The 72,089-nt window shown below is 33.1% G+C and overlaps 2 long non-coding RNA genes and 1 pseudogene across 2 annotated transcripts in view; all 3 read left to right on the top strand.

Moving 5' to 3' along the window:
- LOC127801729 (uncharacterized) overlaps positions 1-11,880 on the top strand; it is a 71,398-nt gene extending 59,518 nt beyond the window's left edge. Inside the window, exon 3 of the long non-coding RNA XR_008023177.1 lies at positions 11,814-11,880. This is a non-coding gene — a long non-coding RNA (uncharacterized LOC127801729). The remainder of the gene's footprint in view (positions 1-11,813) is intronic.
- A 5,110-nt stretch (positions 11,881-16,990) lies between these two features.
- LOC127801336 (protein LAZY 1-like) lies at positions 16,991-19,659 on the top strand (annotated as a pseudogene).
- A 21,019-nt stretch (positions 19,660-40,678) lies between these two features.
- LOC127810520 (uncharacterized) lies at positions 40,679-49,086 on the top strand. The gene is made up of 3 exons (XR_008025467.1): positions 40,679-40,826; positions 44,336-44,392; positions 48,875-49,086. It is a non-coding gene; the product is annotated as an uncharacterized LOC127810520 (long non-coding RNA).
- Positions 49,087-72,089: the final 23,003 nt, after the last annotated feature.

Genomic DNA, 72,089 nt, shown 5'->3' with positions numbered 1-72,089 from the left:
CGTACATCCATAACTTGTAAATCAGGTCAATCTATGGGACATCCAACGCAGTATGGGCGGAATGATCAACAAAACAAAGTGCAAAAATTGGCGAAAACAATGTAAGATCAATTATGGAATTGAGATATTAAAATTAGGGTTCAAGAAATCTTCAAAGTTGAAATAGAATGAAACGGCTGCCTACAAAGTCTCTTAAAAGACTACTTATACTAGGTTACTAATCCTTGATCACAAGGAATCCATCTAATATAAGGAATCTATCTTTTTTTTAATAGTCAAATGTGCTAGTCACATGACTACTTATTAAAACTAATAAATAGAAAAGTATTAAAACCTAATAACTGAAATACTAACAATAATTAAACAAATAAAAATAAAATAAAAACACTAATAACTACAAAACTGCTCTTGCATCAATGTGGCAGCTCACAACCATGCTAATACATACTAAGGTAAGTTAATAAAATAGGTGTACCTCGTGACAGAGACAGCGCCAAGAGTGGTATGAGAGCAGATAATGTGCAGATATACCCCCGACTCATACCTGAGAAAGGCTCGGAATATACAGCAACGTCTGGCAACTTCATGCCATATTACACTGTTTTCTCAATAACAAGGGAAAAGGTGATCGCACAATACATATTCACACTAAAATGACATTTTGTGAGTGAAAATTGTAACACCCCTTACCTCAGTTTCAAGGCGAGGGGTGTTACACGTGATCAAGTTGGTTGGATGGGATTGTACTAACTTGGATTTGGATATAACCTATTACTGTAGTTCTGATTGATTTAGTTGACTGGGAGTTGATTTGGTCAACCGGAACAAAGCATCTTGTTGCCACCATCTTTTCCTTCTAGCTGCCATTGTCAGGCTTTCAGTGGCATCTTATTTGTGTGACACCTATTACCACGCTTCAGCACTTCTTAAAGACCATCTAACTGCCGCCTAGCAACTTTCTGCTTCAGAAAACTTAAGAGACAATATGGCTGCCACCTTGCATTAAATCCAACCCCTACCTATTTCCATCTGCTAAAAAGCTTTCATTTTCTACAAATAGTACACGTAGTTTGTTGTTTCATCTTCCACGAATCACAATATCCATTCATATATGGATGAGAAAGGGTCATGTTTCCATGTTGTATGGGTTAACTTCACAATATCAACTATGTGATGGAACACAACCATATCAATTATCTTCATTCACTATCATGTCATCAATTGACATTACGAACACCATGCAACAACCCTAACTTACTTAGGATAAGGTGTAGTTAATGATAATAATGAATTTTACTATTGACTACCTGAATTTGATCAGCACTAACTTTAGCTAATATTAATTTCAGAGAACCCATCTTTACATCAACCTAAAGAGTTGGTCACAGATACTCAATTAAACCATCAAATTCCTTAGATATTGACCTGATTCAAATTGAGACATATCAATGCTTCACGCTTTGAAGCCTTCGTAGTTTTTGCAACACCATAATGAAAGAAACCAATTACAAGATGGTATCTCTTATAAGAAGAAAATAAAACTAATTAACTTAATAAAAAAGATACATTAGACCACCAACAATAATACCCTATCAGAATATAGTCCAAGAAACAAATGTACAATGGAGTGCATGATATTAACTATCTAGTAACCTTTATTTTTTATAGTTTCCTTGGGTTCTCATAGCATAAGATGATTTAAAGTAATCAAAAAACTTCATAACCTCCAAGAATTAGTTTAATAATGAAATTATCCTCCCTCACGACAAGCTCTAGTAAATATGTCCCGACACATTGTAATAGAAATGTTAATCATGATGATACTAACAAAAATCCATCAATATTCAATAAAATAGAAAATTAGAAGTGGCCGCTGAGTTCAGCTACAAGTCCTAATGAACCTCACGTGGAAGCATGATTTACAATTGAATGTTCATGACATAGCTAATCATCACTAAGATGATTTAGAGTGTCAAAAAACCTTCATAACCTCCAAGCATCAGTAATCAATTCCTCTCACTAAGACCAGGATCTAGGACATATGTCTTTGAGGCATGCAATCCAAGTGTTAGTAATAATAGTAGTGATGATGGCGATAAAACACCTATGAACAAATTACATATTAGAAGTGACTGCCAAGTTCATATAGGTTCCCTAATGAACCACGTGTGGCAAGCATGATTAACTATTAAATGATCATGGTCTAGATAATAATCCAACACTACAAGAATTTTGACTTTTAGTGTGGCCAGGACCGTCACTATAAGCATAAAAACTCGTCACTAAAAGTTTTAGTGGCCACCGAATTGGTCGCCACAAGTTGTCACTAAAAAGTCTATCACAAATAGTATTAGTGACGATTATTGGCTAACCGTCACTAAAAATACCCTTTTCGTGGCCACCGAATGTGACGATCACAAAAAAAATTTTAGTGACAACCACAATCGTCCGCCACTAATGTCATTTTTTGTGACGGTCATGGCCGTCACAAGTAATGACTCTTTAGTGACGGCCACTGTTGTCACAAGTGATGAATTTTTTGTGACGGCTTTGCTGGTTGTCACAAATGATAAGATTTTAGCGATAGTTTAGGCCGCCACAAAATGAACGTTTTTTAGTGACCACATTATATTGGTTGCCACAAAAAGTGTTTGATAGATACTTTTAATGAGAGTCATGGCTGCCATAAAAGAAGACATTTTTAGTGACCACTTTTGTTGGCCGCCACAAAAAGTGATTTTTATAAAATTTTCTCACAACCCACTGCTTGTTTTTCTATATTTTAAACCCTATTAATTTAATATATTGAAACCAAAATAAACACCATTCTAATCATCAAAAACTTTAGAAAACAACTCCAGTCAATTAATAATTGACTAGCACTTTATATTTGCATTGTCATCAAAAAAAGACATCTAGCAATTTACATTCACATTGTCATAAAAAAAAGACATTTAGCACTTTACATCAAAAAAAGACATCAAACAATTAAGTCTAGTCAATTGTTATTTCTAATCCTTCTTGCCCTAACATCTTCCATAAAAGCTTCAAAAATTGATTGTCTTTCTTTGACTTGGTCCAATTCTGTCGACAACGCTTCATTTTTCTCTTTCAAAAGTTGCATTTCATTTTTCAAACTATTATTATGTTGTCGCATTTGTTCTAGTTCTGTAATGAGCTCATGACGAGATGGAATCTTTCCAAGGACAGAAGAAGAGTTGGTCTGAATCCATACCCAAGAACACGTCTATGTCTTTCTCTTCCCATTACTTCAGAGAAAATTTCATTTTCATTAATAGCTTAAGAAGGTTCTTCCTCAGCTCTTTGGGTTACTAAAGATTGAATTTTCTCTTGAAATTTGATAATAAATAAAACAGATATGTTGTAACATAATACTAAAATATATATCACAATAACAAAATAAACTGCTTAAAATAAAATTTACCACTTTTTCTTTTGACGTGGAATCAACCATTGACCCGTCTTTTTTCTTGTGTGTCACCTTGAACATTTCTCATGTAGACGGTTCGTGTCCTAATATTTCAGCTTGTATTAAATAGACAAGTTAATCAACAAAAAAAAAAAAAAATGTTAACGAGAAAGATGTATAAATGACTTAAATTATACCTGTCACAATGTCAATGTACACATATATATTCACTAATATTCCATACCTATAAATTAGGGTGATCTCCCACCACCCGGAGGGAGTGATAAAATTCCCATCACTCACGGGATATGTACATACACAATGTCAATGTACATATATATATATATATATTCACTAATATTTCATACCTATAAATTAGGGTGATCTCCCACCACCCGGAGGGAGTGATAAAATCCCCATCACTCACGGGGTATGTACATACACAATGTCAATGTACATATATATATATATATTCACTAATATTCCATATCTATAAATTAGGGTGATCTCCCACCACCCGGAGGGAGTGATAAAATCCCCATCACTCACAGGGTGTGTGTACATACACAATATCAATGTACATATATATATATATATTCACTAATATTCCATACCTATAAATTAGGGTGATCTCCCACCACCCGGAGGGAGTGATAAAATCCCCATCACTCACAGGGTGTGTGTACATACACAATATCAATGTACATATATATATATTCACTAATATTCCATACCTATAAATTAGGGTGATCTCCCACCACCCGGAGGGAGTGATAAAATCCCCATCACTCACGGGATACATACCTCTTACGATGCAAATACAATCCCAAATAACGCAACGATTTGAAAACAAACCAACACTGCAAGGGAAATGAGAAGGGTGACAATATTAGATTAACAAAGAAATTATTTCACATTACACATTACACCTCTATTTAAATTAACAGACATCAGTAATAAAGTCAAATCTAATTTCTTGTACTCATCCATAATAGCAAGACAATAAAGAAAATTTTGAGCTGGGAAAGCAAGAAACTAATGAAATGAATCAAAGACCAGAAATTTGAAAAAGGACCAACCTTCAATTCATTAATTAATTAAACCAATTACTAATGAAATGAATCAAAGACCTGAAATTTTGAGCTGGGAAAGCAAGAAACTAATGAAATGAATCAAAGACCTGAAATTTAAAAAAGGACCAACCTTTAGTTCATGAGTAACTTAACTACCAATAATTATTATAGGCCTATATAGTCAGTGAACAATTAAAGCACAAAAAAAAAAAATCCAATCACTCCAATTAATTAATGGTGTATGGATGAAAAAAGGTTTGCTTGTGGGAGTGTATAGAGGCAAGGGGGCAAGTATGTCCACCTAGTTGTTTTCAGACATGAAATTGGAACTACATTTATTAATAGGATTAGCAAACTCCCAAAAATTAACTGCTGGATCAATGCCTAATTAAGTTCGTAGATTAGAGAACGAGTGGTTTCTACTTTTCTAGTTAATTTTTTTAGGCAGTTGTATCTTTTCAAACACAGCAACATCTCCTTCACTGGGTTGCCCGGCATCCCTCATGTAATGATAATATATAACTAATGGATTATCATATGTTTATATACATATATATACTATTTATATATATATATGTATATAAACAGTATACATATATGTATATAAACAGTATACATACTTGGATGGCCTACTCCATTCAAGTATGCTGATGCTGTGACTAGAAAGGAAAGACTTCCTGTGGATTTGTAGTAAAAATTAGTAATGAGAACATAGCACAGACTTGTTGCTTCCTTTCGGCCATTTTATCACAGACTTGGGTAGACTTAAAGACTTTTATTAAATAATTATCGAGTTAAAATTCATGTCTCTTGTATCATTAAAGCTCGATATGTATTATTCATGAGCAATGAGGATTTAGATCGTTAGTTCCAAAACTTAATTTATGCATTGGTGGACAAATTTACAGTATATGAAATTTATGACTACCACTAATGGAGTTCTTTTTACTTAATATGATTTAGTTACATATATATATATATATATTATTTTTGCACAGAGTCTATTATTTTTTCCTTTTTACTTGTAAAGTGAGTTTATGCTACTCTTTAAGCATGGTCATTGTGCTCACTGATTCCTAACTCTTTTCCAACCACCCTAATCAGCCAACCTGTAAAGGTCAACCATAGGGTTAATGTATTGCAAGTATTAATCCTTTGTTAACTAGATTGTAAAGTTAGGGGACCTAACATGATGAGACAAAAGCTGAAGCAGACAGCTCTTCTTTTGCCCTTCATTTCCCTTAATATAATCCCCAAAAGGGTTGGTGGCTTGGCTTTGTCATCAAGGAATCCCTTCATTCATTGGGTTGTTGTCAATCATCACCTCTTGATGCTTATCCCTCCCTAAGAGCCTTGCTTAACAAACACATTATGATGCATAGGACGAGGCATTTAACAAATGATCTCTGGCTTTTTGGTTGAAGCATATTATCAATCCATTTTTGGTTTTGCTTGAATTGTTGTGGAGATGAAATCAGTGGGCCATCTCTTCTCCATAATTGCTCGAAGAATGTAATGGGAAATCTAATCCTAATCCCATTACATTCTGCTTTCAAAAACAGACCAAAGAAAGGTCATATTTATAAATAGTTGTCCCTTAGCTTCTTAAGATGTCTTAATAGAATGGAAGACAAACATAAGACATCAGCAGGAGCAGGCAGCATTATTGTACTAATTGTACAAACAAATGTTCCATTAGATGCCATGAAGCTTAATTGAAAAAGAAAGTGATTGAATATGGGAGCATGTGAGGGCAACAGTTTGAAGGAAAAAGACATGTTTCTTTACAGGAAATGCCATCCATGGTAATCACATGCACTTGTACCTTATAAAGAACAAATTCACTCAATATCATAGATTTTTTCTATAGAAAATACCATGAAATGCAAGTTCTAACCAAAGCTGGTAATTGTTGACATGCGTCAAATCCAAGAAAAAGATCTCTGTAACGAAACATTGGGCCTTGCACCAGAAAATTCCAATAATAAGATGACTGATAGCTTCAAACTCAAAAGAGAAAGCATTCATATTAAACATCATCTCTAACTTGAGCATTCAGAATCATGACAAAATTTATTTAGATCCCTTTACACATTAACTTTCACTTTTTGAACAAGATCTATAGAACATAGCCAAATTATACACAGGATCTTCCCTGTTCTCAGATGCTCCCTTAGATTTGCTCCGGGAAGATAGAAACCTGGAACCAACTAAAAGAGGCACAGGATTCATTCCAACACAGTGACACCACTTTCGAATGAATGATAAAGGTAGTCAGGCCAATTAGAAGAGACTTTTCAAATCTATGGTTATAAAAAGTATGAAAACTATGGCACCAAATTTTTACCAATCATGTCAACAAAATCGCTTCCCGTTGTTCAAATTAAACTAAATAAATTCTAATTCACAAATCATTTTCATATAACAATCTGATATCAATAATGTTAACAAATAACTATTAGGTAAAATAATGCTGGCAAATAAAAAGCAAAATCTGTTCAACTAACACACTGTAACAAATTACAAAATATGTTCTCTACTGTAACAAAATCAGAAATAGACCTACTGGAGCTGGAAGCCGCAATGGAGATGGAGATGACGACGGTGTTGGGCAGCGGATGCGACGGCAGCATTGAGATAGCAAATGCGGCGGCGGTGTTGAGGTAGCAGATGCAGCGACAGCGTTGAGGCAACAAGGAGGCTGCGACGGAGCCGAAGCTGGAGCCGGAGACGGAGAAGCAGATGGAGGCAAGATGTTGCGGCGAAGGAGACGGAGGCGATGGGGAATGAATGAGGTGGGAGAGGAGACAGAGAGGGAGATGGAGATGCAGGGAAATGGAGGCGGGAGAGATGAGGGTAATAAAAAAGATATTTTGTTTATTTTTAAAGTTTTATAATAATTTTAAAATTTAAAAGTTATTTTTTAAATTTTGTTTATATTTTGAAAGAAAAAAATAAAAAAAAAATATCTTTTTCTTTTTTTGTAAATTTTAGATATTTTTTAAACTTTTGTTTATATTTTAAAGGAAAAGAAAAATAAAAAATATATCTTTTTCTTTTTTTGTAAATTTTTTAGTAGTAAAAAATATACTTTTTAAGAATATTGAAAGAAGAATGAAATAAAAACATACTTTGTTTTTAATTATTAATTATACTTTATATTTTAAGAATATAAAAAAATACTTTTTCAGAATAAGTATATTATTAATAATTAATTATAAAAGTATATTAAAATAAAAATATACTTTTTAAGAATATCAAAAGAAGAATGTTATTAAAAAATAAAAACATAATAGAAGAATGTTATTAAAAATGAAAATATTTTTTTTATTAATTATTAATTATATTTTATATTATTGTACTTTTTTGTATTAATAATTCAGTTTTAATGACTGTCAAAGCTAGCCGTCACAAATAAGTATATTAAAGTTATGCCAAAAGCTTTTAATGGTTGCCATGTTCGGTTGTCATAAATAATCTACCTTTAGTGGCTACCACATTATACCGTCACAAATAGTCATCTTTTAGTGGCCACAAACCCCATCCCTCACAAATAAGCATAATGACTCAAACCCCTTTCCCAAGCTTTTAGTGGCGGCCACTTCTAGTCATCACAGATAATATACTTTTAGTGACCGCCAATTCTGGCCGTCACAAATAATGAACCTTTAGTGGCCGCCTTTGGCTACCGTCACAAATAAGCTAGTTAGAGCGAGTTCCACATCCCCAAGCTTTTAGTGGCCGCCATGTTTGACTATCACAAATACTCCACCTTTAGCGGCCGCCATCCGTGGCTATCACTAATAATGTACTTTTGGTGGCCGCCCATACCGACCCTCACAAATAAGCTTGTTTTTGTTAGAAATAATCCACTTTTAGTGGCCGCCAATGGCGGCCGTCACAAATAAGCTTGTTTGAGGATTTGTCACAAATACTCCACCTTTAGTTGGCCACCACACATGGCCGTCACAAATAATCCACTTTTAGTGGCCGCTATTGGCGGCCGTCACAAATAAGCTTGTTTGAGGGACTATCACACCTCCAAGCTTTCAGTGGCCACCATGTCCGACTGTCACAAATACTTCACCTTTAGTGGCCGCCACACATAGCCGTCACAAATAATCCACTTTTAATGGCCCCCATACATGGCCGTCACAAATAATCTTCTTTTAGTGACTGTTAATGCTGCCCCTCACAAAATAAACATGGTTGGTACCCACAACACCCAAAACTTTTAGTGGCGATCACGATCGGCTGTCACAATAGTGCACTAAGCAAGGATAATGAATTTCTTCTACTAACTCCATCACCCCGAAAAAGAATTTCTATTTGTACAGTAATGTCACAAAAGGGGGAGGTTTTCGCAGGTTTATATTGCTCAGATTTAACTAGAAAGAAGGGATTCAAACTGAGTTTCATTTATGAGAATACAAAGATCACATTAAAAATGATGGCATAATGCCCAGAATCAAGATTTAACTACAAACAGGTTATCCAAACTGACTTTGTTATAACATCCAAAAACAAAACAAAAACTTGGGAACAAAGGAGATTACATAATCAGTGCCATCCTCATGAAAATTGCCAAGACAGCAGCTCAAATGGTCAAAATTATCTCCTATCATAGAACTAAGCTGCCATCAATTATTATGAACCATTGCCATAGACGGATTATACTTGGTCAGATCTTGGTTTGTGAAGGCTAGCAATCAACTAAAACAAATATCAATATCGAGTTCTTCACCAATGTCTTATGCAACATGTGGAAACTGATATATGTGCCCCAATTTATTTTCAACGATAAGTATGTATAATTTACATGGAACCTAAGGCAATATTTAACTGTTATTTATCTCTCATTGCTTAATGTTATTTTGTCACCCCAACCTCATCAAATATATGCCAAACCAAAACACTAAGGAATGAGAAGAGAACAACATATCAAACCTCTATCCCACTGCAATAGGGTAAAGAAAAAGACAACATCTGTACAATTTCATTGAGCCACAAAATCACAATTTCCCGCTAACCAAAATGAAAAATTATGGAGCAACATGACTCGCAATTAAATAAATAAATGGAAAGCAAGAGAATAATAATTATGGGTGAATCTGAGTTCTTAAATAAAAGCACAGCATATTATAATTTCTGCAAGCTCAAAAAATTCGGCAGGATAAATTCTGTCAATGGCATTTAGAAAAACAAAATCCTATCTTTACTTCTTTGAAGCCTTCGTAATTTCAGAGAACTCATAGATCAATAACATATGTTGATGGTTGGCAAGTATTAATTTCAAAGAACCCATCTTTAATACAACCTAAAGAGTTGGTCACAAATACTCGATTAAACCATCAAATTCCTTAAAAGCTAACCTCTTTCCATTTGAGACATATCAATGCTTCTGCCACATGATGATTCAGAGCATTCTTTCAATTTCTTTTGTTTCAAGTCAGAGATTTCTGATTTCACGTGTCCTAAGTTGTTCAACAGTCATTCCTTGCTTTGCTCAAAATACTGTTGGCAAGGATTAAGTGCCTTTTTGGAATAACAATATCACATTAAACAAGAATTGATAGGTAGTACACTAAAGCTTAAGCATGGAAACCCCTATTCTAATCCTCAAGCAAAGTAGTGATACAAGTACATAGTGTAGCTATACAAAATAATTGCAATATGAAAAATTAGTGTTACTTCTAAAGTTTCATACTTTAAATAGCCGCAAATAAAAACAAAATTTAAGTAACCTTGAAGAAAAGAATCAAGAATCTACGAATTAAAATCAACTGACAAGAGCTAGCATGCCCAAGATCCATGTAAGTGTTGTAAAGCAAACGGAATAATGATTGACTTTTCACAAAAAGAATAATAAGGTCAAGCAATACAACAAATTAGACCAAATTTAATGATATTGAAATAAAGACAAGGCCACAAATCCCAGTGCATATTTTTCCTATCTTTCAATACTACTTTTTCTTCTTGTGTAGTTGTGGAGTTCGAAAAAAACTAAGGCAATTTCCAGCCCTCTAAGACAAAGAGGACATAAAGTGCACTTTTCTGCATTTACAAACTAAAATACGAATAAAACCTGCTAAAAAAAGATAACCCATTTTTTTTTAACATGCCACAACATTGGCATCTCCTCTCTTGATTAAGCATATTACAAATGAACGGGTGATACCCAAAAAATTTTAAATAATGATCTCAAGTTGACAAAGCACTCTGGGTAAAAAAAAAAAAAAGAAAGAAAGCTCAGCTTCATATTATTCAAGAAAGAGTACGCAAAAAACACACACACACACAAAACCATAGTCAAATAAAAGCACTAACACCATTATCAATTTTCTCAGCAGCTTTTGCACGATAATAATAAAGGTTAATTACCACAAAAAAAACCTGAACTATAACAGTTTTGTCAAAACTTTCTTGCTGTGCATCAATGTGAGGCCTTCCACCTGATCTTTGATGTAAAAATCTGAAATTAAATGTAGAAAAATTATATTTCTAAACAAATGACAAAACTACTAAAATTACCAGGCATTAACAAGTGAAATATACGAGTTCTCATAGGGAAAGAATACTGCGACTGCATGGCAGGATGGTCATTGGCAGCAAGAGGGACCTTAGAAAAAAAATATTGCAGTCACTGCATGAATCTCCCTTAGGAGGGGCATTCAGGGGTCCAAAACACTTATTTAAGAGTGAAACAACTATTTCATTGGCCAAGATTGAAGACTGATGTGAAGGAATTCTTCTTATCTTGCGATACTTGCAAGAGGTACAAGTATGAGAAGGTTGCTTACCCCTGATTGCTCCAGCCCCTACCAGTACCGGACCAAGCGTGGACTAGTGTTTCCATGGATTTCATTGAGGGGTTGCCTAAGTCCGAAAGGAAGGATAGTGTGCTAGTTGTGGTGGATAGGTTCACTAAATTTGCACACTTTATAAGCTTGGCTCATCCCTATACAGCCCAAGAGGTGGCCAGAGCTTTCATGGACAGAATAGTGACTTTGTACGGGGTGCCGAGGGTTATTATATCGGACAGGGACAGGATATTCACCAACACCTTTAGGCAAGAATTGATGAGGTCTATTTGGACATAACACTCAATGAGCAAGTTTGTTTAAGACACTAGAATATAATTTAGCATGTATTTTCACAGGTACAGACATACCTCAATTAACACCATAAGGTCATATCCAAAACAATTCATACTGATGAGCAAAAGATGATTTCATCTTCAAGGCTTTAATAATAAGCAAACATAAATAATCAATATTTAATCGCATACGTAATCAAGACAAACAGTCAAGGTTGAAAACCATTTCAACAAAGACATTTAAATTTAAAGAGATATGAGATTAGAATATATTACCTGGGGAGATACATCATTTTCTCCCAAGCTGAATTGTTTTAACTCCCATGGACTGCATATAAAACCTATCCAAGATAAAGTAGCCAATCATTTGAGTCCTTGAATTTTCTAACCTATTTTTCTACCAAAGACTTATTTTTAACTACCCAAATCATTTTTGGAGCTGCCTTGAGCTCATCCTTGGGAACCCATACCTTCTTTATTCTAAATATTCATCTTCTTTAGACAAAATAATTCTATATGACCATGGCACTTACAAAATTTACATTTAGAATCAAATTTTAGTTTGGATTTAGGTTTTGATAGTTTTCCAAAATTTTTATGGTCTTTCTCAACATAGCTCAAACGAGTTCCATCATAGTATCTCCTTCTTGAAATTCTAAGATATTATCTAGTATTTTGCTACCTGCAAATAAAAATTTGATAAATCTAACTTAGAATCTTTTAACTCATTTCCAAGCAATTTGTTTCGATTAGTAAGGGTTGAATTTTGAGATTGAAAATTTTCATTTTGTTAAATAAGAGCTGCATTTTCATATTCTAGATTTTTTGTTTGATCCTTAAGAGAAGATTTTTTCTTTTTTAACATTCTGATTTTCTTTGCAACTCTTTCTACATCAACTATACGTTTTTCACAAATATTTGAAAGATTAATCCTATCATCATCATCGCTATCATTTGAATTTGAATTAAAACTAGATGAGGAAGTCACTTACCTCAGAAATATGCCATCCAGTTTATGCAGCTGATGTGCCACGGCCAAGCAAGTGATTAGTAGATATGCCATCACGATGTACCCACCCACCTCCCCCCACACACTTGCCTAACCTGGAAAAAGACCAAAAGAAAAATATAATCTTTACCTTGAAATAATTTTCTACAAAATTGGGGTCGTGTAGAGTTGAACGATGCCAATCAGAAGGCTCAACAACTGTTGGACATGTTGATCTTTTAGTTATATAGCTCCTAACTGAGACAGAAGGTTGAGAGGGGCTAACTTGATCATGAATTTCGCCTGTGTTCCCACAAATTGTACAAACATCACTTCATCAATTTATAGTTGTTCAACCATTGCATAAATAATTAAAATTGATTATCAGTCAAATAAATTAAATAGGATTGATTTAAGTAAATTTAAAATACCCCAATGATAAATTAATCTTGGTTTTTTTTGTTATTCTCTGATCTGTTGAAATTAGATTAATTAGTTCTATTTTATTTAGGTTTAGTTTGATCATAACTTTTCTAAATAGTTTAAATAATAATAGGGTTAATCAATTTTAGTAATCAGTATATAATCTTCGTGGGAATGATATTTGATTTATTTGTTTATCACTTTAGTGATTTCGTATACTTGCGAATTTGTCCATCAAGTTTTTGGCGCCGTTACTGGGGATTGGCATTATTAATATTCATGCCAATTAACTCAATTGTTAATTTAAACCTGTTTTTTTCTTTTTCTATTTCATTTCTGGTTATTAGTCACTCCTTCATCAATTTAATTGCATTTATGATGTGGACAGTCAGTTTCTCCCCAGCAACAAGAAAACAAGAATCTGATCCTCTTTAGAAGAAACAAAAGTAATGCAAAGGTATTCTTCATATTCATAGTGGACCATCCTGAACGCACAAACTTGAAAACTAACTTAGACCACAAACCAACAACTTCCATAACTTAGCTAGAAGAGGTCAGAAATCTTACAATCTTAGCAATAACAACGTCAGCATCATTTTGAAATGAAGCAGCAACTTCATCCAAGATTGGAGCCAGCTTTTTGCAATGACCACACCAGGGTGCATAAAATTCCAACATAACTGTGTCAAAAAACACAAACCTGACATCAGTATGAATAAATGCTAGGCATTCTAAATTCTCAACCATGGACTTGCCTTTGCAAATGGAATTATAGCTAAAATTATCTCAACTCCAAAAATCACCTGGTTCCAAGATTATTAGAATTGATGATGTTTAGAGGCTTGGATTGCAACATTTTGTTTGATTGATTAAATTGAAGATGACAACTCAGATTTTAGATTGATTTTGTTAAATAAGATAAATAAGGGGTATTAATATAATTAATTTAAAATACTTGTATACATATATTCTCTTATATTATACATTTTTGGTAGAATACACACATTATTTTATTCACACATTTATAAAGAGTTTTTTTTTTTTTTTTTTCCTGTTAGGTGATTTGTAAAGAGTTTCACAATTTTAATTTTGCTTGTTCTACTTCTAATTTATTGAACTTACCATAAGAAAAAAAGAAACTCTATTTGTTTTCACACAAATCATGCACAATGTTTATAATCATCAAAGAAGTGTTTATGGCTCAGTTGTGATTGCCCTAACTTTTTCCTATTGTTTATGGTTGTCAATCAGAATACCAGTGCTCATTTGCATGATCACTCGGACATCAAAGTTAGTTTAGTATGTCAGGCAATAGCTACATTGTAGTGCTAATAAGTTTTGCATGCCAGTCAATATGAGTTCTAACAAGTAAAAGCTAGCTTATTGGTTCTAGGTGTGCTGCTTCCACTATTTGTTAATAGTTGGCTTTTTCACTAAACAATAATTCTACTATTTAATCCTTTGAATTTGATTGGGGCAACAAAGAGGCCTTTGATTGAGCTCAGTGTTGAGTACTTATTTTCTCTACATGAGTTTCAGGAAAATCTTTTTTTGCTCCAAATCTGCTAATAACTCTATGCACATTAGCTCATAAAACCTGTCTTAAGCAAGATCACATGAAATTCAGACAAAACAAGGATTTTTCTATTGGTATTTATTTTGGTGCGGCCAAAAATTGAGAAACTTAAATGACTTAAAAAAGGAACTACAAATTGGTATATATACTATTTTGATTAATTGTGTCAATTTTAGATTGTAATTTCCTTTCCCTTCTGCATTGATGTAGTGTAACCACCCTTGGAAGGGTGATCCTGCTTTGAGAAGAGCCACAAGAAAAAGGAGCTTTTGTATGGCCATCTATCCATCTAGTTGTTGTAGGCTAATCAATCATTTTCTTTTTTATTATTCTTATTCTTTTTGAAAGCGTTAAATGTCACACCCTAGGCAACCACTTTTAAAAGGTTGATGCCAACCTTAGAGTAATATACCCAAGATCTCCCCCCTGGTGGACCGATGTGGGATTCGACACGCTATAGTAACACACGCCCCATGTTTAATATTTTGCTGAAATTTGAAATCGTAGTTGAAATTTGAAATTTTTGGAATTTTACTTAGTCAATTCTTTCTTGTGTTGTTGGTTGCACTTCTTATGTTTAATATTATGGTTCTTGCCTATGCTATATCCAGTTCAGATCGTTTATTCCTTCCATCTACGAAATTTGTTCTTGAATACCCTCTTTTTTGGATAAATAGGTTGTATTTCCTTTGTTTTTGCTAAATCTTGTGGTATTATTTGGAAACTAGGTTGCAGAGTGAACTATACTCTCTCTGCATTTGGTTCACAGCTCTCAAAATAGAGTTCAGCTTTATGATAACAAAACAGCGATAACAACCGTCTATAAACCCATCGTATAATTAAAAGGTATTGCTTCAAAATACATTCGAGTAATAATTTATCGATGCAACACAATACTATCATTATCATACTGCACCTTATCCTAAGGTTCTTTTTTTTTTTTTTTCCTGTAAATGAGAGACACCTTATCCTAAGTTAAGGTTGTCGTAACATGGCATTCATTTTGTCAAATGACCTTATCTAATCACATTGGCAGTACAAATCTATCCAAAAGAACAATGTGGCAAAATTTGACGCCAGATGCCCTTCCTGATGCAACCCTCTAGGTTTTAGTGAGAGAATAATGTGATAAAGTTTCAACACCATCTTCAATGCAGCAGAATACTTGACAAAAAAACGTGACTTTTTCAGCCAAGGATGAGGGATTCCAATAGAAGAACTAGAAGCATAATTTGAGTAATAATGCATCAATGCAGCACAATACTAAAAATGGTAATAAAAAACATGAAAATCATTCAATCAAGGATAATGACTTTCAATATAAGAACTAGAAGCTAGCATACCTACCTGCAAGTATTGGAAAATTTTAAGTGCCAGAAAAATGAAAGCCAAATGTTGAAACTACAAAATCTTTAAGCTGGTTCCTAACACTAATTACATGCAGTTACAACAATTTTACATTCATTAATCGGAAATGATATTTCTGACAAATTTTACACAAAATATTTTAGTAGTAAACATTTTTGCAATGGGTCTTTCATTTCTTATACTCTTTTTAAAATATATATAGATATATAATGCTTGTGCACCATCAGCTATAGCATTCAAAAGCATTCCTGGTGAAGTATTAGCATTCTCGAGGAAAGTCTCACCCTAAATTTTGACCTACCAAAACCTTTGAAGACACATATCAGTCCCCTTAGGTGACCCCCCATTGATTAAAATATCTGTAGACTTTTAATCATCTTTGCAATCAACACATCTATCTAATATATTTTTTATAGCCCTACACTTAATGGTGGGCTTCTTCTCACTACTACCTCATAGAATAATTCAAGATAGATTACATGCTCAACATGTTTGCATGCAGAAAAAAAAAAAAAAAAGGGGGGGGGTCCAGATGGATCTGGTGAAACTCTTATCTGCTCTCTCATCATCTCTGTATCCTTCAGCAGTTGAATACTCTATTGCACCTGATGCATGCAAACTCATCATATTGTACACTTGTTTTTTCACTTGCCTTGACAAATGGCCAACTGCACAAACAAAAATGTATTATGCAACCAAACTCCAAGTATACACAACCACTAAGGCAGATGGTTGCCAACGTGTGGGTCTCAAACCCACTCAATTTGCCTACACAATTCGATCGTGACAAAAATGGCAATCGAGATCTTGTATCTTTCTTTATGTATTTCTCTGATCACCTCTATCTGAGAACATTCAAGCAATCACTAGATTCCTATTCAATAACCATTATGATGAAAGCAACCTCCATGGTTCCCTCTTACACCATTTCCAAGTCTTCTCCCTTTTAAAACTCCTCTCCCTAGCCTATCTCTATCCGTGTCTCCTTCAACAAAGAAAGCAATCTATTGTCAAGCCCTCAATAAGAAAGTTGGAGATGAAGGTGAGTCCAAAATTCTTCTAAATTTAGAATCAACGTCATCAGTAACTCTTTTAGTTTATTTTTAATTTGACAATCTTGCTGATACTGAGCTGGGTGCACCCTAAACTAAGGCAAAATAGCATCGAACCATTCAAAGAATTCCCAAATGGTACTTTGACTGTCCTTATCCACTCTAATTCCCACTAAAACAAATCCTTAATCTTCTTATTCACTCTAATTCCTACTAAGATTGAGTTTCTTAAGAAAGAAACTACAACATTCCATGTCTGCAGAAATGGTCCTAAAAGATGGCGTCAACCTTTGCTACGGTCGCTTTATGATAACATTATATTAGGTCATTCCAGTTCTATCTCCCTCACAAAAAAAGTCCATGTGTAATGGAGGATTGCAGCAACTTCATTGGTTCCCATTCCCATTTACTGCAAAGAGACACCATAGTAAAAAACCAGCCATAAGTACTGTTCAAAACTGCTTTTGCTGTCTGGTTCCAGGGAATTCATGTGCACACTTCTCAGCTCAGTCTTCCGCTTATGAACAACAAATACTATCCAAAGCCAACCTTCAGCTATGCAAACTCAAGGCAAGTCCAAGGGGGATGTAAAAAAATTTCCAGTAAAGAGCTCAATAACAAGAAAGTGGAGGTTCATGAAGAAGAGAAATATTTTATCATAAATACACCTTTTGATGGCTTTCTCACGATTGGAACCCTTGGATCAGAACCGATCGGCACAGAGCCTTCAACACCAACATTTCCCATGCCTTTTGAGAAAATGACTTAAGGAACAAACATACGTAACTGAGAATGGTTTGAAGCTTATCAGTGATGAGCTGGAGAAGTTCCTTCAAGCTGAAGCTAAAGAGGTGGGTGATGGATCACCAGAGAGAAGCAGTCATGTTAGCATCATTTCTATATGTGAAAAGCAAACTGAAGGTGTTGCGGAAGAACACTTACCAAAACAGACGGTTAGAACAAAATATAAGCAAAACCAAAGGAATATCGAAACAACCAAGAACACAAGAGTAAAAAAAATAGCACTCCCTGTAAAAGGCTTTTCAAGGCTCAGATCTGGATCTGTCCAAGTTATACCACCCAGGTAACTCCAAGGAATAGGGACACCAAGCCACACGGAAGCACACAAGAACCAAGCCACGAAAACCCCCAAATCGGACCCCAAAGCCTCTCGGCCAGAAAGCAAAATCTCTTACCCAAACCACACAGGTTACGCTCACAGCAAGATCCACCAAGGAACAAGAGCAATCACTAAGATATGGGACAAAGAGCAGTGACCGAAAGCTTACCTCTAAGGGATCTGCCAAACCGAATAAATAAGGACTACTCACTGATCGACCAAGGGCTTCCAAAGGAAAGGAAGACCACTGCCATGGAAAGGGAGATCTGGCTGAAAGAGGAAGAACCGACTCACGAAGATCAGCCATCAAAGGAAACTATCGGGAGAGCAAAGAGAGAAAGAGAGAGAGAGTCGGCCGCCAATAAAGGGCAACAAGAAACAGCAAGGGGCCTCTTATATGACGATGCTAAGGCAAGGCAGAGGGCTAAGTGGGCTTGGCTTGGGCTTCCTTAAGCCTTGAGCAAATGGGCTCAGCCCATTTCTCCTCCAAAGACTTAATAAAGGGCTTATGGCCCGACTTCTTTAATGGGCTGCCAATGGGTGGTACGAACTATGGACGGTACTTCAATCCCGGGCCAAAGCCTATGAAGATAAACCCGAAAAATTCATCATAGCCTTGGGCCTCATTGGGAAACAAAAAACAACAGAAGGCATGGACACCAAAGAGTGTGGAGATTCTGCAGTGTGTCCACTGCAGGGATATCTTTTTAACTCAGCAATTGAACTGCCTGAAACAAGCACACAGGTAAAGAAAGAAAGGACATAACTGGAGCAGCTGTTTAAGAGGAATAACATAGCACCTAAACATTTCAAAAGTAAATGTGAGAGAGTGGAGAACCACACCAAGGGAATATATGCTAAACGTCTAGTCAGAAAGATGCTAAAAACACTCCATTGCTCTTAAAAAAGCAGCGCGCCTCCAGCTGCTGATCCTGTTCCTCCCAAGAGGAAACTCCCCAAGGTAACCTCGTTGTTACTACACATTCTGAGAGCCCATCAAACAATAGGTTTCACTAGTGTGGTCATTATATATGAGATAAACATAACATGTCATTCAAGACCTGTCTTTTTGTTAAATTGAAATGTTAAAACGTAGTGCTACTGAATGAAGCTCAGGGACATGCAGCTGCCAAAACCATTTTAACTGAATCAGATGGTACAAACTGCTTAATCCATTGCTTCTTTACTAGAAAAAAACTCCATATTGGAGAGTTTTTTCATTAGTATTTCCCTACTGGTGTCACATCAGAATGGTCCTATCAAAGCCAATTATAATTGGCATGCTATGGGGAATGAGAGGCTCCTGGGCAATAGCGATGTATACCACCATACATGGAAGTGGAAACACCTACAATTCAGTAGAAAAACATTGCCTTTTTTTTATAATTTTTTCCTAACCAGTAGGAAAACATTGTTACTGCCTTTTTTTACATCTTATGTGTGAACCTGTGTCATGCAGGTTTTAAGAATGTTCCACAAATCCTGAAAGATCAACAGCAGAAGAGTTCACAAAATCACATAATTGTGAGATAGAGAAATGTTCCATTAATGGTGGCTGTAATAAGGGAAATCTGACCCTGCAGGGCCAACACAACACTCGGACCTAATTTTTTGGCATCAAACTCGTAGTTAAGCATTCATACTCTGATATATCTAAAGTAAAAGCTTTGTTTCTAATAAAATGTATTGAAATGCCTCTACTTCCGTATCGGATGCGAATTCGACCCCACGATCGAATCGCCAAACCCTAGTTCTTATAGCTCGAAGCTCGACGTTGCAATCAAAGTACAGAGAGAGAGGGAGAGAGAGAGGACCTGCCAAAATCGGCGAGAATCGGAACCCCAATGCAATGCCTAGGGTCTTCTTCTTCTTCTTCTTGCCGCTACTTGAAGATAGCTGGCAGAGTCAATTTGAACAAATTGGGATCGAGAGGAGACGAGATCCTCTGAGGATTTTGAAGCGTTAGAGAGAGGAATGAAGCGGCAACTGGTGGGATCGAGAGGAGAGGAGATCCCCTGAGGATTTTGAAGCGTTAGAGAGAGGAATGAAGCGGCAACTGGGCGGAGGTCTATATACTCTGTCTCATTTGGGACGGCAGCCATATCTCCCATGTTATTGTTTTTTAAATTAATATAAGATAAAATATTGTTATATATATATATATATTACTCTTTATATTATGAAATTTTGGATCATTTTCAGTTTTTATAAATATGACGACACAATTATAATTTATTAGATTAGGGATTCAACAATTTTATATTAATTACTTAACTCTAATACATCAATTTTTTATTTTTATAATTATATGCTTTGAGTGATGATAATTATATTTCTTTTTATTTTAATAATTTATATTTTTTATCTTCAATCCTCCTGGTCAAACCTAATCAAGTAGTAAAATCAATTCAATAACTCATAAAAAGTATTATTGTCGTTGACTTTTAAGCCACCTTGTGATTCCAATGATTAGAACCGGTCATTGAATTCTCCCAATCGTGGTGGTTCATATATTGAAAAATAACTTTGATCTATTAATTGATTTTTTGAAATTTTAAAATTATTTTTTTATTATCAAAACTTACTTTTTTGAAAAAAAACGTAGTATGATGATTAATTTATTTGATTAAGGATTCATCTATTTTATATTAATTACTTGGCTCTAATACATCAATTGATAATATCAATAATTATATGCTTTGAGTGAGTTTAAGGTAAGGTAATTATAATTTTTTTTCCTATTTTACATAATCATAATATTTATTCTACTAATTTTAACATATATAACTACTATTGTACCTCTTGATTTGGAGTAATTCTCCCAAACAAATGTAGTATCTTCAGGAGAAGCAATTCTTTTGGGACAGTCTTTCCAAAAGGATTTCACAACTTCTTTTTTGAGACTACCTTTTTAAAATCATATTTCGGTAATATAGTCCCGTGGCTAGAAAATCCATGTTAAGACTCTCGATTCTTGCAAGTTCCAGATTTGAGTCGCATACGGAGCACTATTTTTTTCATTGATTTATATATGAAAATTAATTATATATTTTTAATACATAAAAATTAATTTTATTTATTATTACATGTCTATAATATTTTTTTTGAATTGATTTAAAGGTCTTTTAATTATTTAATCATCTTAAGTCTTAGATTGATTTAATTTTTAATTTAATTATTTTTTAATTATACTGTAAAATATTAAATTTCAAATAAATAATATTATTTAAATTTATTAATAAATTATAAAAATAAGCACTAAAAAAAACTCCTTTAACTCCACACCCTTTCCTACCCTATTAATTTTTTATTCTCCCATTTACATCCTCAAAAACTTCCTCTCTTATTAAAAGTTAATATTTTACTACATAACTATTAAATCTTGGCAATTTAAATAAACTAAATTGTTTACCACCAAATATAATTTTCAACTATAAATTTTTTATCTATGATTTTAAATTGCATAGCAAAAAAAAAAAGATTTTGCTATAAAATTATTAAATTGTAGTTAAAAGGTAAGTTTAATTTTTTTTCAAATTTGAAATAATGAAAATTAAAAAATATAAAATACAAAAAATATAAAAAAATAGCGGCAATCATTCCCCCTAAAATATACATTTTAAAAACCCAAATTAAATAAATATTAGCAGGTAAATTTTTGCACTGGTTATTAAACCTCCCAATAAAAAAATTTTGCTACGGCCATGCCCCGCTGTACGCTGCTCGATCTCGACCATACCCGGCCAATCTTCGACCCATGACCTATCCAATCAACTCCTCCCATGACATGGGGCCCATGCTCGTGCCCTCAGATGGCCATAACGATGCCGGTTAGAGCTTGGCCAGTAATGGCAGTGGTGGCCGACGGCCATGGCTACCTCACCTTCCTCAATTTCTTTTTCTTTTTTTTTTTTTGCACTTTAGCCCCTTTGATTTTATAAATCTCTTTTAGGCCTTTCCATGAAGCTCGTTGAGTCCTTGAAAATTCCATAACGACCCTTATAACTTCCTCTATCACATTAGGCTTTCCAAGTTTTGTTTTCTTGCCACTTTCGGCCAAAATTCAAATACTTACATATTTTTGTTTAATGGATAGATACATTGAAAATACTTACATATTTTTGTTTTATTACATATAATAGATTTAATTGCTATGGCACTTGGTAAAAAAAAAGTTGCTTCAAAATCAAAGTCCACCATTTCGTATTACACATGTGCAATCCAAGTCCAATACTTTACCATCAAAGGTTTATAGTACACAAATGCAATCCAATACGTTGCCACCTAATTCCAAGAAGAGCGTCACTTTTGCTATTTTTTTCTGTACTCTCAAAACTATTTTTTTTCCTGAGTTTTGTTTTATATTATTGGTTTTTCCTTTCAATCGATATGTTGCTTCTGTATTTCGAATTCCCCCGTCTCAATGGCTGGTTTTGTTTCGCATCTCAAGTTTTTTTTGCGTTGGTAAATGCTTGTTGCTGCTACTTCACAAGTCTGTATAAAAGTACAAATAGTATACACAACAACTGCCATTAATCCTATCCAAGAAAATTTATCTTAAGTTTTCTTTCAAATTCTTGGGCTCTAATAATGGGATATTCAAAGATTTTGGTTGATTGAAATAGTAATACTTACATGCATCACATTTCATGACAGTTCCATGAAATAATTTGATGGTTTATAATACATGTAAACACATGCAAAGTTACACACGCCACCTTGTAATGTTTTGCTATACCCATCTTAATATAACAAATTATATTATGAACTTCAATTAACAACAAAATTAAAATCGTATGCATATGCCATGATGTCATGTTTTTCCATGTACAAATTATACTCAAATAGCAAATTATGTTATGCAATTAAATAATTAACAACATAGTTATACATTTTCAGTGCATGTTATGTTGTTATTGTTAGTTGTAACTTAAATTTCAAACTTGCAACGGATTGTTGGCAATGGTATATATATTGATATAAACTTCAAGTTTCTGTTATTTGGGTCAGACAGACACATATAAAAACTATATGATTGCCGACTAAATAAATTACCTGAATTAAAGATTTCCAATATAGAGTAGTATTAACTCAAATATTTAACTGAAGCCTATGATAGAGATACAAATAGTTGCAGGAGTTAAGGGATCTATCCTATCAGGCTTCAACATTCATTCACTCCATGCTAGCTAGCATCTGACGGATAACTCCCCAGTACTCACCATCTCCCGCCACAAGAAAGAACGAATATTCCTAATATCATATCTACAGCTTATGTTTCTAAATTGAAGAAACAACTTCTCTTACTACAACAAATTTTGGTTTTCTCTACGAAATTTTTCGTAGTTAAAAATTCAATTATCGTAGCCAAAACCAACCAACTACGAAATTTTATTCGTAGCATGAATCGTAGCCAAAGGCTCGTAGCTAATAGTATTTAGCTACGATTTAAGGTTTCATAGAGAATAATACATTTTTCGCTACGATCAAAGAAACGTAGAGAAGACATTAGTTTTCTACTACGACATATATTGTAGCTGATTATGCTAATTTTCGTAGATGATGATGCTGATTCTCGTAGTTAAGATGCCAATTTTCGTAGCAAATAACACAATTTTTACTACGAATGTCAAATTGTAGAGAAAACACTTATTTTTAACTACATCAAATCGTAGCTAATCATACCAATTTTCGTAGCAAATTGATTCACATACCAATTTTTGTAGTAAATTTTCGTAGTAAATTGATTTTCAAAAAGTAATTTTTGTAGTAAATTAATTTTCTCTACCAATATATTTGTAATAAAAAGTTAAAATTTCATACTTAATTCTATATGCAACTAATAAACTATTACGATATCACTAAATTTAATTTCGTAATAATTTTATTTTTTTTTAAATTAATATTTTTCTCTAAACCTACACAACTCTGATAATTTGTATGAAATTTAAAACATAATATATGAATTCAAAAAATTTCAATTAATCGTATAAATAAAACTAATGTCAGCCACAATCTCCAACTGTTTTGAATGTGACTAGTACATAATACCAATATATGTAATAATAGCAACATTAAATCCTAAAATAAAAATAGTTAAAAATTAACACAATATAAAAATTTATCCTCGAGCTTCTTTCTTCCTTTGCTACTCATGCATGCCAAGAACAGAAAACAAAAGTAAAAGAAAGATCAGATAAATTAGTATAATTTGTTTGAATGTGAAAGATTTATAATAATTTAAATAAAGAGAACTAACCATACTTGTAGTTTAAAAATAGCTATACTTTTTGGATGTTCTGTATGAAATGGAATTTAAGAAACTAGGCTACATCCTGTATTCAACCAATTAAAGATCCTCTATTACTGTTTAAATTGGGCATGAAAACAAGTTAAGACATATCTTGAGTTTTACTTTTGGTTGAAACATGGGGGAAGACTAATAGATGCTGCTTGTCTTAGGTGCAGCTCACTGGCAAGCCAAAAGGGAAGCTCTACCTTTGAACCTTGTTCTAGCTGAAATAATAAAACACACCCATCAAGCTTAGGGCTAGCAACGCGTTCCTTGGCCTTCAACAATCCCACCTTAGAACTTCCATTACTTATTTCATAAATAGAACTCACCTTATTCATTTCATCACTAGAATCGAAGAGCCCAACTACATTAGCTACCACTTGAAACACAGCAGGAACAAGCTTTGAGCAAAAGCAAAGACCTTGGCATATTAGAAGCATAATTCCAAAGAAATTTTGTGAGACATTCAAGGGAGAAGTGTAACATACCTTATCTTCTGCTATAATATCATCAATGTCATAATACTGTGGCATTTCTATAAGAAGAAACTTGTATTCCTTCTATATTCTTCCTTGCCTTGTCCAACACAATCTGCTTAGTGGATTAATGTCATTTGAACATTATACATCAGCTCTTAAGCTTTCAACATCCTGTACATCAATAGAAAAAAACAGAAGCGAGTATTATCAAATTTAGACACTAATTTACAAACAAGCCATATATACAAATTGCCATCATAGAACTAGGAATCAGTACCCAACAAAAACAATTATAACATTAACCTATTTCAAAAATTAGCAAAGCTCTAAAAAGAGTGCAGAATCTTGCAACCAAATTGGATTATTGATCATAGAACACCTCGCATGTGAATTAAATGCTAAATTCTACATGAATGTAAAATCACAGTTGTTAAAACCAACAATTAACATGGTAACCATAAAATTGGCAATGAAAACATTAGTCCAGAAAAACATGAGATACAAGCTTTTGAAATTAAGGTTTCTTATTGCCAAATTTCATCTGTCCGCAAATTTAAAATAATGAACTAATATCTACTGTGATGCAGAAATTGAAACAAAAACACAAGAGTAAACCTGTCTACTCAAATCAATATCATTAATCAATGTCAATTATCAAAGCTAACTTCAATTACAGTCTAAAAGAACTATTTATAGACATTTAATAGATAAAATCTACTCTAACAAGGATTCCTTGATGCAATCTAATTAGCATTCTACTAACTAAAGGAAAGAAAAAGATACTAAAAGCAATTAGGAAAATTAACCTCTGTTCTCTCTTTCTGAAAAAGATACTAACAAGGATTCCTTGATGCAATCTAATTAGCATTGTACTTGTCTTCCATATCATAGCCTATTTGACACTTGTCTTGCAGCCATATTGGATATGCAGGTCACAAGATGATTACAAGAGTGATCAGATCACTGTTATCAAATAGATCCAATACACACTTAAAACCAAGTAATCCCTATATCTTGGAACATAATCTAACTGCCTAAATTAAGGATGAGAATTATAACATGATTAATGGAACTATACTTGAGGACAATTATAAGAATTCCACAAAATGGTTAGAGTAACGAGGAAACACAATGTGCCAATCATTTCTAAATAGTCCAAACATACGTCACGCAAACAGTAATAATTAAAGTAAACAGAAATAGTTTAAGAATTTCCACTTGCAAATGAAGTTATGCCACACATCAGATAGGAGGAAAAAACAAATGCCTAAAAGAGGACAATGTTGGTAAATATAAATTTATTTATTTTGGTGGATATTGGTAATTTATTTTTGGTTGCAAAGAATAACAAGCAAGGTAAAAGACCTTACAGTGAATATAACTTGTGTCCCAATTCATAGAAGTATTGACATCGACTCCTTAAATCCACGTGTGCAACATCAGCTGTAATTTCCTCTCTTGTCATATTTTTTCATGGCTCTCTCAGGACACAAAGGAATTCAGAGCCATGTTTTTCAATCTCACCAAATTTTAGATAAAATTTGCAAACGGAGAGTTGCTTCACCTTAGGAGATTGCAACTGGTCAGTTGGGCAAATTCATGGGGGAAGACTAATAGATGCTGCCAAAAGGGATGCCCTGCCTTATTCACTTTCAGACAACTATGTGCTTGTATTTCCCTATAAACTTTGGTGATTCATGTATGGAAATGCAGAAAGGGTGAAGTCTGTTGCCTGCATAATTCATTGGCATGGACCTATCTAAACCTAAATCACATATAACATCAGTAGAATCCATGAATATCCCAAGAAACTAGTGTCAAAAGAACACTATCCCACAAAGTCCAAACCTAGAAATTTTGGTGAAGTTAACATGCATTAGTCAATTCAAGAAAAGAACATAGCTAGGCCCAGAATTCTTCACAAGCTAAATATAGCGAACACAATTTATTCATTCTGAAAATGAAATTAAATTTACCAAAAGAAAACTGGAAACATATTATCACATTCCTATTATGTGCTTCAATCCCCAAAATGGAAGAACAGAACAACAAGATAAACCAAAAAACAGAAGGGGGGAAAATGTTGCACACAACTAGCCCAGCCTGATCCCACAATGAAACATCTATCCTTGTTGTTCTGTACATAATCAAACCCTCTAGAAGGTTGGGTTTCACATTATGGATAATTCAACTGGTTTGTAATGGCAAGCAAGCTCTGATTCTAAAACATTTTGAAACAGCAATAGTTAATTATAAACTCAATAAACCTGATGCAAACGAGGTTGTAACTAGACGGATGCAACTAGTCGGTTACGGCTAAAATGCAGTATTTATAATAATCAAACACCAAGTCGGCCTATGCGCATGAATTGGTTTGAGGAAAAAAATCAAACAGAGGTGAAACATAGGCATTTTATCAAACATATGGTGTACAACTAAAACAAAAGCAAAAACAATGAATCCAAGCAATAAGAGCAAACCCGATTTAGGGAAAAAATAAAACAAAAACAATGAATCCAAGCAATAAGGGCAAACCCAATTTAGGGGGAAAAAAAAAAAAACAATGAATCCAAGCAATAAGGGCAAACCCGATTTAGGAAAATAATCAATTATGGGCACAGATTATTACAAGGAGGTGTTCGAACGACAACTTTTGCGTGTTGAGGAAGCCGTCGGAGTCGAATCTGGAGATTATGGAGATGAGGCCGGAGGAGTCTTTGAGCGGGTCACAACAAAGCGGAGGGTTTATACAGAATCACTGATGGGTTTGAAAATAGTCGGAAGAAATGAATTTGTATATCACTACTGGGAGCGGTTTGCACACAATCAGCGATTTGCACAGAATCGCGGCGTGGGTTTGCCTTGGGGAGAAATAGATTCCGTGCTGGGGAGGCTGATTTGGATTTGGCGGGGATGAAGCAATTGAAGGTTTTGATGGGTTCTTCGTTGAGATCGATGAAGCAATTGAAGGGGGGTTTGCACGAGATGCAAAAATTTGGGAGCTTGGAGGTTAATTTTCAAGTTTTATTTGAGTTTTTTTAATTTTGGTTTTAATTTTTAAGTTTATTTAGGTTCTCCCGCTTTATTTTTTTTATATTTTTTAATTTTTATTATTTTTTATTTAAAAATAATTAAACTTATCTTTTAACTACAACTTAATGATTTTGCAGTAAATTTTATTTTCCTTGCTACGCAATAAAGAATTATAGATAAATTTTCATATTGAAAAATTATATTTGGTGGCAAAATATTTGACTAATTTAAATTACCTATGATTTAATAATTACGTAACCAAATATTAACTTTTGACTACGAAATTTATAGCGTAGATAAAATTTTCGTAGCTAAAACTATATTTGATAGGAAAAATTTTGACTTCTTTAAATTGTCTATAATTTAATAGTTTTTGTAGCAAAATGTTAATATTTTGCTACGAAAATTGCTATGTAGAAAAACAATCGTAGCAAAAAAAGTTATTTTGTTGTCCCATCATTTGATGACGTATGTGACACTTTCTTACTTAGTTTATCATTGAACACAGAAGTCACAAAGAGGTCAAATACTATATTGATATCTACAAAGAACACAACTTTTGCTATGAAAGTTAAATTGTAAAAAAAAAAAAAAAACACATATTTTTAACTATATCAAATCGTAGCTAATCATATCAATTTTCGTAACAAGTTGATTCACATACGAATTTTCGTAGCAAATTAATTTTCTCTATCAATATTTTTGTAATCAAAAGTTACATTTTCATAATTAATTCTATATACAATTAATAAATCACTACGATATCACTAAATTCAATTTCGTAGTAAAAAAAATTCCATTTTTTTGGGAATAGCATTTTATACTAAACCTACACCAACCCTTACAATTTAAATGAAATTTAAAACACAACACATAACTTTAAAAACTTTTAATTAATCACATCAAATAAAATTAATGTCAGTCACAATCTCCAACTCATTTGAATGTGACAAGCATATAATACCAATACATGGAATGCAATTAAATCCTAAAATAAAAATAGTTAAAAATTAACACAACATGAATATTTATATCTCTAAGCATCTTTCGTCATCTCTTCCTCTGCTACTTATGCATGCCAAGAACCTAAAAAATAAAAGTAAACGAAAGATCAGATAAATTAGTATAATTTGTTTCAATATGACCTAAAAGTGAGTTCATAGGAAAATAGATTCCTCATATCTAGAAGAAAACCAAGCAGTGAGAAATCAGTATAAAGTAATTAAATCCCTCCTATATTATTGCCATCAGTATCTTCCGTGACGTCAAGCAATGAGAAATCAATATACAAAATTATATCATATCATTGGAGAGCATGGTAGTCAAAACTAGAAAAAGGAAGCTGCAAAAGAAAATTATAACACGTGCAACTCCTTTGAATTTATACTGGATTTACAAGAAATTATTTTCTTTAATTACAACGTAATAAGAACGGAAAAATTTAAAAAGGGGTATCTACAATGCAAAGGTGTGAACCTAGTTTGATTTTGATGTAACATAACTAAGCATATTTTGAATATTAAAAATTGATCCAACTGAAAAGATCAACAACCTGGAAAAACGCAAGGCATATGTGAACTTATACCCAACAAGAATTTTTCTTAAATTATGTGAACAACAACAAATCACAACAAAAATCATGAACACAACAATCCTAAACAGCAATCGAATTGAGCACAGCAATGCTACGCAATTTAGGATTGTAGATAAAAAAATTTAATTGAAAAATTATATTCGGTGGCAAAAAATTGACACATTTAAATTGCCTCCGATTTAAAAATATGTAGCAAAATATTAATTTTTAACTACAAAATTTATAACGTAGACAAATCTTCGTAGTTAAAAACTATATTTTGTGGGAAAATTTTTAGCCCCTTTGAATTGTTTACAATTTAATAGTTTTGTAGCAAAATGATGTCAACATTTTGCTACGAAATTTACTACGCAGAAAAAAAATCGTAGCAAAAAGGTAAATTTGTTATAATAACAACCATCATCTCTCAAAATATTTAAAAATAAAGATAAAGAATGAGATTTGTATGTATGTATATATATATATACACCTATAACAGAATTTTTCAAAACATAATTTTCTATATGCATTTATTTTGAAATGGTTTGCTCCTCATCACGTAACTACAACAAATTTTGGTTTTCTCTATGAAATTTTTTGTAGTTAAAAATTTAATTTTCGTAGCGAAAACCAATCAACTACGAAATTTTATTCGTAACGTGAATCATAGCCAAAGCCTCGTAGCTAATAGTATTTAGCCATGATTTAAGATTTCGTAGAGAATAACACACTTTTCGCTACAATCAGATAAACATAGAGAAAACATTGGTTTTCTATTACAACATATATCATAGCTAATTATTTTCGTAGGTGATGATGCTGATTTTCGTAGTTGATGATGTTAATTTTCATAGCAAATAACATAGCTTTACTACGAATATCAAATCGTAGAGAAAACACCTAATTTTAACTACAACAAATTGTAGCTAATTGTACCAATTTTTGTAGTAAATTGATTTTCATATACCAATTTTCATAATAAAATTTCGTAGCAAATTAATTTCCATATACCTTTTTTGTAGCCAATTGATATTCACATACAAATTTTCGTAGCAAATTAAATTTCTCTACCAATATTTTTGTAATCAAAAGTTAAATTTTCATAGTTAATTCTATATGCAATTAATAACCTACTACAATATCACTAAATTCAATTTTGTAACTAAAAAAAATAAAATCTCTTTTTTTGGGAGTAATATTTTTCTCTAAACCTACACCAATCCTTACAATTTAGATGAAATTTAAAATACAATACATAACTTCAAAATCTTTCAGTTAATCATATAAAATAAAATGAATGTCAACCACAATCTCCAACTGTTTTGAATGTGGCTAGTACATAAAACCAATACATGTAATATTGATAGCAACATTAAATCTTAAAATTAAAATTGTTAAAAATTTGACGCCATGAAAATTTATCTCCAAGCATATTTCTTTCTTGCTTTCTTCCTTTGCTGCTTACATTTTCTTCATCTACTACTTATGCATGGCAAGAACCTAGAAAACAAAAGTCAACACAAATCAAATGAAGAAATAAATAAAATGCTTTTTGAACTCAACTCTTTGATGGAAAAAGAAATGGCGTGCATACGCACTGAGAGGATTACTCTAGTAATTCTAATAGAATTAAGATCCCAGAGCAAGAAATTTCGGCAGAGTCTCCCCTATAAATTGGACTTAGCCAACCTGTAGAGGGACACCGCATCCACAACACAACTAAAGACACCTAATCACACTCACCCAACACCTCAACTACCACCAAATAATTCAAGTTTCAATCCCCAACTCCACAATAATAGAAATATTAACCAACTAAGTAAATAACTCAATCCAAATGGAAGATTTGGGTCCAACCAAATCCCCAACCAAACCAAAACTAATTTATTCAAAATTTTAGGATTAAACAGTTAAAAGAAAGGATAAATAAATGAATAATAAATAAGCGTCTCAAAACTACTAGTTCAAAACTAAAATCCTATGCCATGGGTTACTAGGTGAGTTTGCCTCCAAGTGACCTCCTCAATTCCTCTAGCTCTCATCACCTGAAACGTGGGAAAAATAAATGGGTGAGCTAAAGTTTAGCAAGTAAACTCCATGCACATGACGCATGCTTATGACATGTAAAGTTTGGATAAATTTCAAAACACTTGCATCTTTTGTGCTCCTGCTATTTTACATTAAAGCTTACCAAGTAGTTGATGCAAAAAAATTAAGTCAAATCTCATTTCTTTTTCTTTGTTGTACGTAGTGGCTCCATAAAAGCCTGCCTACTTACAATTACAAATCAATGATTAACTCAATGCAAATTTCAAGCAACAAATTGGGGTTAATTTCTAACTTACACCTTCGTACCTACAAAATAAAGACATTATTTTAGTTTACAACCCCCACCCACATCCATTACCATGGGAACATGTAAAATTGCAAAAAGCTTCTCAAATCACTAGTAAGTTCTTACAGTATTAATGCATTAAACCCTACCCGTCCCAAAGAATTTGCATTCTCTGGCTGGACACACACACACACATATATATATATATATATCAAGTTATAATATGAGGATGGATTGTGCATCAATGCACATGTATGTATCCTTATGATTGAAAGAAACATTTTCGGAGAAACTCCTCCCCAATTGAAAAGTCAGCTGCAAATTTTGTCACTCTATACCGCACAGAGGTTGGTTTCCTGAAGGAAACTTGACGCAGCTCTACTGTATAGCCAATTATCAAGATTTGAGATCATTGTACGTGTGGCCCATCAACATATTTCTTCAACAAACACAATGTCAAATATGAACTGGACTGCACACACCACACAAGAAGGAAAATAAAATGTTAAAAAAAAAAGTAAGGGAAAATAAGGCATAACAAAATCAACAATCAAATATGAAGATTATCTTGAATTAGCACAAAAAAGATAAAGGGTTGGATGATGCTTAAGTATAGAGCATTCAATGACAAGATAACATGTCTCAGTATCACAAAATATCATAATAATAATAAATTATTGTAGGAGGAACAGTTACAACGTGCTAAGTGGTAAAAACATTGTTGCAGGAACTAGCTGTTTTAGGGTTCGTGAATCAAGAACCATAGGCCTAAAACACTACATAGGAATTGGCAACTACAATTGCATCAAGTTTCTGAAACGATTGTGTCATCCAAAATAAATTTTAGAAATAGTTAAATGCTAATCAATTGAAATAAAACCTCTCACTATATTGTTTACTTTTACAATATGCAATAACAACGAGAATATCCATCGTTGATATTATATTTAATGATCGGTAAATATTGCAATAACAACGAAAATATCCATTGTTAATATTATTTTAAATGATCATACATATTGTTATAGCTATAATACCCGAGAACGTTGAGTAATTAAGAAATCGTATTTTATTAGAAAAATCAAATTTTGAGGAAAATAGGTATCAGAATAACCCAATAAATTGACTGAATCGATTGCCGGGAGTACCCTGGAACCGAGATGCCTAAAGAAAATGATATGACAGTGTCGAGTAATTTGAGATATGATTTATGGCATTGAAAGAATTTGGGTCGGGAATAGTTTTTAGTATAGCTAAAAATACAATTTTGGGATAGGCTGTAAAACCGAATTATTGTAGGAGGCCTCTGGAAAGACAACGGAACCCCGAGGGTATTCATATTTGATGTGTAGAACAACCCTTCAATGGTTTCAGGAAGAAACTAATGGATTTGGGGCTAAAACAGAGATTTAGGCCAAAATGTAATTTCTTAAAATTTACCGAATTGGTCGGAGGGAGGTCGAGATGGCGAGTTTTTGGAATCTTCCAAGAAGGAATGAAAGTTTTTATGACTCGAGAGACTTAACGGCAATATTAGAAAGTTCATGGGCTTTGTGAAATTGGGCCAAGGCATAAGAGACAAAATTAGATGGGTAAAAATGCAAATTTTCAAAATAGAAGGAGAAAGGAAGCTGGCATGGCCGAGAGACCAAATCTGGAAGGAGGAAGGAAGCTAAAATTTAATAGTTTTGTAGCAAATTTAAAATATTAACATTTTCCTACAAAACTATTAAATTGTAGACAATTTAAAGAAGTCAAAATTTTTCCTATCAAATATAGTTTTAGTTACGAAAATTTTATCTACGCTATAAATTTCGTAGTCAAAAGTTAATATTTTGTTACGTAATTATTAAATCATAGGTAATTTAAATTAGTCAAATATTTTGACACCAAATATAATTTTTCAATATGAAAATTTATCTACAATTTTTTATTGCGTAGCAAGGAAAATAAAATTTATTACAAAATCATTAAGTTGTAGTTAAAAGATAAGTTAAATTATTTTTAAATAAAAAATAATAAAAATTAAAAAATATAAAAAAAATAAAGCGGGAGAACCTAAATAAACTTAAAAATTAAAACCAAAATTAAAAAAACTCAAATAAAACTTGAAAATTAACCTCCAAGCTCCCAAATTTTTGCATCTCGTGCAAACCCCCCTTCAATTGCTTCATCGATCTCAACGAAGAACCCATCAAAACCTTCAATTGCTTCATCCCCGCCAAATCCAAATCAGCCTCCCCAGCACGGAATCTATTTCTCCCCAAGGCAAACCCACGCCGCGATTCTGTGCAAATCGCTGATTGTGTGCAAACCGCTCCCAGTAGTGATATACAAATTCATTTCTTCCGACTATTTTCAAACCCATCAGTGATTCTGTATAAACCCTCCCCTTTGTTGTGACCCGCTCAAAGACTCCTCCGGCCTCATCTCCATAATCTCCAGATTCGACTCCGACGGCTTCCTCAACACGCAAAAGTTGTCGTTCGAACACCTCCTTGTAATAATCTGTGCCCATAATTGATTATTTTCCTAAATCGGGTTTGCCCTTATTGCTTGGATTCATTGTTTTTTTTTTCCCCCCTAAATTGGGTTTGCCCTTATTGCTTGGATTCATTGTTTTTGTTTTATTTTTTCCCTAAATCGGGTTTGCTCTTATTGCTTGGATTCATTGTTTTTGCTTTTGTTTTAGTTGTACACCATATGTTTGATAAAATGCCTATGTTTCACCTCTGTTTGATTTTTTTCCTCAAACCAATTCATGCGCATAGGCCGACTTGGTGTTTGATTATTATAAATACTGCATTTTAGCCGTAACCGACTAGTTGCATCCGTCTAGTTACAACCTCGTTTGCATCAGGTTTATTGAGTTTATAATTAACTATTGCTGTTTCAAAATGTTTTAGAATCAGAGCTTGCTTGCCATTACAAACCAGTTGAATTATCCATAATGTGAAACCCAACCTTCTAGAGGGTTTGATTATGTACAGAACAACAAGGATAGATGTTTCATTGTGGGATCAGGCTGGGCTAGTTGTGTGCAACATTTCCCCCCCTTCTGTTTTTTGGTTTATCTTGTTGTTCTGTTCTTCCATTTTGGGGATTGAAGCACATAATAGGAATGTGATAATATGTTTCCAGTTTTCTTTTGGTAAATTTAATTTCATTTTCAGAATGAATAAATTGTGTTCACTATATTTAGCTTGTGAAGAATTCTGGGCCTAGCTATGTTCTTTTCTTGAATTGACTAATGCATGTTAACTTCACCAAAATTTCTAGGTTTGGACTTTGTGGGATAGTGTTCTTTTGACACTAGTTTCTTGGGATATTCATGGATTCTACTGATGTTATATGTGATTTAGGTTTAGATAGGTCCATGCCAATGAATTATGCAGGCAACAGACTTCACCCTTTCTGCATTTCCATACATGAATCACCAAAGTTTATAGGGAAATACAAGCACATAGTTGTCTGAAATTGAATAAGGCAGGGCATTCCTTTTGGCAGCATCTATTAGTCTTCCCCTATGAATTTGCCCAACTGACCAGTTGCAATCTCCTAAGGTGAGGCAACTCTCCGTTTGCAAATTTTATCTAAAATTTGGTGAGATTGAAAAACATGGCTCTGAATTCCTTTGTGTGTCTTGAGAGAGCCATGAAAAAATATGACAAGAGAGGAAATTACAGCTGATGTTGCACACGTGGATTTAAGGAGTCGATGTCAATACTTCTATGAATTGGGACACAAGTTATATTCACTGTAAGGTCTTTTACCTTGCTTGTTATTCTTTGCAACCAAAAATAAATTACCAATATCCACCAAAATAAATAAATTTATATTTACCAACATTGTCCTCTTTTAGGCATTTGTTTTTTTCCTCCTATCTGATGTGTGGCATAACTTCATTTGCAAGTGGAAATTCTTAAACTATTTCTGTTTACTTTAATTATTACTGTTTGCGTGACGTATGTTTGGACTATTTAGAAATGATTGGCACATTGTGTTTCCTCGTTACTAGGGCTGGCAATAAGTCGAGCTGAGCTGAGCTAGGCCTAGCTCGAGCTCAAATCGATTGATTTTAGCTTGGCTCATAGCTCGGCTCGAGCTCGATCTAAGCTGATTTTTTTAGCTCGAGATCGACTCGATGATGACTATGAGCTGGCTCGGCTTAGCTTGAAACTTAACTCAATTAATACAAACTGAAATTATAAGTACAAAATGAAAGTAATTCAATGAATTCACAGAGTAGGAAAGTCCTGGGCACTATGGATCAAAACTTCATGAAATTTACAACATAATCAATTTAGCAGTTATCTAACATCATGAAATTCCTAGACATCAAAATATGCTATCATTTACAACTTCATTAATCCAGTAAATTATAATAGCTTGAATCAAAAAGACAAAATAGTTTAATACAACCAAAAATAATCCAGAATTTTCAACTCTTTATCCACTTTCTATGTTGCCATTTAACCTACAAATAATATAGACATCATAATTATTTTAAGTCATAACATAAACAATAGCAAAATATTTTAATTTTTTTTGTATACTTGTGTTGAGAGAGTATACCTGCCATTGCTACCAGCTTATAAGAAAATTCAGATTGGTAATACAATTTCTTTTGGATTTTGATCCACCTAAAAGCATTAAAACATATTATGTTATAATAAGATAAAGTCTTTCATAAACCTCAGATATATTTAGAAGCATGAAAGAATTAAAATACCTTAGGTTTGTTCCTAATACCATATAGAACCCGAAGCCAATCTCCTCCACAAATTAAGGCTTCAACTGTATCTGGACTCAAAGAAGCCCGAAATGAATCAATGATTCTTCCACCAGCACTAAAGGTGGATTCTGAAGCTACTGTTGATACTGGAATATCAAGAACATCTGCAGCCATTCTAGATAACACTCGAAATTTTGAACTATTCACCTTCCACCAATCTAAAGCACAAAAGGTTGTATGTAAACTATTGTTTGGAATGTATACAGGCTCATCTAAATAAACTTCCACTTCAGATTTTATAGGAGGAACTGCCTCTGTTTGTTTTACAAAATCCATCAACAATGACCACCCTGTAGAGCTTGAAGATATTGAGGTCATAGTACTATGACTCTCATTAATATTTGTAGATTGTTCTCTTTCTGCATCCTCACTTAAAAAAATAACATATTCTGCATACATATCATTAAGGGCTTTTTGTACCTTTTTTATATTTTCTTCAGCTTCATCTTTTGGATAGATCATTGGGAAGCACATTCTAACACCCATCATCTTGCACCTAGGGTCCAAAATATTAGCAAGTGCCATAACCATGTTGCACTCACTCCAATATTTGTCAAATTTAGCTTTCATTGTCCAAGCCATGTCTTGCATGAAAAGACAATTATCCTTAATTGCTTTGTCTAGGACATGCTTAATCCTAAATACCTCTGTAAGGTATAGATTGTTAGTTGGATATTCACTTCCGAAATAACATGCGTGGCCACATTAAACACTTCTAGCAACATAGTAACTTTCTCAACCTTTTCCCATTCATATGGCTCTGGAAGCCACCTGTAAGTAGGTTCTCTGTCTTGGAATCGTGGAAATACTTCTTTGAATTGCAATGCTATTGAAAGCATTTCATATGTTGAATTCCAATGAGTAGGGCAGTCAAGGATTAGTTTCCTCCCACCAAGTTGCAAATTTTGAGCAATTTCAGCGAACATGCGCAATCTTGCCTCAGATTGGTTGATGAACTTTACACTTTCACGCACATTTTCAATAATGCCTATAATCCTCCCAAGTCCATCTTGAACCAGCAAGTTCAAGATGTGTGCACAGCAACGCACGTGAAACAAATTTCCACCATAAACTAACTTCCTATGCCGAGATATCATATCTTTTAAAGCCCTCAAACATGAATCATTATAGGAAGCATTGTCTACTGACACAGTAAAGATTATGCCTTCAATTTCCCACTCTTTAAGGCATTTAAAAATAGCATCAGCAATATCAATGCCACGCCGAGGTGGAGGAACATGCACAAAGCTAAGGATATGTTTTTGCAAGAGCCACTCTGTATCAACATAATGACCTGTAAGCACCATATATTCAATTTTCTGATTTTGAGATTTCCAAAGATCTGTGGTCAAGCTAATTTTACTCACAGCCCTTAATGTTGATTTCAACTTCTTTTTCTCAACATCATATACAACAACACAATCATTTTTTAAGGTTTTTCGGCTGATCTTCTCATACGAGGGATTGTTGCATCTCATCATAAATAGAAAACCCTTCTCCTCCACAACACTAAAGGCATGTTCATGCATCATAACCCAATGTGCTGTTGCCTCCCGTTGTCTTGCATGGTCATATTTGGCCCCAGGATTCACTAAAATTGGTTCAGCAACTTGTGAACTAACTTTAGTGTTTGTTGGTGGAAAGTTTAAAGCTTTTTGCTTTGCTCTCATTATCTTTTCGTAGCCTGGACATTGGGTCTTCAAATGCCGACTCAACTGGCTAGTTGATTTGCTACTAGTAATTGAATAATTCCTTTTACAATGGCTGCATTGATTTTTTTGAATACCATCTTTCAATGTCACCTCCTTAAAATGTTCCCAGACCCAAGATCTTTTTCTCTTGTTGCTCAGAATGATAGCCTCATCTTCCTCATTACCATCTTCTTCACTTTTATTTTCTATAGCATTGTCAATCCCTTCTATACCACCTCCAATGTCCGTAATATATATTTTTTGCTTCAAATTAGTAACCTCAATTCTATCTTGACCATCTAATTCTTCATCTAAACAAGGTAGTGGTGATAGTTGTAGGGACACAATCGATGTTGCACTAAAAAAAAAAAAAAGAAATGGATTCAAATATTAAATATTATAAAAAAAACTCCACCAAATAAAAACAAGATTAGTTCACAATTAACATTATCACTTAAAAAAAAATAACATGTATAGAATATACAATAAAATGCATATGCCAAGAAAACTAGAGAGCTAGGAAGGTATCAAAAAATGTAATGCAAATAAATCTATAAGCACACACAACATATTCTGCAATTGTATTATGTATATACTTAAAAAAAAGTGCAACATGCAAATGCACAACAGCAAAAGTATAATAAATTATGCACAAAAAATAGACCCAAAAAGAAGGATAGCAACATAGAAAACAAACCCAGTTGCAGGAACTGGAGGTTGCATGCTAGCTGACTGTCGAAGAAGTTGTTGGTCGTCTCGTCGGAAGCTGGAGGAGAAAAAGAAGAAGATTTGCTACCGTCGAAGAAGGATTCGCCCAAAGTTAGAGGAGAAGAAAAAAATGAAGATACGTTGGAACTTGCTAGAAGAAGAAAAAGACAATGCGAGGAAGAAAAAGATAACGTAAAAAAGAAGTGTGCTGGAGAAGATTGAAGAAACCCCTTCCCCCTCCCCCCTTGGAGACAGAGCCTCCCTGTCCCAGTCAAATCTACTGAGCCAGCCCTTCAAATCAATTAATGGTTTTTTGGAGTTCCCTCCTCCCTCCAAATCTATTTGTGTATATATTTAAATAATATGTGATATATGTTATATATTTATTTATATTTAAATAATATATTTATAAAATTATTAAGTATATATTTATATTATTGAGTATTAAGTAATAAATATTTTTTTATTTATAAAATTAATATATATATATAAATATATCGAGCTGACTCGTGAGCCAAATGAGTCGAGCTGATGGTAGCTCAAGCTCGGCTCATTTACTAAATGAGCCAAATATTTGAGCTCAAACTTGGCTCATTTGTATCACGAGTTAGCTTATTGAGCCAATTATCGAGTCGAGTTTTGAGCCAGCTCACGAGTAGCTCGGCTTATTGCCAGCCCTACTCGTTACTCTAACCATTTTGTGGAATTCTTATAATTGTCCTCAAGTATAGTTCCATTAATCATGCTATAATTCTCATCCTTAATTTAGGCAGTTAGATTATGTTCCAAGATATAGGGATTACGTGGTTTTAAGTGTGTATTGGATCTATTTGATAACAGTGATCTGATCACTCTTGTAATCATCTTGTGACCTGCATATCCAATATGGCTGCAAGACAAGTGTCAAATAGGCTATATGGAAGACAAGTACAATGCGAATTAGATTGCATCAAGGAATCCTTGTTAGTATCTTTTTCAGAAAGAGAGAACAGAGGTTAATTTTCCTAATTGCTTTTAGTATCTTTTTCTTTCCTTTAGTTAGTAGAATGCTAATTAGATTGCATCAAGGAATCCTTGTTAGAGTAGATTTTATCTATTAAATGTCTATAAATAGTTCTTTTAGACTGTAATTGAAGTTAGCTTTGATAATTGACATTGATTAATGATATTGATTTGAGTAGACAGGTTTACTCTTGTGTTTTTGTTTCAATTTCTGCATCACAGTAGATATTAGTTCATTATTTTAAATTTGCGGACAGATGAAATTTGGCAATAAGAAACCTTAATTTCAAAAGTTTGTATCTCATATTTTTCTGGACTAATGTTTTCATTGCCAATTTTATGGTTACCATGTTAATTGTTGGTTTTGACAACTGTGATTTTACATTCATGTAGAATTTAGCATTTAATTCACATGCGAGGTATTCTATGATCAATAATCCAATTTGGTTGCAAGATTCTGCACTCTTTTTAGAGCTTTGCTAATTTTTGAAATAGGTTAATGTTATAATTGTTTTTGTTGGGTACTGATTCCTGGTTCTATGATGGCAATTTGTATATATGGCTTGTTTGTAAATTAGTGTCTAAATTTGATAATACTCGCTTCTGTTTTTTTCTATTGATGTACAGGATGTTGAAAGCTTAAGAGCTGATGTATAATGTTCAAATGACATTAATCCACTAAGCAGATTGTGTTGGACAAGGCAAGGAAGAATATAGAAGGAATACAAGTTTCTTCTTATAGAAATGCCACAGTATTATGACATTGATGATATTATAGCAGAAGATAAGGTATGTTACACTTCTCCCTTGAATGTCTCACAAAATTTCTTTGGAATTATGCTTCTAATATGCCAAGGTCTTTGCTTTTGCTCAAAGCTTGTTCCTGCTGTGTTTCAAGTGGTAGCTAATGTAGTTGGGCTCTTCGATTCTAGTGATGAAATGAATAAGGTGAGTTCTATTTATGAAATAAGTAATGGAAGTTCTAAGGTGGGATTGTTGAAGGCCAAGGAACACGTTGCTAGCCCTAAGCTTGATGGGTGTGTTTTATTATTTCAGCTAGAACAAGGTTCAAAGGTAGAGCTTCCCTTTTGGCTTGCCAGTGAGCTGCACCTAAGACAAGCAGCATCTATTAGTCTTCCCCCATGTTTCAACCAAAAGTAAAACTCAAGAAATGTCTTAACTTGTCTTCATGCCCAATTTAAACAGTAATAGAGGATCTTTAATTGCTTGAATACAGGATGTAGCCTAGTTTCTTAAATTCCATTTCATACAGAACATCCAAAAAGTATAGCTATTTTTAAACTACAAGTATGGTTAGTTCTCTTTATTTGAATTATTATAAATCTTTCACATTCAAACAAATTATACTAATTTATCTGATCTTTCTTTTACTTTTGTTTTCTGTTCTTGGCATGCATGAGTAGCAAAGGAAGAGAGGAAGAAAGAAGCTTGGTATTATTTTTTATTTTAGGAAATCTTTAATTCAGGTAATTATTAAATATTAAAAAAAAATCAAGAGGCGGGAGACACGGTGGAAGGCAAGACGCTCGCTGCACGCCCTTGCTCTTGCTCGTTGTCTCACTCTCGCTCGTTGTCTCGCCCTCGCCCTTGTCTCTCGCTTGCTCGCCCTCGCCATGGTTCTTTCGCTGTTTGTCTGGTTGCTTTTTTTCTTTTTATTTTTTTATTTTTTGAATATTTGTTTTACTTTTTATTTTTAAAATTTATTTACTGCTCATATATGTTAAATTTAGTAAATTTGTAGTGTTTTCAGTATTAGTTGATTTTTTTCTGTTTAATTCTTTTTATGTTCCTTTTTTTTGTGTTATTTTATTAGAAATTTGTTTCTTGTGCTGTTTGTTGCCTTGCATTGGATGGGGTCAAAGTACTGGCATCTGGTTTTGAGATGGATGAAAAGGTATTGGCTTGCATTGCATAAAATTTATTTTATGTTATTTCTGCTACTTTGGAAAATGTCTGGAAAAATATTTTGAAAATATGAGCAGAAGAACAGACAAGTTGGAAGTGTCAAAATATTTGTAAGATGATGTCTATGTCTATGTTTCTACAGTTTGTATATGTCTTGATAGCTACACCTCTCTTTGCATGAGGGGGCAAGTATGTACTTCGGAAGTAAATTTACTGTGCACTATCTCATTATAATATAGTCAATTTACCAAGTACAATAACATGGGGGAAGTCCTTTGTGCAAAATGAATATACTCCATGTTTCCCTGAGACTAGTTCTTAGTCATGTTTGATGCACAATTTCCTTTTATTGTTTTTGTTATAACAAATTCACACAAAAAACATAACATTTCAGTTATTTTCTTCAACTCATTCAGTAATTTCATAAAATATATTGTTTAATATCTATTTCAGCTTAATTTATCTCAATATGTTAACATATTTATTCTACATATGTTCCACTTTTGTTCATCCATGGAAGCAAAATAGACTTTGTAATAATATACCAATGAAGGAGTAGGGTGACTCAATACATGGAAGCTTTAATATTGGCATGAATAAAGTATTAATGGAAAAGGTTAGCTAGTGGTTATCATAAACAGATTATGGGTTTTAGTTATTGTAATTCTAATGTTTTCAAATAAAGTTTTATAATTATTTATGTTCATACTTATAGTGTTTGTAATTTGTTATGAAAACACCATAGTAAAGTTTTGTGCCTTTAGATCATCTTAGGAATTTGGATTGGAATACAATTGTATGGTATTCCATACAATTGTTAATGTATACAATTATATCATTAACAATTGAAAACACCAGAGCAAGAAGGAATGATTGAACATATTAACAATTGAACATAGAAATTTGTTTTTTTGGTGTTATTTTATTAGAAATTTGTTTATTTTATTAGCAATTTTTAGGTTTCTTTTTTTCTTTTTTTGCGTTGTTTTATTTGTTTTCGGTAAATTATTAGAAATGTTTGTTAGAATTGTAGTTTTATTCGTTTTTTTGGTTATATTTAAAGTTTAAAGTTTAAATATTTAAGTATTAATTAATTATCTTTTTTTAATAATTTTATGTTTGTTAGGATTGTAGTGTTCTTTTTTCTAATGTAGTGAAAATATTTTTTTATTTTTAATTTTTTATTTTTTAATATGCTTTAGCGATAGATTATTTTCGTCACTAAATAATTTTTTATTTTTTAATATATTTTAGTGATAGAATTTTTATTAAAAAATAAAAATATAAAAAAAATATATTTTTTAAAAATAGCGACAGAATAATCCGTCGCTAAAATATTTTTTTATAATTTTTTTTTTTAAAACAATAGCGACCGAAACTTCCGTCTAAATTTGAAAACTACATTTAGCGACGAAAAATTTTCCGTCGCTAAATTGGTGATGGATCCATCCCACAAAAAAAATTAGCGACGATGACATCAGCGACGGAAAAAGTCTGTTGCTAAATTGATTTAGCGACGGATTTTTAGATTTAGCGACGAAATATTTTTGTGGCTAAAACTCGAAATTCTTGTAGTGAAACTAATCGAACAACTATATGACAACCAAACAAACTAATCCAACAAATGTACACCAACCAAATAACTAATTTCATTTAAAAACACCAAGATAAATAGCAAAAACAAGGAATTTTTCGAGATAGTTGGCAACTGGTTAAAGGGGGATCCATCCAAGTGACCCCAAAGCAGCTATAACAACAAATTGGTATAAAACCATGTCTTGCGGATTGTTTGGATGGCCTAAGGCTTCTTTATGAGATGCACCAATCAGAGTATGAATGCTTAACTACTCAGTGTTTGTCATCTAATTAGATCCACCCACATCACAAGCAATAAATTAGGATGATCATAATTTATTAGAAACAAAGCTTTTACTTTAGATATATCAGAGTATGAATGCTTAACTACGAGTTTGATGCCAAAAGATTAGGTCTGAGTGTGAAAGGAAATGTATGTTGTCCTGGTTTGTTGCTGGTGTAGGTTGTATGTCATTTGCAATTTGAAATTAAATAATTTCTCTGCAACACTTATCATGGAGTGACATGTCATTCTTTATAAAGTCTAATTTATTTCATGGAGCAGGAGAGTGGATTCTCTTCTTTCTTACTCACTATTCTCAAGGCTGAGGGAGTACTTTTTGTTATTATTAGAAACAAAGCTTTTACTTTAGATATTTTAATTTCTACCTTCTCATTAGTGACAGATATATCTTTAAAAAATAGTTAGTTCTAATTACAGCATTAATAAATTAGTGGGCAAAGTCAATTTTATTATTATTATAATTTTCAATGAACTTACTAGTTTTAGTTTCCAGGTACTTGCTTAAATCATCAATCATATCAACACTTCCAGTGGTTGCCTTGAAGCCAAGGTATGCAGAGTAGCGAGTTCTTATATGTTCTTCTTTATAGCATGCCTTTTAATTTAATCATTTGAGCCCTTCCCTCACACACAAAAAAAAAAAGAAGAATTCTTGTAATATTGCAGAGCATTTATGAATGAAAAGGAGGAAAAGAAAAACTATCATAATGCACCACAAAAAAAAAGGTTTTAACGAGGGAAAAACTAGTCATAATGCACCACAAAAAAAAAAAAGGTTTTAACGAGGGAAAAACTAGTCATTAAAAGTCAATTTACCACCGTTAAAGGGTTTTAACTATAGGAAAAATCTCGTCGTCACCCGTCGTTAAAAGTATTAACGACGACGATGAAAGAAAAGTATCGTCATTAATATAAGTAGTAAGGAGCAAAAGTCCGGTCATTAAAAATAATGACGACGAATATTTCCGTCGCTATTGTAACAGCCCGCTCCAACCGAGGGGCGTTATAAATGCGGAATAAACCATCATGAATTTTGGGGATATATTTTTTTCACAAATACAGCGTCTGTACGTGAATAGTACACCAGGTAAGTTCCCAGGAAAGAGAGGTGGGTCACAAACGGACACTTAAGTACCAAGTCTTTCCTTAGCCAGAACTTTTCTAGACATGCACATCCATTACATAACACTTAAATCTGTAATTTTCCCGACAATTCCGATTACCTTCTCAGCATATCAAACTTAAAAAGTCAAGCTAAGACATGTAATATCATCATAAACAAATGCGAAAGCTAGATCGAAACCTGATGTGATACATAACCGAAACCATTTTTATACCTAACATCAAAACTGTATCATCGTCTAACATGACATCATCTAAAGGAAATACATATAATCTGAAACAAATACTACGATCCACCTACAAGTTGCCGTCAGTCCTCAGCAATCCCTTTCCCTTTAGAACAACTACTACCACCTGGAACGTTAGAATATTCTAGGGACAAAAGTCCAACATAAGATGATGAATCATCTAAGTGAGAGTTCAAAACGTTTTCATGAATGTATGCAAGATATGAAACAACATAATATCATGACAAAACCTGGCCCAAGAGAATCCCACACAGCACTTAACCCTAACCGGGAAAAATGCAATCTCTCTAAAGGCAACACAACTATATTGACACATTGGCAAAACACAGTCCTAGCTTAAGAGAGAGCAACGTCAATGCATGAACTCGGGAACCACCTCGTCATCATTACGTTCCCACTCAGAAGCTTACGGAGCACTGTCAACATCAATTCTGGCCAAATGATGATCAACACTATCCATGTCCACCTTGGAAACAATACTACCGCGCAAGGCATCTGGGGTGGTGTCCACTTGCAGCCCCCTCTTGCCGGTCCGAGGTGGTGTACACTCTCAGCCTCGCCACTTGTCGACTCGCAAGGGTGGTGTCCACTCTCAGCCCCCGTCACAAGTGGGTATTTTCCCTTGGCACGTTTTCTTAGTGCTATCACTTCAAGTGCCACCTCATAAGTTGACATCTCAACCCAAAAACACGCCAATGATCATATGAAACAACATATCATGTACATAATTTTATCACAAAAATTCAATGCACATGCATAAACCATTTCGGGACAAATCCCTATGAAACCAACCATCACAAGTAAAACCATTCACATGCAGCAAAATATTTGCATGGATCAAATCAATTTTATTAGAAGAGAATAACATGAACAAATGAATTTTTGGGGTTAGAACTGCTCACATTTGACAAAATCCAAAGTACCTCAAAAAGCGCGCAATGTCTCGATTTGCATGCTTGACCTTGTTTTTTGTGCTAATCTCAAAATTTCCACAAATCACATCACTTTAATCCTCAAGGCACCCTAATCAATATATAATAATCAAAAACCTATTTTTTTCATAATTTTCATATTTTCTCCATTTTTCTTCTATTTTCGCCTCTAAAAATCCAAATAAATTCCTCCAAAGCTATTTTCTCCAATATTTCTTCACAACAAATCATAATAACCTATAAACATCAAGAGAAAAATACTGGACTTACTCGGATGCTGCGTTTTCACGCAAAACGAGGCTCTTTGATGCTAGAATCGAGATCTAGAGAACTCCAAATCCAAATCTTTTTCTACAGGACCTAGATCTCGAATTTAGAAGAATTTATAAATTTATTTCAGAATTTTTTGAGCTTGGACGCACCCTCACTCGCCCATGCAAGTTGCTTCACGCGCTTTCAGTCGCGGGTCCTAGATGGCGAGTGTGCTGCACGCGCCGTTTCTTCTTCCTCCAGCAGTTTGCCAGATTGGTGCGCCTCGCCTGGTTTTTTGACGATTTCTCCCTTCTCCGAACTCCGTTTTGTCCCCCGTTTGAACCTACACCTTCCTCTCTTTGCCCTATATCGGATAATGGCTTAAAATCGGTCGATTGGAGCCATTTATTGACTGCTCAACACGATTTTCCGGTGAAGCTCGTTTTTCCGACGAGGTTTCGGATCTCCCTCAACTCTCAACCAAAACGGCTCACATTTCACAGAAACAAAGCTTGAGACATGGGTAACAAAAGCCCCTTATCCGCTGCTCTCAATTCGTTCACAAACTTTTGAATCGAAAAAATTAATTTTCTTCCTCTTCTCGGCCACTTCTATTTATAGGCATTCCCGAGCTTCCAAACGCTCAAGACTTGCACAAGCGACCCTTCTGAGGCTTCTACCGCCCCTGGATCAACCTATTTGCTGCAAAAATCGACCATCATGATGACTTGCAGAGCTTCCAAGATCCGACCGAAAACTTGGTCGAAAATCTTCATTTTCCGGCCAACCCATGCCCTTTTGTCGACCAAAACCCGACCCAAAGGCATCCTCGACCCATTTGGCTCCATTCCCAATTGTTGGTAGGCGCTGTTGGCGACCAGATTTGGTCTCTTAGCCATGGCAGCTTCCTTCCTCATTTCATTTTGAAAAATTGCACTTTTGCCCACCTAATTTTGTCTCTTATGTCTTGTCCCAATTTCACAAAGCCCATGAACTTTCTAATATTGCTCTTAAGTCCCTCAAGTCATAAAAACTTTCATTCCTTCTTGGAAGATTCCAAAAACTCGCCATCTCGACCTCCCTTCGGTCAATTCGATAAATTTTAAGAAATTACACTTTGGCCCGAATCTATGTTTTAGCCCCAAATCCATTAGTTTCTTTCTGAAACCACTGAAAGGTTGTTCTACACACCAAATATAAATACCCTCGGGGTTCCGTTGTCTTTCCGGAGGCCCCATACAATAATTCAGTTTTACAGCTTATCCCAAAGCTGTATTTTTAGCTGTACCGAAAACTATTCCCAACTCAAATTCTTTCGATGCCATAAATCATATCTCAAATTACTCGACACTTTCATATTATTTTCTTTAGGCATCTCGGTTCCAGGGTACTCCTAGCAGTCGATTCGGTCAATTTATCGGGCTATTCTGATACCTATTTTTCTCAAAATTCGATTTTACTAATAAAATACTATTTCTTAATTACCCAACGTTCTCGGGTATTACAGCTATAACAATATGTATGATCATTGAAAATAATATTAACAATGGATATTTTCTTTGTCATTATAATATTTACCGATCACTAAATATAATATCAACGATGGATATTCTCGTTGTTATTGCATATTGTAAAAGTAAACAATATGGTGAGAGGTTTTATTTCAATTGATTAGCATTTAACTATTTCTAATTTTTTTTTTGAATGACACAATCGTTTCAGAAACTTGATGCAAGTGTAGTTGTCAACTCCTATGTAGTGTTTTAAGCCTATGGTTCTTGATTCACGAACCCTAAAACAGCTAGTTCCAGCAACAATGTTTTTACCACTTAGCACGTTGTAACTGTTCCTCCTGCAATAATTTATTATTATTATGATATTTTGTGGTACTGAGACATGTTATCTTGTCATTGAATGCTCTATACTTAAGCATCATCCAACCCTTTATCTTTTTGATGCTAATTCAAGATAATCTTCATATTTGATTGCTGATTTTGTTATGCCTTATTTTCCCCTACTTTTTTTTTTTGCTATGCTGATTTTGTTATGCCTTATTTGTATGTGAATATCAATTGGCTACAAAAATTGGTATATGAAAATTGGTATATGAAAATCAATTTGCTACAAAAATTGGTATAATTAGTTATAATTTGTTGTGGTTAAAATTAAGTGTTTTCTTTACGATTTGACATTCGTAGTAAAGCTATGTTATTTGCTACAAAAATTAACATCATCAATTACGAAATCAGCATCATCACCTACGAAAATAATTAGCTATGATATATGTCGTAATAGAAAATCAATGTTTTCTCTATGTTTATTTGATTGTAGCGAAAAGTGTATTATTTTATACTGATTTCTCACTGCTTGGTTTTCTTCTAGATATGAGGAATCTATTTTCCTATGAACTCACTTTTAGGTCATATTGAAACAAATTATACTAATTTATCTGATCTTTCGTTTACTTTTATTTTTCAGGTTCTTGGCATGCATAAGTAGCAGGGGAAGAGAGGACGAAAGATGCTTGGAGATATAAATATTCATATTGTGTTAATTTTTAACTATTTTTATTTTAGGATTTAATTGCATTCCATGTATCGGTATTATGTGCTTGTCACATTCAAATGAGTTGGAGATTGTGACTGACATTAATTTTATTTGATGTGATTAATTAAAAGTTTTTAAAGTTATGTGTTGTATTTTAAATTTCATTTAAATTGTAAGGGTTGGTGTAGGTTTAGTATAAAATGCTATTCCCAAAAAAATGGAATTTTTTTTACTACGAAATTGAATTTAGTGATATCGTAGTGATTTATTAATTGTATATAGAATTAATTATGAAAATATAACTTTTGATTACAAAAATATTGGTAGAGAAAGTTAATTTGCTACGAAAATTCGTATGTGAATCAACTTGTTACGAAAATTGATATGATTAGTTACGTTTTGATGTAGTTAAAAATAAGTGTTATTTTTTTTACAATTTAACTTTTATAGTAAGAGTTGTGTTCTTTGTAGATATCAATATAGTATTTGACCTCTTTGTGACTTTTGTGTTCAATGATAAACTAAGTAAGAAAGTGTCACATATGTTATCAAAAGATGGGACAACAAAATAACTTTTTTGCTATGGTTGTTTTTCTACATAGCAATTTTCGTAGCAAAAAATAAAAAAAATTCAAATATTCAAAAAAGTAAAACAAAAAAATATTCAAAAAATAAAAAAATAAAAAGAAAAAAAGCAACCAGACAAACAGCGAAAGAACCATGGTGAGGGCGAGCAAGCGAGAGACAAGGGCGAGGGCGAGACAACGAGCGAGAGAGCAAGAGTGAGACAACGAGCAAGAGCGAGAGAGCGAGGGCGTGCAGCGAGCGTCTTGCCTTCCACCATGTCTCCCGCCTCTTGATTTTTTTTTAATATTTAATAATTAAATAAAAAATAATATAATTTATAAAAATATTAAGAATTATTTAATTCATAAAAATAATGTAATTTAAATAAAATTTTATTATTAAATAATTTAAATAAAATCTTATTGTAATTATCTAAAATGTGATAATAAAATAATTTAAATTATTGTATTTTAAATTAATATTTATTTAAAAATTTAATTATATTATAAATCTAATAGTTATAATAAATTAATTTGATATATTAAATTATTTATTAATAGTTTGTTATCTTAAAATTTTTTTTTTCTATAAATAAAAATTATATTAAACAAAACCTACATAACATCTATAATACTAGGGTAAATTTCGAGTTTTACAAAAAAAATTTAAAAAATAAAAATCCAAAACTTCCACTGCACTTAGGATTCCCAATTACAGAGTAGAACAATGATAATGGCATAACCCATCTGATCAATACAATGGGTTCCAGATTGCTGAATTTCATCTATAACTCATAAACAAAATTAGAGAGGACAAATGATAAAGAGATATACATTAATATTTTATACACAATAGTTAAACTTTAAAAATAAAAATTAACCCCTATAGTTTTTTTATAGTATAACTATTAAGGGGGAAAACCATTCCATATTTTCGTCCGAAAACTATTTCGAACTTATCTTGATATTCCCTGATTAACACGTGTCACTTCTCTAGTTGTTTATTATGAATGACTTAATTGTACATTTAATTTTGTTCCAATGTCTATATATTAGATAGTGACATATGATACTGTTATCAAATATAAGACATAATGTCATCCATATATTATGGTTTTTAAACTTTTTAACTTAGCAAAAAATTCTCCTATTTATAGAGAAAAAGAGATTGACAAATAGCTCATAGACTCCTTTCTATATAATGTAATCCCTCAATATTGTTTCATTTTTATGATTTTTAAAATTTAAAATGACAAAAATTTCAATGATATTATGGTTTTTAAACTTTTTATTTATTTTTCAAATGTAGTGTTTGTTTACATTTTGTACACATTTAATAAATATTACAAATAATTAATTATTATACATTTAATATATTTTTTATTTTATGCACATGAAATATATTAATTGATATAGTTAGAATTTAGCAATATTATGATTTTTAATATTAATATATTTATTTAAATTTTATAAATTAATTTTTTTATATTCATCTCATGTTTAAATTTATATTTAATTTTTTATAAAATTTAAATATTCATCCCAAATTTAAATATTTATAAATTAATTGAATAAAAAAATTAAAAATTAAAAAATTAACGTTAGAGTTTGATTAGCGTCAAAGTGTTTGACATGTCCTGATTGCCACTTAGTGGTGAACCTAGATTCTTTAAACAAGAAAGAAACAACTTTATTACAGTCAGAGATATCTCAAAGCATTAAATACACTTAAATGCACTAAGAAACAAGAAAGAAACAACTTTGTTACAATTAACTATATCTAGAAATACACTAATTTTCTTATGATGATTCCAAGTCTAGGTGATTGACCACATTTTGATACACTTAAATGCACTCAAGAAACTCCAAATTCTAATTTCGAGATATTTTCAAAACATGAGTTCAAACCATGGATCCACAGTAGAACACTTCAAACAAGAAAGAAACAACTTTATTACTATCAACGATATCTCAAAGAATACTAAGTTGCTTATGACGATTTGAAATCTAGGTGAAAGACGACATTTTGAAACATTAAATATACTAAAGAACCTCCAAATTCTGATTTCGAGATGTTTTCAAAACTTGAGTTTAACCCATTACCAGGAAAGAAACAACTTTATTACAATCAACGATATCTCAAAGCATACTAATTTGCTAATGGCGATTCCAAATCTAGGTGAAAGACGACATTTTATACATTAAATACACTCAAGAACCTCCAAATTCTGATTTCGGGATGTTTTCGAAACTTGTGTTTAAGCCATGGATCCAGAGCAGAACACTTCAAACTAGAAAGAAACAACTTCATTACAATCAACGATATCTCACAGCACACTAATTTGCTTTTTGGCGATTCCAAATCTAGGTGAATGACGACATTTTGATACACTAAATACACTCAAGAAACTCCAAATTCTGATTCCAGGATGTTTTCGAAACTTTAGTTCAAGCCATGGATCCACCGTAGAACACTTCAAACGAGAAAAAACAACTTTATTGCAATCAACGATATCTCAAAGCGTACTAAGTTGCTTATGACGATTCCAAATCTAGGTGAAAGGCGACATTTTGATAGATTAAATACACTCAAGAACCTCCAAATTCTGATTTCGGGATGTTTTCAAAACTTAAGTTCAAGCCATGAATCCATAGTAAAACACTTTAAACAGGAAAGAAACAACTTTATTACTGACATCTCAAAGCATACTAATTTGCTTATGGCGATTCCAAATCTTGGTGAAAGATGACATTTTGATACACTAAACACACTCCCGAAAGTCCAAATTCTAATTACGAGATGTATTCGAGACTTGAGTTTAAGCCTTGGATCCATTGTAGAACACCTTAAACAAGAAAAAAACAACTTTGTTACAATCGACGATATCTCGATGTATACTAATTTTCTTATCACGATTCCAAATCTAGGTGAAATACGACATTTTGATACACTAAATATGGTTAAGAAAGTCCAAATTCTTATTTTGGGTTGTTTTTGAAACTTGAGTTTTAACCATGGGTCCACAGTATAACGCTATAAACAAGAAAGAGACAACTTTGTTACAATAACTGATATCTCGATGTATACTAATTTGTTTATAACGATATCAATTTTTGATACACTAAAAACAGTCCAGAAAGTCCAAATTCCGATTTCGGGATATTTTGAAACTTCAGTTTTAGCCATGGGTCCACAATAGAACACTTTAAACAAGAAAGAGACAACTTTGTTACAATCAACGGTATCTCGAAGTATACTGATTTAGTTATCACGATATCTAGTTGAAAGATGACATTTTGACACACTTAAGAAACTCCAAATTCTGATTTCAGGATCTTTTCGAAACTTGAGTTTAAGCCATGGATCCACAGTAGAACACTTCAAACAAGAAAAAAAACAACTTTATTACAATCAATGATATCTCAAAGCATACTAATTTCCTTATGACGATTCCAAATATAGGTACATTTGGATACGCTAAATACACTCAACAAAGTCTAAAATCTGATTTTGGGATGTTGTCGAAACATGAGTTTAAGCCATGGATCCATAGAAGAACACCTTAAAAATGAAAGAAAACAACTTTGTTATAGTCCACGATATCACGAAGTACACTAATTTGCTTATGACGATTCCAAGTCTAGGTGAATTACTACATTTTGATACACTAAATACACTCAAGAAACTCCAAATTCTGATTTCGGGATGTTTTCGAACCTTGAGTTTAACCCATGGCTCCATAGTAGAACACTTCAAACAAGAAAGAAACAACTTTATTACAATCAACGATATCTCAAAGCATACTAATTTGCTTTTGGCGATTCCAAATCTAGGTGAAAGATGACATTTTAATAGACTAAATACAATCAAGAAACTCCAAATTCTGATTTCGGGATCTTTTCGAAACTTGAGTTTAAGCCATGGATGAAACAACTTTATTACAATCAACAATATCTCAAAGTAGACTAATTTGCTTATGTGGATTCCAAATCTATGTGAAAGACGATATTTTGAGACATAAAATATACTCAAGATACTCCAAATTCTAATTTCGGGATGTTTTCGAAACTTGAGTTTAAGCCATGGATCCATAGTAAAACCGTTTAAACAAGAAAGAAACAACTTCATTACAATCAATGATATCTCAAAGCATATAAATTTGCTTTTGGCGATTCCAAATCTATGTGAAAGATGACATTTTGATACACTAAATACACTCAAGAAACTCCAAATTCTGATTTCAGGATCTTTTCGAAACTTGTGTTTAAGCCATGGATCCACAGTATAACACTTCAAACTAGAAAGAAACGACTTTATTACAATCAACGATATCTCAAAGCATACTGATTAGGTTACGACGATTCCAAATCTAGGTGAAAGACGACATTCTGATACACTAACTACACTCAACAAAGTCCAAATTCAAATTTCGGGATGTTTTCGAAAATTGAGTTTAAGCCATGGATCCGTAGTAGAACACATCAAACAAGAAGGAAACAACTTTCTTACAATTAACGATATCCCGAAGTACACTAATTTGATTATGTGGATTACAAATCTAAGTGAAAGACGACATTTTGACACACAAAATATCTACAGTAGAACGCTTCAAACAAGAAAAAACTACTTTATTACCATCAACGATATCTTGATACATTAATTACACTCAAGAACCTCCAAATTCTGATTTCGAGATGTTTTCGAAACTTGAGTTTAAGCCATGGATCCATAGTAAAATTCTTTAAACAAGAAAGAAACAACTTTGTTACAATTAACTATATCTAGAAATACACTAATTTTCTTATGATGATTCCAAGTCTAGGTGAAAGACGACATTTTGATACATTAAAATACACTCAAGAACCTCCAATTTCTGATGTCGGGATGTTTTCGAAACATGAGTTTAAGCCACGAATCCATAGTAAAACAGTTTAAACAAGAAAGAAACAACTGCATTACAATCAACGATATCTCACAGCATACTAATTTGCTTTTGGCGATTCCAAATCTACGTGAAACATCATATTTTGATACACTCAAGAAACTCCAAATTCTGGTTTCGGGATGTTTTCGAAACTTGAGTTTAAGCCATGGATTCACAGTAGAACACTTCAAACAAGAAAGAAATAACTTTATTACAATCAACGATATCTCAAAGCTTACTAAGTTGCTTATCACGATTCCAAATCTAGGCGAAAGACAACATTCTGATACATTAAATACACTCAGGAACCTCCAAATTCTGATTTTGGGATGTTTTTCGAAACTTAAGTTTAAGCCATGAATCCATAGTAAAACCGTTTAAACAAGAACGAAACAACTTCATTACAATCAATGATATCTCAAAGCATATAAATTTGCTTTTGGCGATTCCAAATCTATGTGAAAGATGACATTTTGATACACTAAATACACTCAAGAAACTCCAAATTCTGATTTCAGGATCTTTTCGAAACTTGTGTTTAAGCCATGGATCCACAGTATAACACTTCAAACTAGAAAGAAACGACTTTATTACAATCAACGATATCTCAAAGCATACTGATTAGGTTACGACGATTCCAAATCTAGGTGAAAGACGACATTCTGATACACTAACTACGCTCGGCAAAGTCCAAATTCAAATTTCGGGATGTTTTCGAAAATTGAGTTTAAGCCATGGATCCGTAGTAGAACACTTCAAACAAGAAGGAAACAACTTTCTTACAATTAACGATATCCCGAAGTACACTAATTTCATTATGTGGATTACAAATCTAGGTGAAAGACGACATTTTGACACACAAAATATCCACAGTAGAACACTTCAAACAAGAAAAAACTACTTTATTACAATCAACGATATCTCAAAGCATACTAAGTTGCTTATGACGATTCCAAATCTAGGTGAAAGACGACATTCTGATACACTAACTACACTCAACAAAGTCCAAATTCAAATTTCGGGATGTTTTCAAAAATTGAGTTTAATCCATGGATCCGTAGTAGAACACTTCAAACAAGAAGAAACAACTTTGTTACAATCAACGATATCTCAGAGCATACTGAGTTGCTTATGACGATTCCAAATCTAGGTGAAAGACGACATTTTGACACACAAAATATCTACAGTGGAACACTTCAAACAAGAAAAAAAACTACTTTATTACCATCAACGATATCTTGATACATTAATTACACTCAAGAACCTCCAAATTCTGATTTCGAGATGTTTTCGAAACTTGAGTTTAAGCCATGGATCCATAGTAAAATTCTTTAAACAAGAAAGAAACAACTTTATTACAGTCAGCGATATCTCAAAGCATTAAATACACTTAAGTGCACTAAGAAACAAGAAAGAAACAACTTTGTTACAATTAACTATATCTAGAAATACACTAATTTTCTCATGATGATTCCAAGCCTAGGTGATTGACCACATTTTGATACACTTAAATGCACTCAAGAAACTCCAAATTCTAATTTCGGGATGTTTTCAAAACATGAGTTCAAGCCATGGATCCACAGTAGAACACTTAAAACAAGAAAGAAACAACTTTGTTACAATCAACTATATCTCGAAGTACACTAATTTTCTTATGATGATTTGAAGTCTAGGTGAATGACGACATTTTGATACAATCAAGAAACTCCAAATTCTGATTTCGGGATGTTTTCGAAACTTGAGTTTAAGCCATGACGATATCTCAGAGCATACTGAGTTGCTAATGGCGATTCCAAATCTAGGTGAAAGACGATATTTTAATACCTTAAATACACTCAAGAACCTCCAAATTCTGATTTCGGGATGTTTTCGAAACTTGTGTTTAAGCCATGGATCCAGAGCAGAACACTTCAAACTAGAAAGAAACAACTTCATTACAATCAACGATATCTCACAGCACACTAATTTGCTTTTTGGCGATTCCAAATCTAGGTGAATGACGACATTTTGATACACTAAATACACTCAAGAAACTCCAAATTCTGATTCCAGGATGTTTTCGAAACTTTAGTTCAAGCCATGGATCCACCGTAGAACACTTCAAACGAGAAAAAACAACTTTATTGCAATCAACGATATCTCAAAGCGTACTAAGTTGCTTATGACGATTCCAAATCTAGGTGAAAGGCGACATTTTGATAGATTAAATACACTCAAGAACCTCCAAATTCTGATTTCGGGATGTTTTCAAAACTTAAGTTCAAGCCATGAATCCATAGTAAAACACTTTAAACAGGAAAGAAACAACTTTATTACTGACATCTCAAAGCATACTAATTTGCTTATGGCGATTCCAAATCTTGGTGAAAGATGACATTTTGATACACTAAACACACTCCCGAAAGTCCAAATTCTAATTACGAGATGTATTCGAGACTTGAGTTTAAGCCTTGGATCCATTGTAGAACACCTTAAACAAGAAAAAAACAACTTTGTTACAATCGACGATATCTCGATGTATACTAATTTTCTTATCACGATTCCAAATCTAGGTGAAATACGACATTTTGATACACTAAATATGGTTAAGAAAGTCCAAATTCTTATTTTGGGTTGTTTTTGAAACTTGAGTTTTAACCATGGGTCCACAGTATAACGCTATAAACAAGAAAGAGACAACTTTGTTACAATAACTGATATCTCGATGTATACTAATTTGTTTATAACGATATCAATTTTTGATACACTAAAAACAGTCCAGAAAGTCCAAATTCCGATTTCGGGATATTTTGAAACTTCAGTTTTAGCCATGGGTCCACAATAGAACACTTTAAACAAGAAAGAGACAACTTTGTTACAATCAACGGTATCTCGAAGTATACTGATTTAGTTATCACGATATCTAGTTGAAAGATGACATTTTGACACACTTAAGAAACTCCAAATTCTGATTTCAGGATCTTTTCGAAACTTGAGTTTAAGCCATGGATCCACAGTAGAACACTTCAAACAAGAAAAAAAACAACTTTATTACAATCAATGATATCTCAAAGCATACTAATTTCCTTATGACGATTCCAAATATAGGTACATTTGGATACGCTAAATACACTCAACAAAGTCTAAAATCTGATTTTGGGATGTTGTCGAAACATGAGTTTAAGCCATGGATCCATAGAAGAACACCTTAAAAATGAAAGAAAACAACTTTGTTATAGTCCACGATATCACGAAGTACACTAATTTGCTTATGACGATTCCAAGTCTAGGTGAATTACTACATTTTGATACACTAAATACACTCAAGAAACTCCAAATTCTGATTTCGGGATGTTTTCGAACCTTGAGTTTAACCCATGGCTCCATAGTAGAACACTTCAAACAAGAAAGAAACAACTTTATTACAATCAACGATATCTCAAAGCATACTAATTTGCTTTTGGCGATTCCAAATCTAGGTGAAAGATGACATTTTAATAGACTAAATACAATCAAGAAACTCCAAATTCTGATTTCGGGATCTTTTCGAAACTTGAGTTTAAGCCATGGATGAAACAACTTTATTACAATCAACAATATCTCAAAGTAGACTAATTTGCTTATGTGGATTCCAAATCTATGTGAAAGACGATATTTTGAGACATAAAATATACTCAAGATACTCCAAATTCTAATTTCGGGATGTTTTCGAAACTTGAGTTTAAGCCATGGATCCATAGTAAAACCGTTTAAACAAGAAAGAAACAACTTCATTACAATCAATGATATCTCAAAGCATATAAATTTGCTTTTGGCGATTCCAAATCTATGTGAAAGATGACATTTTGATACACTAAATACACTCAAGAAACTCCAAATTCTGATTTCAGGATCTTTTCGAAACTTGTGTTTAAGCCATGGATCCACAGTATAACACTTCAAACTAGAAAGAAACGACTTTATTACAATCAACGATATCTCAAAGCATACTGATTAGGTTACGACGATTCCAAATCTAGGTGAAAGACGACATTCTGATACACTAACTACACTCAACAAAGTCCAAATTCAAATTTCGGGATGTTTTCGAAAATTGAGTTTAAGCCATGGATCCGTAGTAGAACACATCAAACAAGAAGGAAACAACTTTCTTACAATTAACGATATCCCGAAGTACACTAATTTGATTATGTGGATTACAAATCTAAGTGAAAGACGACATTTTGACACACAAAATATCTACAGTAGAACGCTTCAAACAAGAAAAAACTACTTTATTACCATCAACGATATCTTGATACATTAATTACACTCAAGAACCTCCAAATTCTGATTTCGAGATGTTTTCGAAACTTGAGTTTAAGCCATGGATCCATAGTAAAATTCTTTAAACAAGAAAGAAACAACTTTGTTACAATTAACTATATCTAGAAATACACTAATTTTCTTATGATGATTCCAAGTCTAGGTGAAAGACGACATTTTGATACATTAAAATACACTCAAGAACCTCCAATTTCTGATGTCGGGATGTTTTCGAAACATGAGTTTAAGCCACGAATCCATAGTAAAACAGTTTAAACAAGAAAGAAACAACTGCATTACAATCAACGATATCTCACAGCATACTAATTTGCTTTTGGCGATTCCAAATCTACGTGAAACATCATATTTTGATACACTCAAGAAACTCCAAATTCTGGTTTCGGGATGTTTTCGAAACTTGAGTTTAAGCCATGGATTCACAGTAGAACACTTCAAACAAGAAAGAAATAACTTTATTACAATCAACGATATCTCAAAGCTTACTAAGTTGCTTATCACGATTCCAAATCTAGGCGAAAGACAACATTCTGATACATTAAATACACTCAGGAACCTCCAAATTCTGATTTTGGGATGTTTTTCGAAACTTAAGTTTAAGCCATGAATCCATAGTAAAACCGTTTAAACAAGAACGAAACAACTTCATTACAATCAATGATATCTCAAAGCATATAAATTTGCTTTTGGCGATTCCAAATCTATGTGAAAGATGACATTTTGATACACTAAATACACTCAAGAAACTCCAAATTCTGATTTCAGGATCTTTTCGAAACTTGTGTTTAAGCCATGGATCCACAGTATAACACTTCAAACTAGAAAGAAACGACTTTATTACAATCAACGATATCTCAAAGCATACTGATTAGGTTACGACGATTCCAAATCTAGGTGAAAGACGACATTCTGATACACTAACTACGCTCGGCAAAGTCCAAATTCAAATTTCGGGATGTTTTCGAAAATTGAGTTTAAGCCATGGATCCGTAGTAGAACACTTCAAACAAGAAGGAAACAACTTTCTTACAATTAACGATATCCCGAAGTACACTAATTTCATTATGTGGATTACAAATCTAGGTGAAAGACGACATTTTGACACACAAAATATCCACAGTAGAACACTTCAAACAAGAAAAAACTACTTTATTACAATCAACGATATCTCAAAGCATACTAAGTTGCTTATGACGATTCCAAATCTAGGTGAAAGACGACATTCTGATACACTAACTACACTCAACAAAGTCCAAATTCAAATTTCGGGATGTTTTCAAAAATTGAGTTTAATCCATGGATCCGTAGTAGAACACTTCAAACAAGAAGAAACAACTTTGTTACAATCAACGATATCTCAGAGCATACTGAGTTGCTTATGACGATTCCAAATCTAGGTGAAAGACGACATTTTGACACACAAAATATCTACAGTGGAACACTTCAAACAAGAAAAAAAACTACTTTATTACCATCAACGATATCTTGATACATTAATTACACTCAAGAACCTCCAAATTCTGATTTCGAGATGTTTTCGAAACTTGAGTTTAAGCCATGGATCCATAGTAAAATTCTTTAAACAAGAAAGAAACAACTTTATTACAGTCAGCGATATCTCAAAGCATTAAATACACTTAAGTGCACTAAGAAACAAGAAAGAAACAACTTTGTTACAATTAACTATATCTAGAAATACACTAATTTTCTCATGATGATTCCAAGCCTAGGTGATTGACCACATTTTGATACACTTAAATGCACTCAAGAAACTCCAAATTCTAATTTCGGGATGTTTTCAAAACATGAGTTCAAGCCATGGATCCACAGTAGAACACTTAAAACAAGAAAGAAACAACTTTGTTACAATCAACTATATCTCGAAGTACACTAATTTTCTTATGATGATTTGAAGTCTAGGTGAATGACGACATTTTGATACAATCAAGAAACTCCAAATTCTGATTTCGGGATGTTTTCGAAACTTGAGTTTAAGCCATGACGATATCTCAGAGCATACTGAGTTGCTAATGGCGATTCCAAATCTAGGTGAAAGACGATATTTTAATACCTTAAATACACTCAAGAACCTCCAAATTCTGATTTCGGGATGTTTTCGAAACTTGTGTTTAAGCCATGGATCCAGAGCAGAACACTTCAAACTAGAAAGAAACAACTTCATTACAATCAACGATATCTCACAGCACACTAATTTGCTTTTTGGCGATTCCAAATCTAGGTGAATGACGACATTTTGATACACTAAATACACTCAAGAAACTCCAAATTCTGATTCCAGGATGTTTTCGAAACTTTAGTTCAAGCCATGGATCCACCGTAGAACACTTCAAACGAGAAAAAACAACTTTATTGCAATCAACGATATCTCAAAGCGTACTAAGTTGCTTATGACGATTCCAAATCTAGGTGAAAGGCGACATTTTGATAGATTAAATACACTCAAGAACCTCCAAATTCTGATTTCGGGATGTTTTCAAAACTTAAGTTCAAGCCATGAATCCATAGTAAAACACTTTAAACAGGAAAGAAACAACTTTATTACTGACATCTCAAAGCATACTAATTTGCTTATGGCGATTCCAAATCTTGGTGAAAGATGACATTTTGATACACTAAACACACTCCCGAAAGTCCAAATTCTAATTACGAGATGTATTCGAGACTTGAGTTTAAGCCTTGGATCCATTGTAGAACACCTTAAACAAGAAAAAAACAACTTTGTTACAATCGACGATATCTCGATGTATACTAATTTTCTTATCACGATTCCAAATCTAGGTGAAATACGACATTTTGATACACTAAATATGGTTAAGAAAGTCCAAATTCTTATTTTGGGTTGTTTTTGAAACTTGAGTTTTAACCATGGGTCCACAGTATAACGCTATAAACAAGAAAGAGACAACTTTGTTACAATAACTGATATCTCGATGTATACTAATTTGTTTATAACGATATCAATTTTTGATACACTAAAAACAGTCCAGAAAGTCCAAATTCCGATTTCGGGATATTTTGAAACTTCAGTTTTAGCCATGGGTCCACAATAGAACACTTTAAACAAGAAAGAGACAACTTTGTTACAATCAACGGTATCTCGAAGTATACTGATTTAGTTATCACGATATCTAGTTGAAAGATGACATTTTGACACACTTAAGAAACTCCAAATTCTGATTTCAGGATCTTTTCGAAACTTGAGTTTAAGCCATGGATCCACAGTAGAACACTTCAAACAAGAAAAAAAACAACTTTATTACAATCAATGATATCTCAAAGCATACTAATTTCCTTATGACGATTCCAAATATAGGTACATTTGGATACGCTAAATACACTCAACAAAGTCTAAAATCTGATTTTGGGATGTTGTCGAAACATGAGTTTAAGCCATGGATCCATAGAAGAACACCTTAAAAATGAAAGAAAACAACTTTGTTATAGTCCACGATATCACGAAGTACACTAATTTGCTTATGACGATTCCAAGTCTAGGTGAATTACTACATTTTGATACACTAAATACACTCAAGAAACTCCAAATTCTGATTTCGGGATGTTTTCGAACCTTGAGTTTAACCCATGGCTCCATAGTAGAACACTTCAAACAAGAAAGAAACAACTTTATTACAATCAACGATATCTCAAAGCATACTAATTTGCTTTTGGCGATTCCAAATCTAGGTGAAAGATGACATTTTAATAGACTAAATACAATCAAGAAACTCCAAATTCTGATTTCGGGATCTTTTCGAAACTTGAGTTTAAGCCATGGATGAAACAACTTTATTACAATCAACAATATCTCAAAGTAGACTAATTTGCTTATGTGGATTCCAAATCTATGTGAAAGACGATATTTTGAGACATAAAATATACTCAAGATACTCCAAATTCTAATTTCGGGATGTTTTCGAAACTTGAGTTTAAGCCATGGATCCATAGTAAAACCGTTTAAACAAGAAAGAAACAACTTCATTACAATCAATGATATCTCAAAGCATATAAATTTGCTTTTGGCGATTCCAAATCTATGTGAAAGATGACATTTTGATACACTAAATACACTCAAGAAACTCCAAATTCTGATTTCAGGATCTTTTCGAAACTTGTGTTTAAGCCATGGATCCACAGTATAACACTTCAAACTAGAAAGAAACGACTTTATTACAATCAACGATATCTCAAAGCATACTGATTAGGTTACGACGATTCCAAATCTAGGTGAAAGACGACATTCTGATACACTAACTACACTCAACAAAGTCCAAATTCAAATTTCGGGATGTTTTCGAAAATTGAGTTTAAGCCATGGATCCGTAGTAGAACACATCAAACAAGAAGGAAACAACTTTCTTACAATTAACGATATCCCGAAGTACACTAATTTGATTATGTGGATTACAAATCTAAGTGAAAGACGACATTTTGACACACAAAATATCTACAGTAGAACGCTTCAAACAAGAAAAAACTACTTTATTACCATCAACGATATCTTGATACATTAATTACACTCAAGAACCTCCAAATTCTGATTTCGAGATGTTTTCGAAACTTGAGTTTAAGCCATGGATCCATAGTAAAATTCTTTAAACAAGAAAGAAACAACTTTGTTACAATTAACTATATCTAGAAATACACTAATTTTCTTATGATGATTCCAAGTCTAGGTGAAAGACGACATTTTGATACATTAAAATACACTCAAGAACCTCCAATTTCTGATGTCGGGATGTTTTCGAAACATGAGTTTAAGCCACGAATCCATAGTAAAACAGTTTAAACAAGAAAGAAACAACTGCATTACAATCAACGATATCTCACAGCATACTAATTTGCTTTTGGCGATTCCAAATCTACGTGAAACATCATATTTTGATACACTCAAGAAACTCCAAATTCTGGTTTCGGGATGTTTTCGAAACTTGAGTTTAAGCCATGGATTCACAGTAGAACACTTCAAACAAGAAAGAAATAACTTTATTACAATCAACGATATCTCAAAGCTTACTAAGTTGCTTATCACGATTCCAAATCTAGGCGAAAGACAACATTCTGATACATTAAATACACTCAGGAACCTCCAAATTCTGATTTTGGGATGTTTTTCGAAACTTAAGTTTAAGCCATGAATCCATAGTAAAACCGTTTAAACAAGAACGAAACAACTTCATTACAATCAATGATATCTCAAAGCATATAAATTTGCTTTTGGCGATTCCAAATCTATGTGAAAGATGACATTTTGATACACTAAATACACTCAAGAAACTCCAAATTCTGATTTCAGGATCTTTTCGAAACTTGTGTTTAAGCCATGGATCCACAGTATAACACTTCAAACTAGAAAGAAACGACTTTATTACAATCAACGATATCTCAAAGCATACTGATTAGGTTACGACGATTCCAAATCTAGGTGAAAGACGACATTCTGATACACTAACTACGCTCGGCAAAGTCCAAATTCAAATTTCGGGATGTTTTCGAAAATTGAGTTTAAGCCATGGATCCGTAGTAGAACACTTCAAACAAGAAGGAAACAACTTTCTTACAATTAACGATATCCCGAAGTACACTAATTTCATTATGTGGATTACAAATCTAGGTGAAAGACGACATTTTGACACACAAAATATCCACAGTAGAACACTTCAAACAAGAAAAAACTACTTTATTACAATCAACGATATCTCAAAGCATACTAAGTTGCTTATGACGATTCCAAATCTAGGTGAAAGACGACATTCTGATACACTAACTACACTCAACAAAGTCCAAATTCAAATTTCGGGATGTTTTCAAAAATTGAGTTTAATCCATGGATCCGTAGTAGAACACTTCAAACAAGAAGAAACAACTTTGTTACAATCAACGATATCTCAGAGCATACTGAGTTGCTTATGACGATTCCAAATCTAGGTGAAAGACGACATTTTGACACACAAAATATCTACAGTAGAACACTTCAAACAAGAAAAAAAACTACTTTATTACCATCAACGATATCTTGATACATTAATTACACTCAAGAACCTCCAAATTCTGATTTCGAGATGTTTTCGAAACTTGAGTTTAAGCCATGGATCCATAGTAAAATTCTTTAAACAAGAAAGAAACAACTTTATTACAGTCAGCGATATCTCAAAGCATTAAATACACTTAAGTGCACTAAGAAACAAGAAAGAAACAACTTTGTTACAATTAACTATATCTAGAAATACACTAATTTTCTCATGATGATTCCAAGTCTAGGTGATTGACCACATTTTGATACACTTAAATGCACTCAAGAAACTCCAAATTCTAATTTCGGGATGTTTTCAAAACATGAGTTCAAGCCATGGATCCACAGTAGAACACTTAAAACAAGAAAGAAACAACTTTGTTACAATCAACTATATCTCGAAGTACACTAATTTTCTTATGATGATTTGAAGTCTAGGTGAATGACGACATTTTGATACAATCAAGAAACTCCAAATTCTGATTTCGGGATGTTTTCGAAACTTGAGTTTAAGCCATGACGATATCTCAGAGCATACTGAGTTGCTAATGGCGATTCCAAATCTAGGTGAAAGACGATATTTTAATACCTTAAATACACTCAAGAACCTCCAAATTCTGATTTCGGGATGTTTTCGAAACTTGTGTTTAAGCCATGGATCCAGAGCAGAACACTTCAAACTAGAAAGAAACAACTTCATTACAATCAACGATATCTCACAGCACACTAATTTGCTTTTTGGCGATTCCAAATCTAGGTGAATGACGACATTTTGATACACTAAATACACTCAAGAAACTCCAAATTCTGATTCCAGGATGTTTTCGAAACTTTAGTTCAAGCCATGGATCCACCGTAGAACACTTCAAACGAGAAAAAACAACTTTATTGCAATCAACGATATCTCAAAGCGTACTAAGTTGCTTATGACGATTCCAAATCTAGGTGAAAGGCGACATTTTGATAGATTAAATACACTCAAGAACCTCCAAATTCTGATTTCGGGATGTTTTCAAAACTTAAGTTTAAGCCATGAATCCATAGTAAAACACTTTAAACAGGAAAGAAACAACTTTATTACTGACATCTCAAAGCATACTAATTTGCTTATGGCGATTCCAAATCTTGGTGAAAGATGACATTTTGATACACTAAACACACTCCCGAAAGTCCAAATTCTAATTACGAGATGTATTCGAGACTTGAGTTTAAGCCTTGGATCCATTGTAGAACACCTTAAACAAGAAAAAAACAACTTTGTTACAATCGACGATATCTCGATGTATACTAATTTTCTTATCACGATTCCAAATCTAGGTGAAATACGACATTTTGATACACTAAATATGGTTAAGAAAGTCCAAATTCTTATTTTGGGTCGTTTTTGAAACTTGAGTTTTAACCATGGGTCCACAGTATAACGCTATAAACAAGAAAGAGACAACTTTGTTACAATAACTGATATCTCGATGTATACTAATTTGTTTATAACGATATCAATTTTTGATACACTAAAAACAGTCCAGAAAGTCCAAATTCCGATTTCGGGATATTTTGAAACTTCAGTTTTAGCCATGGGTCCACAATAGAACACTTTAAACAAGAAAGAGACAACTTTGTTACAATCAACGGTATCTCGAAGTATACTGATTTAGTTATCACGATATCTAGTTGAAAGATGACATTTTGACACACTTAAGAAACTCCAAATTCTGATTTCAGGATCTTTTCGAAACTTGAGTTTAAGCCATGGATCCACAGTAGAACACTTCAAACAAGAAAAAAAACAAGTTTATTACAATCAATGATATCTCAAAGCATACTAATTTCCTTATGACGATTCCAAATATAGGTACATTTGGATACGCTAAATACACTCAACAAAGTCTAAAATCTGATTTTGGGATGTTGTCGAAACATGAGTTTAAGCCATGGATCCATAGAAGAACACCTTAAAAATGAAAGAAAACAACTTTGTTATAGTCCACGATATCACGAAGTACACTAATTTGCTTATGACGATTCCAAGTCTAGGTGAATTACTACATTTTGATACACTAAATACACTCAAGAAACTCCAAATTCTGATTTCGGGATGTTTTCGAACCTTGAGTTTAACCCATGGCTCCATAGTAGAACACTTCAAACAAGAAAGAAACAACTTTATTACAATCAACGATATCTCAAAGCATACAATCAAGAAACTCCAAATTCTGATTTCGGGATCTTTTCGAAACTTGAGTTTAAGCCATGGATGAAACAACTTTATTACAATCAACAATATCTCAAAGTAGACTAATTTGCTTATGTGGATTCCAAATCTATGTGAAAGACGATATTTTGAGACATAAAATATACTCAAGACACTCCAAATTCTAATTTCGGGATGTTTTCGAAACTTGAGTTTAAGCCATGGATCCATAGTAAAACCGTTTAAACAAGAAAGAAACAACTTCATTACAATCAATGATATCTCAAAGCATATAAATTTGCTTTTGGCGATTCCAAATCTATGTGAAAGATGACATTTTGATACACTAAATACACTCAAGAAACTCCAAATTCTGATTTCAGGATCTTTTCGAAACTTGTGTTTAAGCCATGGATCCACAGTATAACACTTCAAACTAGAAAGAAACGACTTTATTACAATCAACGATATCTCAAAGCATACTGATTAGGTTACGACGATTCCAAATCTAGGTGAAAGACGACATTCTGATACACTAACTACACTCAACAAAGTCCAAATTCAAATTTCGGGATGTTTTCGAAAATTGAGTTTAAGCCATGGATCCGTAGTAGAACACATCAAACAAGAAGGAAACAACTTTCTTACAATTAACGATATCCCGAAGTACACTAATTTGATTATGTGGATTACAAATCTAAGTGAAAGACGACATTTTGACACACAAAATATCTACAGTAGAACGCTTCAAACAAGAAAAAACTACTTTATTACCATCAACGATATCTTGATACATTAATTACACTCAAGAACCTCCAAATTCTGATTTCGAGATGTTTTCGAAACTTGAGTTTAAGCCATGGATCCATAGTAAAATTCTTTAAACAAGAAAGAAACAACTTTGTTACAATTAACTATATCTAGAAATACACTAATTTTCTTATGATGATTCCAAGTCTAGGTGAAAGACGACATTTTGATACATTAAAATACACTCAAGAACCTCCAATTTCTGATGTCGGGATGTTTTCGAAACATGAGTTTAAGCCATGAATCCATAGTAAAACAGTTTAAACAAGAAAGAAACAACTGCATTACAATCAACGATATCTCACAGCATACTAATTTGCTTTTGGCGATTCCAAATCTACGTGAAACATCATATTTTGATACACTCAAGAAACTCCAAATTCTGGTTTCGGGATGTTTTCGAAACTTGAGTTTAAGCCATGGATTCACAGTAGAACACTTCAAACAAGAAAGAAATAACTTTATTACAATCAACGATATCTCAAAGCTTACTAAGTTGCTTATCACGATTCCAAATCTAGGCGAAAGACAACATTCTGATACATTAAATACACTCAGGAACCTCCAAATTCTGATTTTGGGATGTTTTTCGAAACTTAAGTTTAAGCCATGAATCCATAGTAAAACCGTTTAAACAAGAACGAAACAACTTCATTACAATCAATGATATCTCAAAGCATATAAATTTGCTTTTGGCGATTCCAAATCTATGTGAAAGATGACATTTTGATACACTAAATACACTCAAGAAACTCCAAATTCTGATTTCAGGATCTTTTCGAAACTTGTGTTTAAGCCATGGATCCACAGTATAACACTTCAAACTAGAAAGAAACGACTTTATTACAATCAACGATATCTCAAAGCATACTGATTAGGTTACGACGATTCCAAATCTAGGTGAAAGACGACATTCTGATACACTAACTACGCTCGGCAAAGTCCAAATTCAAATTTCGGGATGTTTTCGAAAATTGAGTTTAAGCCATGGATCCGTAGTAGAACACTTCAAACAAGAAGGAAACAACTTTCTTACAATTAACGATATCCCGAAGTACACTAATTTCATTATGTGGATTACAAATCTAGGTGAAAGACGACATTTTGACACACAAAATATCCACAGTAGAACACTTCAAACAAGAAAAAACTACTTTATTACAATCAACGATATCTCAAAGCATACTAAGTTGCTTATGACGATTCCAAATCTAGGTGAAAGACGACATTCTGATACACTAACTACACTCAACAAAGTCCAAATTCAAATTTCGGGATGTTTTCAAAAATTGAGTTTAATCCATGGATCCGTAGTAGAACACTTCAAACAAGAAGAAACAACTTTGTTCCAATCAACGATATCTCAGAGCATACTGAGTTGCTTATGACGATTCCAAATCTAGGTGAAAGACGACATTTTGACACACAAAATATCTACAGTAGAACACTTCAAACAAGAAAAAAAACTACTTTATTACCATCAACGATATCTTGATACATTAATTACACTCAAGAACCTCCAAATTCTGATTTCGAGATGTTTTCGAAACTTGAGTTTAAGCCATGGATCCATAGTAAAATTCTTTAAACAAGAAAGAAACAACTTTATTACAGTCAGCGATATCTCAAAGCATTAAATACACTTAAGTGCACTAAGAAACAAGAAAGAAACAACTTTGTTACAATTAACTATATCTAGAAATACACTAATTTTCTCATGATGATTCCAAGTCTAGGTGATTGACCACATTTTGATACACTTAAATGCACTCAAGAAACTCCAAATTCTAATTTCGGGATGTTTTCAAAACATGAGTTCAAGCCATGGATCCACAGTAGAACACTTAAAACAAGAAAGAAACAACTTTGTTACAATCAACTATATCTCGAAGTACACTAATTTTCTTATGATGATTTGAAGTCTAGGTGAATGACGACATTTTGATACAATCAAGAAACTCCAAATTCTGATTTCGGGATGTTTTCGAAACTTGAGTTTAAGCCATGACGATATCTCAGAGCATACTGAGTTGCTAATGGCGATTCCAAATCTAGGTGAAAGACGATATTTTAATACCTTAAATACACTCAAGAACCTCCAAATTCTGATTTCGGGATGTTTTCGAAACTTGTGTTTAAGCCATGGATCCAGAGCAGAACAGTTCAAACTAGAAAGAAACAACTTCATTACAATCAACGATATCTCACAGCACACTAATTTGCTTTTTGGCGATTCCAAATCTAGGTGAATGACGACATTTTGATACACTAAATACACTCAAGAAACTCCAAATTCTGATTCCAGGATGTTTTCGAAACTTTAGTTTAAGCCATGGATCCACCGTAGAACACTTCAAACGAGAAAAAACAACTTTATTGCAATCAACGATATCTCAAAGCGTACTAAGTTGCTTATGACGATTCCAAATCTAGGTGAAAGGCGACATTTTGATAGATTAAATACACTCAAGAACCTCCAAATTCTGATTTCGGGATGTTTTCAAAACTTAAGTTTAAGCCATGAATCCATAGTAAAACACTTTAAACAGGAAAGAAACAACTTTATTACTGACATCTCAAAGCATACTAATTTGCTTATGGCGATTCCAAATCTTGGTGAAAGATGACATTTTGATACACTAAACACACTCCCGAAAGTCCAAATTCTAATTACGAGATGTATTCGAGACTTGAGTTTAAGCCTTGGATCCATTGTAGAACACCTTAAACAAGAAAAAAACAACTTTGTTACAATCGACGATATCTCGATGTATACTAATTTTCTTATCACGATTCCAAATCTAGGTGAAATACGACATTTTGATACACTAAATATGGTTAAGAAAGTCCAAATTCTTATTTTGGGTCGTTTTTGAAACTTGAGTTTTAACCATGGGTCCACAGTATAACGCTATAAACAAGAAAGAGACAACTTTGTTACAATAACTGATATCTCGATGTATACTAATTTGTTTATAACGATATCAATTTTTGATACACTAAAAACAGTCCAGAAAGTCCAAATTCCGATTTCGGGATATTTTGAAACTTCAGTTTTAGCCATGGGTCCACAATAGAACACTTTAAACAAGAAAGAGACAACTTTGTTACAATCAACGGTATCTCGAAGTATACTGATTTAGTTATCACGATATCTAGTTGAAAGATGACATTTTGACACACTTAAGAAACTCCAAATTCTGATTTCAGGATCTTTTCGAAACTTGAGTTTAAGCCATGGATCCACAGTAGTAGAACACTTCAAACAAGAAAAAAAACAACTTTATTACAATCAATGATATCTCAAAGCATACTAATTTCCTTATGACGATTCCAAATATAGGTACATTTGGATACGCTAAATACACTCAACAAAGTCTAAAATCTGATTTTGGGATGTTGTCGAAACATGAGTTTAAGCCATGGATCCATAGAAGAACACCTTAAAAATGAAAGAAAACAACTTTGTTATAGTCCACGATATCACGAAGTACACTAATTTGCTTATGACGATTCCAAGTCTAGGTGAATTACTACATTTTGATACACTAAATACACTCAAGAAACTCCAAATTCTGATTTCGGGATGTTTTCGAACCTTGAGTTTAACCCATGGCTCCATAGTAGAACACTTCAAACAAGAAAGAAACAACTTTATTACAATCAACGATATCTCAAAGCATACAATCAAGAAACTCCAAATTCTGATTTCGGGATCTTTTCGAAACTTGAGTTTAAGCCATGGATGAAACAACTTTATTACAATCAACAATATCTCAAAGTAGACTAATTTGCTTATGTGGATTCCAAATCTATGTGAAAGACGATATTTTGAGACATAAAATATACTCAAGATCACTCCAAATTCTAATTTCGGGATGTTTTCGAAACTTGAGTTTAAGCCATGGATCCATAGTAAAACCGTTTAAACAAGAAAGAAACAACTTCATTACAATCAATGATATCTCAAAGCATATAAATTTGCTTTTGGCGATTCCAAATCTATGTGAAAGATGACATTTTGATACACTAAATACACTCAAGAAACTCCAAATTCTGATTTCAGGATCTTTTCGAAACTTGTGTTTAAGCCATGGATCCACAGTATAACACTTCAAACTAGAAAGAAACGACTTTATTACAATCAACGATATCTCAAAGCATACTGATTAGGTTACGACGATTCCAAATCTAGGTGAAAGACGACATTCTGATACACTAACTACACTCAACAAAGTCCAAATTCAAATTTCGGGATGTTTTCGAAAATTGAGTTTAAGCCATGGATCCGTAGTAGAACACATCAAACAAGAAGGAAACA

This window comes from Diospyros lotus, chromosome 1, assembly GCF_014633365.1.
Source record: "Diospyros lotus cultivar Yz01 chromosome 1, ASM1463336v1, whole genome shotgun sequence".
Lineage (NCBI taxonomy): Eukaryota > Viridiplantae > Streptophyta > Magnoliopsida > Ericales > Ebenaceae > Diospyros > Diospyros lotus.
Note: the sequence above shows the minus strand (reverse complement) of the source record. Positions and strands in the feature narration are given on the sequence as shown.